The following is a 72,089-nucleotide window of genomic DNA, read 5'->3' as shown; positions in this document are numbered from 1 at the left end:
GACAAAGCAGGTTCTGTGAGTCCTGAGGTTAAAAATTGTTTTGGGAGGACATTCTACAATTCTACGTCCCATTGGGAAACATTAAAGTGGAGCTCCACCCAAAAGTGGAGCTTTCCGCTTTTCGGAACCCTCCCCCCTCCGTTGTCACATTTGGCACCTTTCAGGGGAGGGGGGTGCAGGTACCTGTCTAAGACAGGTATTTGCACCCACTTCTGGGAATACGGTTGCAGCCACGCCTCTACCCGCAGCCCCCGCTGTCTTCTGGGAAACACACTGTTCCCAGGAGAGAGCAGGACCAGTGACGGCACAAGTGATTTCTTGTCCTCGGCCGATGACATCGCGTGCCCATTTTCTAAAAGTCAGTAGCTGAAGTAATTGTAGCTGCTGACTTTTAAAAAAAAAGTTTTGGGCGGAACCTCCGCTTTAACGCAACTTGTAAACACAACTCCGAAGGGTCATACAAATACTTGACGGTCTTCAAGAACAAGTACAATAAAGCTTTATTTACACAGATCACCAATGTATGTGAAACCCTTATGGACATTGCAGAAAACGCATTGAATCCTTATTCTGTGTCCACAGCTGAAAGTCTTCTTTTGCAAATTATTTATTTTGTGTACACTGTTTGTGTGGAACAGAATCTTAAATGAGATGGATAGAGTAAACCAAGTTATCCAAACAAAAGAGATGTCCATACTAAAGGCATTCCAAATGATCAATGCCTTAAGGTCTGGTTCACACTAGTGTGATTTCTGATGCGACTTGAGTTGCACCGAATTGCATGACAGTGGAAATAACATTGGGTTCAATGGTGACCATCAATGCAGTGCAACGCTGATACAATTTTGGGGAAGGGTCCTGTCTACTTGAGTGGGATGTAGTGTACTTTTAGGTCCATAGACCAAATCATGGTCGGGCGCAGTAGTGTGAACCGGCACTGAGACTCTCTTGTTCTGTGAAAATGCAGAACAAAGTGGAGTTTTTTTCAAGTTTGTGACTGATTGGAGGAGATTTAATAAAGCTGGTGCACACAGAATATAGTGCAGCTGTGCACAGTATTCATTCAGATTCTAACTTCAGCTTGCTTAATTACGGTTTTCCGATAAAACCGAAAAGCTGATAAGGTACTATGCACAGCTGCACCAGTTTTAGCAAATCTCCCCCACAGTGTCTGCTGGATCACATTTCATTAAACGTTCCTTGATAACACATTTTATGGATATTATTTTCATAAAAGCTTGCTTTTAAACTCAAGGCAAATAGAAAATGGAAGCTAAAGGAATTCCAATTAAAGATGAATTGAAAATAGCACTGTCTTTAAGTAACTCACATTATCCAGTTAAACCATTGCTCATACAGTTATATGTACATTATATGTTTCTAGACTAATAATATGTCCCGACCAGCATTCCCCATTCCACACATCTGGTGTCCTGCTTTTCAAACCGATTCTCCCAAATGTTCAATGAATACATAACAGAGAAATGAAAAGGGGCTACACCTTGGTTGTGGCTTTGGAGTAGTCGAGGGAATCAAAAATCCCTGCAAGGAAAGTCAGTGTACAATTTAAGCTATCAGTGCCCCTAATAACCCGGCTGTGGCTAGAAATGACCACTAAAGTCTCATACACACGATCTGACTTCCATCGGCAGAACATTTTCAGTCAACTTTCACCAAATCACATGCTTTTTCAGTTCTTTACCGCCACCCTTTGGGCAACTTCTTTTATTGTTGGCTGATCTTTAGCATTGGTTCTGAGCATTCGTGTTTGTATTTTAGTCCGATGGACTTGTGTACACACGATCAGATTTTCCTCCATCAGACATTTGTTGCTGGAAAGTTTGAGAGCATGCACAGCGAACATTTGTCCGCTGAAAAACCGAAAACAATTGTCTGATGGCGCATACACACGGTCGGATTGTCCGATAAAACACATCCGTCAGACCGTTGTTGTCAAAAAGTCCTATTGTGTGTATGAAATAAAAAACAACAACAAGTATCCGCGCTTAGGAAACACTGGATGGAGATATGTAACAGTTTTAGAAATCTAACATAGAGTATATGTTCCAAATTAAGAGTATAAGACTGCAGCCCCCCCAAGAATGTGATCCCCTAAAGGATACAAGAAATATGGGCAGTGGTGTGGGGGTGGTGGCGCTGTCTGAATGGAGGCTGATAATACCCAGAGGTGGTATGTACAAACTATATAGATCTCAAAAACAATGAATGATGATTGTGTCTCGAATATAGTGCCTCTTAAAATATGTGATGTGCCAGTGGTAAAATGAATAACATGGGTGTTGCTAAGACCGCATGCTGCACATAGCATCAAAATACAAATTAGTATGTACAACGTTGGAAAAAAATAGTAATAATACTAAAAAGTGATAACATACAGCACAAGTGCTGAAAAATGTGTCCAAAAAGTGTCCAAAAGGTGAATCCAAAAAATCCAGAAAATGTATATATGTTCAAAAAAATATATATATGAGAAAACAACAATCCGGGTATATAAACCAATATTAAATAGGTTGACAGCAGTCCAAAGTGATATCGGTGACTGTGTGACTTTCCAAGCAGATAGGTGATCACAGTATGCAGTAGTGCAGTGATGCGAAGTGGGTCCGGTGCTCCCCCTCCTGGGTCCCTACTCACCAGAAGCCTTCACCCCTGCAGGGGTAAAGTGCATAGAAGATATCCAACCGACTCGAGTCCTCGCTCTCCTAGTAGGTCCTATAGCCCAGCTGGTACCAGAAAGATCCTAGGTGGCCAGATTCCTCCGAAGGGGAAAAAAAGGTCTCATAGGGTAGTAGGTTCAGATTCCAGTGGGTAAGTTTATTAGTACAGCCAAAAGGCTTATACTGAAACAATGTATACAATGTATATAGGCAAAAAATAAGTTGATATATAATAAAAATTATAAAATCTAAAAGTAAAAATAAAAATAGAAAACAGGGGCCAGATAAAATGCTTGTATATGCAAGCAGGCAGTTATCTGTGTATTAGCAAGCTTCCCTGCACAGCACAAGCTCCACAAATGGAGATCAGAGCCAGCATGGGAACGGCGTGCGTTCCACCAGATGAGCAGCTGGTTAATCCAGGAAGTGCGTGCGGGCGTGCGTGTATCCGCTTTACGCACGTTTCGTTCTCTTACGTCTTCTGAAGCGGGTACACGCATACCGCTACTGATGGTTAATATAGCCGGCGTCACCATGGAAAAACCCTCCCACTTAGCGGCGATCACCAATCATAATTTAGATGGGGGAATCCCTTCCGATCGGATCATTTTGGCAGGAGTCCCTGGGTACATGTAATTTCCATGGTGAGCGTAAGCTCATACGGGCATGACATAACACTCCATAGGGTGACAGTTTCCATGGTGAGCATAAGCTTATACGGACATAACATAACACTCCATACGGTGACATCCTAATTTGACTATATGGCTTATAGCAACACTAGGTTCATAGACTGCTCTCATATGCGATACTAATGTGTGATAAGGATATGATACATATATAGGAATAAATCAGATCTATATAAATAAACTAAAAATCATGAATAAAAACATTAAATTAATCAGATCAGATACAATAATGCATATACGCTCTGTGAACTATAGGTGTACCCATTGCGGGGGAGGCCTAGTGTGCAGGTCATAATACTTATGGAAAAATGCAAACAAAAGGGAAACATATGTTTCAGAGTAAATGTTTCAAATTAAAGTGCATAATATAATGATGTTGCTCCTAACAGAGTGAGCACCCCAGGAGTAGGATGAGGGTTAGACCTGGAAGTATAAATATAGGTACAAGCAATGGTATACCTATGGACAAAAATGGGGGAACAGGGTGGGTAGCATAACCCGTAGTTTTGAATGGAAAACAGGTGGTAAAGTACAGGGTTCATGGGTGCTGGGGTGTGCAGCACTTGCATCGTAGAAAAAATTATATGGATAAAGATGTGTGACCATTAAACATCAAACAAAGATAATGCCTCACCCTAAAGGGGAACTTAGGGCCCAGGCAGGCCTAACAGGGGCGTTGTGTGACAAACCCTCCCATGTAGCAGACCCCAGAAAATGGCATGTTGGAGATGGGTTCCTAGAATCGAATACTGTCAATGGTCTCCATAACTGAATAATAAACAAGGGCACTCCATAACCTTGTGTACCCTGGATAGATAATCCTGGGAACCCTACAACTAGGGGTTGGCAAGGAAACAATTGAGATCAATGTCCTTGTTCAACCCATAAGGTGCAAGCGAGCCCAGGCGGTAGATCCAACTAGTCTCATTTTGGGATATTGCAGTGGTCTTGTTTCCTCCCCTCCAGTTATCCTTTATGGTATCAATACCATAAAAGATCAGGCCAGTGGGGTCTTGGTGGTGGAACTCTTTAAAATGGCGTGAGAGATGGTGTTTGGGAAAACCTGCTTTAATCCTATTGATGTGTTCCCGGATTCTTATCTTCAAGGGTCGTGTGGTTCTACCCACATATTGCAAGTGGCACGGGCACTCAATGACATAAGTCACGTGTGTTGTGTCACAGGTGATGAGTTCCTTGATTTTGTATTCTTTGAAGTCATTTCTGGATTTAAAACTCATTTTTCTTCTCGGTTGTTTTTTGCTGACCCTGCAGCCTAGACATCTCTGGCATTTGAAGAATCCCTTCAGATCAGGGCAGATGTTGACCTGTTGGGGTGGGTCTACCACATTATGCACCAAATGGTGACGAAGAGAGGGGGCACGTCTATAGATGAAACTAGGTTTTTTGCCCAGGACTTTAGTGAGGGCATAGTCTTCCTGTAAGATTGGCCAATACTTTTTTACTATGTGCTCAAAGTCTTTATATTGGGAGTTGAAGCCGGTAATAAATGCTACATCGATTTTGTTATTTTTATTCTTTTTGTTAACTGACAACATGTTATTCCTGTCCATATTTGACACTTCATCTTTTAATTTCACTAAATGTGCCTCTTTGTACCCTTTTTCTTTGAACCGGTCAATGATTATGTCAGCTTGTGCTTGAAATTCAGTGACAGAACTGCAATTCCTCCGAAGTCGCATCAGTTGCCCTTTTGGTATATTGGCTTTCCACCTAGGGTGGTGACAGCTGGTGGATGGGATGTATCCGTTGCGATCGGTGGTTTTAAAGTGGGTTCTTGTATGTAATTCTGAGCCTTCCTTGTAAATCTGTAGGTCAAGATAATCTATGCATTCTGTACTGCATTTGCCAGTAAAGGTGAGGCCAAATCTGTTGGTATTCAAATTAGATAGAAATGCCTGGAAAGTGTCGTTGGTGCCATCCCAGAGGATGATAAGGTCGTCAATATAGCGCCTGTACAGTTTAATCTGAGGGATATTGCGACTATAAACATATTCTTCCTCCCAGCTGTCCATCAGTAGGTTGGCAACGCTGGGGGCATAACGGGCCCCCATCGCTACCCCCCCTAGTTTGGACATAGTAGTGGTTCCGGTACCAAAAATAGTTACACTCCATGGCCATCTTGAGTCCTTCAACAATAAAGTTAATCTGTGCTTGTTTTAAATTGGTGTTTTGGTGTAAGGCCTTTTCTACTCCCATAACACCATCCTCCTGGGATATACTGGTGTAGAGGGAGTTAACATCAATAGTAGCCAAGAGTAGATGTTCCGCACCATCAACCTGTTGCAGTTCGTTAATAAGTTGTAGGCTATCACGAAGGTGGGATCTTCCCAACTTAACAATAGGTTGCAGATAGGTGTCGAGGTACTCTCCCAAACGAGAGAAAATGGAGTTGATACCACTTATTATGGGTCTGCCTGGAGGTTTTTCAAGTCTCTTATGTATCTTGGGAGTGTAGTATAGCACCGGTGTTTTCGTAGAATTCGACACTAAGTACTCGGCTTCATTTTTGTTCAATATCCCTAAGGACTTCCCCTTTTTTACAAATTTCTCGAGTAGTTGAACCGTATTTTGGGGTTCCCCTTCAGTTTCTTATACGTATTTTCAACTTTGAGCAAGTTTTCCATCTCCTCTTCGTAGTCTTTTTTATTAAGGATGACGAGGCCACCCCCCTTGTCAGCCGGTCTAATAATGACTTATTTTTTCTTGCCAATTTCCTTAATTGTTTTCCACACATCTTTATTTTTGTTTTTGAATTTCCGCTGCAATTTCCTGAGGTCACTTTCCACCATTTTCTTGAACGCCCCTATGCACTGGTTCCCTGGTGTATTTGGGTTGAATGTGGAATTATTCCTTAAGTTGGTTTGGGTATATTCAGATGTTTCCATTGGCTTGTCATCTTGGTTGGTCAAAAAGAATTTTCTTAGGTTCAACTTTCTAAGGAATTTCTGGAGGTCTATATAGACCTCAAATTGGTCCAGTGCCTTCTCAGGGGCATATTTGAGGCCCAGGTCTAGAATATGTAACTCTTCCTTGGTTAGTTGAATGTCACTAAGATTGAATATGCCTTTCCCTAATAGTGCCTTGGGCGTTTTCTTCTGCCCTCCCCTGCACCCTCTGGTGCGTTTTCTCTTTGGCTGTGTTCCATTTCTCTGTCCTGGTTGCGCGATCTGTTGTCCCATGGATTGGGGTGGGTTCCCTGTCCTTGATGTCCTTGGTTCCTTGGGTTTTCTCCTCTCCCTTGAGATCTTCCATGGGTAGCCCCTCGGTTGCCATTCATCCCTCTCCATCCTGGATTTCCGTAGCCCATTCTTGGTCTCCATCTTCCTGGTGGACGGGAGTTGGGGCCTCCTCTGTGAAAATCCTCATAATCCCCTCCATTTCTACCATGATTATAGTATGGGTTGGGAGGGTAATGGTCTCTTCCTGAGGAGTGCCTGTTACGGCTAAATGACCTCCTTCTAGGTGGATTGGGGCTCCTATAGTAATCATCTTGGTATCTAACCCTTCTATTCTCGGGTCTCCCTTGCTGCCATCTTGGCATATGTGGGGTGCTTTGTCCGTGTTGTTCAGGTCCATTAGTTGTTGTATAAATGATCGGGTGCCTAGGACTAGTTTCCCCATCATTGGCTATTATTGTGAGTTCATTCTCATCAGTTATAGTGTCATCAAGCCCTTCTGTCGGGTTTTCCATGGAAGCTTGCCATTTATATACCTGCATATTTTTATAGTCAAGTACAACCCTCTTAAACTTCTTTTGCTTCTTGCTCTGGATGTCACTATCATATTTTTTAATCAGATCCTGCAATTCTTTAGTTTTATCTTTGTAGTCTTGCTGGCTTGCAAATGGTGTTAGAAGGTTTTGTATTTCTGTGATACTTTTTTCTATTATTTTTAATTTGAACTTCCTTCTTTTAACAATTTTATGTAAGAGTTCATTTTCACATGTATTAAAAAAACAGTACCACTCGTTCATAAGCTCAGCATCCTCAACGTTGTCATTCGGGTGTATATCCCATCGTAACCTCCTGGGGGTCATTTTTTCTTTTATATATGTTTCAATGGTGGCTATGTCCCACCATACTCTCAGTTGCTTTTCCATTGTGTGCCTTAGTTGTTTGACCAACCCTTGCATGTCCTGTCTGTTTATAATTTCTTCCTGGCTAAAAATACCCCCAACGTCTATGTTCCTACTGTTCATATAGCCAAACAGTTCCATAGCTGCAGTAAAACACACCGAAGGGTGTGGAAAATGAAATAAAAAACAACAAGTATCCGCGCTTAGGAAACACTGGATGGAGATATGTAACAGTTTTAGAAATCTAACATAGAGTATATGTTCCAAATTAAGAGTATAAGACTGCAGCCCCCCCAAGAATGTGATCCCCTAAAGGATACAAGAAATATGGGCAGTGGTGTGGGGGTGGTGGCGCTGTCTGAATGGAGGCTGATAATACCCAGAGGTGGTATGTACAAACTATATAGATCTCAAAAACAATGAATGATGATTGTGTCTCGAATATAGTGCCTCTTAAAATATGTGATGTGCCAGTGGTAAAATGAATAACATGGGTGTTGCTAAGACCGCATGCTGCACATAGCATCAAAATACAAATTAGTATGTACAACGTTGGAAAAAAATAGTAATAATACTAAAAAGTGATAACATACAGCACAAGTGCTGAAAAATGTGGCCTCGTCATCCTTAATAAAAAAGACTACGAAGAGGAGATGGAAAACTTGCTCAAAGTTGAAAATACGTATAAGAAACTGAAGGGGAACCCCAAAATACGGTTCAACAAACTACTCGAGAAATTTGTAAAAAAGGGGAAGTCCTTAGGGATATTGAACAAAAATGAAGCCGAGTACTTAGTGTCGAATTCTACGAAAACACCGGTGCTATACTACACTCCCAAGATACATAAGAGACTTGAAAAACCTCCAGGCAGACCCATAATAAGTGGTATCAACTCCATTTTCTCTCGTTTGGGAGAGTACCTCGACACCTATCTGCAACCTATTGTTAAGTTGGGAAGATCCCACCTTCGTGATAGCCTACAACTTATTAACGAACTGCAACAGGTTGATGGTGCGGAACATCTACTCTTGGCTACTATTGATGTTAACTCCCTCTACACCAGTATATCCCAGGAGGATGGTGTTATGGGAGTAGAAAAGGCCTTACACCAAAACACCAATTTAAAACAAGCACAGATTAACTTTATTGTTGAAGGACTCAAGATGGCCATGGAGTGTAACTATTTTTGGTACCGGAACCACTACTATGTCCAAACTAGGGGGGTAGCGATGGGGGCCCATTATGCCCCCAGCGTTGCCAACCTACTGATGGACAGCTGGGAGGAAGAATATGTTTATAGTCGCAATATCCCTCAGATTAAACTGTACAGGCGCTATATTGACGACCTTATCATCCTCTGGGATGGCACCAACGACACTTTCCAGGCATTTCTATCTAATTTGAATACCAACAGATTTGGCCTCACCTTTACTGGCAAATGCAGTACAGAATGCATAGATTATCTTGACCTACAGATTTACAAGGAAGGCTCAGAATTACATACAAGAACCCACTTTAAAACCACCGATCGCAACGGATACATCCCATCCACCAGCTGTCACCACCCTAGGTGGAAAGCCAATATACCAAAAGGGCAACTGATGCGACTTCGGAGGAATTGCAGTTCTGTCACTGAATTTCAAGCACAAGCTGACATAATCATTGACCGGTTCAAAGAAAAAGGGTACAAAGAGGCACATTTAGTGAAATTAAAAGATGAAGTGTCAAATATGGACAGGAATAACATGTTGTCAGTTAACAAAAAGAATAAAAATAACAAAACCGATGTAGCATTTATTACCGGCTTCAACTCCCAATATAAAGACTTTGAGCACATAGTAAAAAAGTATTGGCCAATCTTACAGGAAGACTATGCCCTCACTAAAGTCCTGGGCAAAAAACCTAGTTTCATCTATAGACGTGCCCCCTCTCTTCGTCACCATTTGGTGCATAATGTGGTAGACCCACCCCAACAGGTCAACATCTGCCCTGATCTGAAGGGATTCTTCAAATGCCAGAGATGTCTAGGCTGCAGGGTCAGCAAAAAACAACCGAGAAGAAAAATGAGTTTTAAATCCAGAAATGACTTCAAAGAATACAAAATCAAGGAACTCATCACCTGTGACACAACACACGTGACTTATGTCATTGAGTGCCCGTGCCACTTGCAATATGTGGGTAGAACCACACGACCCTTGAAGATAAGAATCCGGGAACACATCAATAGGATTAAAGCAGGTTTTCCCAAACACCATCTCTCACGCCATTTTAAAGAGTTCCACCACCAAGACCCCACTGGCCTGATCTTTTATGGTATTGATACCATAAAGGATAACTGGAGGGGAGGAAACAAGACCACTGCAATATCCCAAAATGAGACTAGTTGGATCTACCGCCTGGGCTCGCTTGCACCTTATGGGTTGAACAAGGACATTGATCTCAATTGTTTCCTTGCCAACCCCTAGTTGTAGGGTTCCCAGGATTATCTATCCAGGGTACACAAGGTTATGGAGTGCCCTTGTTTATTATTCAGTTATGGAGACCATTGACAGTATTCGATTCTAGGAACCCATCTCCAACATGCCATTTTCTGGGGTCTGCTACATGGGAGGGTTTGTCACACAACGCCCCTGTTAGGCCTGCCTGGGCCCTAAGTTCCCCTTTAGGGTGAGGCATTATCTTTGTTTGATGTTTAATGGTCACACATCTTTATCCATATAATTTTTTCTACGATGCAAGTGCTGCACACCCCAGCACCCATGAACCCTGTACTTTACCACCTGTTTTCCATTCAAAACTACGGGTTATGCTACCCACCCTGTTCCCCCATTTTTGTCCATAGGTATACCATTGCTTGTACCTATATTTATACTTCCAGGTCTAACCCTCATCCTACTCCTGGGGTGCTCACTCTGTTAGGAGCAACATCATTATATTATGCACTTTAATTTGAAACATTTACTCTGAAACATATGTTTCCCTTTTGTTTGCATTTTTCCATAAGTATTATGACCTGCACACTAGGCCTCCCCCGCAATGGGTACACCTATAGTTCACAGAGCGTATATGCATTATTGTATCTGATCTGATTAATTTAATGTTTTTATTCATGATTTTTAGTTTATTTATATAGATCTGATTTATTCCTATATATGTATCATATCCTTATCACACATTAGTATCGCATATGAGAGCAGTCTATGAACCTAGTGTTGCTATAAGCCATATAGTCAAATTAGGATGTCACCGTATGGAGTGTTATGTTATGTCCGTATAAGCTTATGCTCACCATGGAAACTGTCACCCTATGGAGTGTTATGTCATGCCCGTATGAGCTTACGCTCACCATGGAAATTACATGTACCCAGGGACTCCTGCCAAAATGATCCGATCGGAAGGGATTCCCCCATCTAAATTATGATTGGTGATCGCCGCTAAGTGGGAGGGTTTTTCCATGGTGACGTCGGCTATATTAACCATCAGTAGCGGTATGCGTGTACCCGCTTCAGAAGACGTAAGAGAACGAAACGTGCGTAAAGCGGATACACGCACGCCCGCACGCACTTCCTGGATTAACCAGCTGCTCATCTGGTGGAACGCACGCCGTTCCCATGCTGGCTCTGATCTCCATTTGTGGAGCTTGTGCTGTGCAGGGAAGCTTGCTAATACACAGATAACTGCCTGCTTGCATATACAAGCATTTTATCTGGCCCCTGTTTTCTATTTTTATTTTTACTTTTAGATTTTATAATTTTTATTATATATCAACTTATTTTTTGCCTATATACATTGTATACATTGTTTCAGTATAAGCCTTTTGGCTGTACTAATAAACTTACCCACTGGAATCTGAACCTACTACCCTATGAGACCTTTTTTTCCCCTTCGGAGGAATCTGGCCACCTAGGATCTTTCTGGTACCAGCTGGGCTATAGGACCTACTAGGAGAGCGAGGACTCGAGTCGGTTGGATATCTTCTATGCACTTTACCCCTGCAGGGGTGAAGGCTTCTGGTGAGTAGGGACCCAGGAGGGGGAGCACCGGACCCACTTCGCATCACTGCACTACTGCATACTGTGATCACCTATCTGCTTGGAAAGTCACACAGTCACCGATATCACTTTGGACTGCTGTCAACCTATTTAATATTGGTTTATATACCCGGATTGTTGTTTTCTCATATATATATTTTTTTGAACATATATACATTTTCTGGATTTTTTGGATTCACCTTTTGGACACTTTTTGGACACATTTTTCAGCACTTGTGCTGTATGTTATCACTTTTTAGTATTATTACTATTTTTTTCCAACGTTGTACATACTAATTTGTATTTTGATGCTATGTGCAGCATGCGGTCTTAGCAACACCCATGTTATTCATTTTACCACTGGCACATCACATATTTTAAGAGGCACTATATTCGAGACACAATCATCATTCATTGTTTTTGAGATCTATATAGTTTGTACATACCACCTCTGGGTATTATCAGCCTCCATTCAGACAGCGCCACCACCCCCACACCACTGCCCCTATTGTGTGTATGGGCCTTAAAATGCACTCTGGACCAGGCTTTAACTGACGAGATGCAAATCATGAACACAAGTGTGCTTCCTACTCCTCAAGTTGGCATAATTCACATAGGGTCCTTTCACATGGGCTTGTCAGCTTGGCGGACTCTGCTTGGTCAGCGGGTGATTGATCCGCTGATCACTACTGAGCAGGCAGATGACAGGTCCTCTCCACTCACTGTGCTGAGATGGACCTGTCAGAGCCCTGCTGTTCTCTATAGGGAGATGGGATGAAAATGGACCACCTGTCCATTTTCATACGATCCCATCTGATCCAGATGGATGGAAAATAGGGTCACCATCCATCTGGGTTTCCCAGACAGAATCAGATTGGATAGCATCGTTTGTCGGCAGACATGTCACCGCTGACATCTGCTGCTCAATAGGAGTTTATGGAGGCTGCGATCAGGTCTACCTGCAAAACTGACAGGCGGACCTGATCGGAAAGCCCATGCGAAAGGGGCCTTACAGTTTAATTTAAACCTGAACAATATTTTTCACTTAATTGCTTTAATTTTTGTCTGCAAGATATATCATTGGAAACTCTAGGACAAAAAGTGTTTTACCAGATGAAAAAAAAAAAAAAGGAAAAAAGCCTGAAAAATAGCTATGCTGCAAATTTAAAAATATTGTTTATAGGTTTATATACAATTTCATTTACTATACCCTAGTGATTAAACATAACTTTTGCAATGAAACAATGTTTTAGATACCACATGCCATAAAACACCTGCAACTATTCACATAGCAAGTTAAACATTTTTGTTATTTATTTTTTTGATGCTAGGCATTAGCTGCGTACACACAAATGTGTTTAGAAGGAAGAATAGGCATGTTTTGTACATATGCCAAGACACAACAAATTTACTGGAAAATTGTGCATTAAAAAAGCACAAAAAGCATTGTAATAAAGAAAACTTGTGTCTCAAGTCAGACAACCCCCCCCCCCCCCAAAAAAAAAAAAAAAACTATATATTTACTTTACATTTTGCTTATTTTGGGTGGTGCTATGGTCGTCACAAGTGATGAAACCTGGTTGTTATAAATTACCACACCCTCATAGCCTTTTTTTCTGTTTATTGAGCCAGATTAGCTATAAAAACACCCATTAATGGCAAGAAAATTTTCCAAAGTAACAAAATACTTGATAGGGTAAATATGTCTCAAGAAAATCACCTGAGTGGAATACAAAAAGACATAAATACATTTTCCATTAACAAAAATGTATGTTTTTTTTAAGTAGCTTATATTTAGTTAATTAGTTATATTTATATTAGTTGTATTTATTTAGAATTAATCTTGCTTTTTGACAATGATACAGATACTGATTTATTGTTCTGAAGTGTTTTTTAATGGCAGCTCCCCTTTCTGATTTTTGTAGAATGGAGTATTAGTAACTACAGTTAATACTGAACATTTCAAAGAGATCCCAATGTAATCAGGTTTCCTAGAAGGAAATGCTGCCTAATTCATTTGATGCACTGGGCTGTTCCCCCTATAAGTTCCCAGTTAGAAGAAATGAGAGTGTGTCCCAGTGGAGAATTGTGTAGCAGAGGCACAGGCTTATTATCCTAATTCACAAATAAGTGCAAACTGTGTTATGTTTCATGTGGGACTCATATAAACCCATGCCAGGCAAATCAAGAGTGGCATCAGCAAATCAATGTACTGCATTGCCACAATATCATAAACATCAATAGATTGGAGTAGTTTTGCATGTGCTTTGCTTTTGGAATTATTGTGATCACTAATGCCGCATACACACGACCATTTTTCATGACGAGAAAAATTAATTTTTTAAAATTGGTCGTCAAAAACGATTGTGTGTAGGCTCCAGAGCATTTTTCTCAACGCAAAAAATGTCCATTAAAAATTTAGAACTTGCTCTATTTTTTCCCGTCCTTTTTCACGTCGTCGTTTTTCTCGTTGTGAAAAACGGTCATGTGTAGGCTTTAACGACGGGGGAAAAAACGTTATGAAAAGGAAAATTTGCATAATCAGCCCAAAGGGTGCCACCATTCAAATGGAACTTCCCCTTTATAGTGCCGTTGTACGTGTTGTATGTCACCGTGTTTTGCTCAAGCATTTTTTATCACGATCGTGTGTATGCAAGGCAGGCTTGAGAGGAATCACATTGAGAAAAACTTTGTTTTTTTCCATGACATGAAAAACGGTCGTGTGTACGCGGCATAAGGCTTAATTCACAAAGCTAAAGGAACAGAGAAACAAAAACTATTTAAAAAAAAAAGTGAGTTATTTTTAGCTGAATCCAATAAGATTTGAAAATGATGGCCATATGGCTAAAAATAAAGTTCCGTGGACATTGTTTTAGATGGAATTTAAGCAAGGCCTAGTTCACATGGGTGTATGCATCCATGCTTCGTGCAGGACCGTGTATACCCACACAGGGATGCACAGGTGTTCCATGTATCCCTGTACAGGCAGCCACATAGCTGTCAATTGGGACACAGCAGTTGCACTGACTTGGCCTCTACTCCCAATGTGACAATGGTGCGAATGTACAGCCGCGAATACACCCTGGGTGCATTCGGGGCTGTGCACCCGCATGTCATGTCATTGTAACGCTACCCTGCAGGAGCCGCTGGTGAAAAGGGATCCCCCATCCTGCACAGCCAGGAACACTGAATTTTCACAGCACTCTTGAGTCAAGAAACAGTCCTAGCAGCTTTTTTTTGTTTTCTTGAAGGGTTAATAAACTTGCATGGGGATAGTGGTAATATGGTATGTCCACTTGACTTTAGCAAACTGTTCAGGGACAATTTTCCTATGTGCAGTCTAATCACAAATCACAGATCCAGCTGTTAGATGATCTGGCATAAAAGGCATCAGTCAGATAAAGCAAAGGCCCATTACAGGCAGGGATTGTGGGTCCCTTTGATATGTAGCAAAGTCCTGGTGTTCAGCTGTCCTCCTGTGACTACTAATCCAAGCCCACCTGGCTGCCCCGTTCACTAGCCCTCCTGGCTAATCTTCCACAGTCCTCCCAGACTGGCTTTACAACCATCTCAGACTGCCACTCCTCCGTCCCCTCAGGCTGCCTCTCAGTCCTTTCCGACTGTCTCATTCACCAGCCACCCGGTTGTCTTCTACCTGGAGATCTCCTGGCCATGCTGACTCTCTTCCGATGTCCTCACACCTGTTGCTGTGCATCCTGGACAGGATTTCTCATGTGTTATAGAGGATCCCTCCAGCACCCAAGCCCCAGGCCCGAAATCACCCCCCCCCCCCCCAGACTAAGAAGCTCCCTCAAGGGCCTCTGGCAGCCTCCTCAGCACTCCATCTCTAGCTTCCACCGAAACTCCACTTCCCCCCGCTGGCCTGACCCTGAATATTTAAGAGGTTCCTCCCCCTGCCAGCCCATTTGGACGGGGATTGGTTGGGGCCCTCAATACTGCAGTCAGCTCCTCCTTGCCCCCCTCTTATTCTTCTGGAAGTTTCTCAAAAGTTCCAGCAAGTAGGGGGAGGTAATAGAGCTACTGCCTGATTAGTCATTCCAGCCTCTCTGAGACACTCAAACCCTGACCAAGAATAAATCCAGGCTTAGCTGTACAACTCCCATTCTAGCACACTAGAGGGTGCTACATTATATTGGGAGCATGCAGACACTGAGAGCCAATAGACAGCAATGGGACCGCATAGAAATGCGCACAACACCTGTGAATCCCTATTCCTGTACAAGGCACAAATTAAAATTCCCGAGGCCTTAGAAACAAAGCACTTAAAGTCCACTCCAGCTAAATCAGTTTTAATCTGGTGCAGAAAAAAAGGTGAAACCATTAGTATAAAAGATGATGATTGTAAGCACCACTGTCAGTGTTATAGTTTGGCCCAATCCTGTAAACTGTTTTTGTGAGAAAAAAAAATATTTATATACTGAATGTCCGTGTAGCAGAGCTCACATTTACTCACAATGCTTTGATGAAGATGTAAGCTCCTTTACTATATTTTACACAAATACATGGGTTCCCACAATTCCCAGGGATCCTGGACACTCACAGGTAGTATAAACCCCTAAGCTGCCCTCTCAGGGGCTCAGAAAGGCCACACCCCGTGGCCCTTCAGGCAGCTGGGCAAGTGCTCTGCAGACAGATGGGAGGCCCTCCACTCTCAAAACCAGCATGTGTGCATCTGGACTAGAGTCTAAAAGCATGGAGATTTTCTAAAAGCTGTTAGGACAAGGTTAAAGTTCCTATAAACTTTTCTTATAGAATTTAGTAACCACGGTATGATAGCGTTTTGCTTAAAGGGACCTTGCTATCAGAGTATTCAAGTTCCAATAGGGTGGCTCTTTGTCCATGGGCCCTAGATCCTTACAGCTATTCACTTGTGTTACTAGAGCTACCCTGGATTTCACAGTGACGTACACTGGTTATAAGTTTAATTACAAGTTTCAGTTATTTTACTGTCTGATAATCTGGCTAATTACCTAATCTGTTTACCTTGGCTTCTACAAACAGGATCAGGCATGTCAGACAATGATGATAGGAGTGGTGTGACAGCAGTGGCCAGTAGGGAGGAGGGAAGTAGGCAACCTTGCACCCCTATAACAATGGCCGATACTAACCGCTTGCTGACCATCACACGAGGATATACGTCGTCAGAATGGCACAGGCAGACAGAAGGACGTATATATACGTCCCCTTTAAGAAGCGGCATTGTGGACTTGTGTGCCGTGAGCTTCGTGAGCCCGACCGAGGGTCCCGCGGACTCTGTGTTTGCAGGGATACCCGCAATCGTCTCACGGTGAGGAAGAACGGGGAAAAGCTGATGTAAACAAGCATTTCCCCAGTCTTCCTAGTGACAAGGACACTGATCACAGCTTCTTGTAATCAGAAGTGGTGATCAGTGTCATGTCACACACAGCCCATCCCCCCTACAGTTATAAGCACTCCCTAGGACACACTTAACCCCGTCAGCGCCATCTAGTGGTTAACCCCTTCACTGCCAGTGTCATTTTCACAGTAAACTGATTGCTGTAAAAATGACAATGGTCCAAAAATGTGTCAAGTGTCCAATGAGTCAACCATAAAGTCGCAGTCATGATAAATAATCGCAGATCGCCGCCATTACTATTATAAAAACTGTGAAAAAAAAAAGTTTTTTTATAGATTTTTTGGGGGTATTTATTATAGCAAAAAGTAAAAAATATTGCATTTCTTTCAAATTTGTTGCTCTATTTTTTTTTATAGCGCAAAAAAGTGCTCTGGTCTTTGGCCAGCAAAATGGTCCAGGGCTGAAGTGGTTAATAACCAATTGCACAGAGACCAGGTCAGGACTTGGGTAACTGGGTCATGCCATTGCTGAGCTTGATCAAGTAATATGGGATTCTGCCTGCTCAGCAAGAATGGCTGACCATTAACACCTTAGATGGGGAAGAAAAAAGGGTATTCCTGCACCTCCCAGGAGAAGCCCAAGATTTGTTTGAAAAAATTGTTAACGCTTAAGTGGTGTGTGACCAAGCGGTAACATTAGGAGACCTAAGGACCCACTTCATTGGCAAAAAGCAGAGAGAGGAAGAATCCATTCTGCAATATACACTGGAACTGCAAGCGGTGGAAATACACCACAGGGAAAGGGGCTGAGAAGGATGGCCTGGCTGGGTGATGTAGACAGACGGCTGAAGGAACAAATTGAAGATGGACAGGGTGGCATCAGGAGAAGATGTGCATGTGTGCCAACACACAAAATAAGCATCTTGCCAGAAGGTTATGTGAGTATGGTCAGTTGTTTGAGAATTTGCAGACATGGCACAAGGCAGCCTATTTAAAGAATAGTGCTGAAGTAGGAGTTGGCTGGATGACCTGTATTCACTGTATCCTAAATTTGCATTTATTCCTGTTTTCCCATTGCTCACAAGTCTTCTCAGCAGTCTATAAAAATACCTCGCTGTCAAGTTACCTACCAGAAATGGTCATCTGTGGACTGAATTCTTGGCACCCATGGTACTTTGTGCTCTTTTATTCCCTGTCACCATTTGATGTTTTAACTAAAGTTGTAAGGGAATCTCGCTCATCACTTTGGCCTCTAACCAGGTACATGATGAAGATGAAGCAGCCCCAAATAATTTTTTTACAAACTGGTAAAAGTGGCCATAGCATGACAGTAGCAGAGATGTACAGGATTGGATGGGAGGTAGTCATCTGGGAATTGACAGAAGGGATAGCTCAGCTCCAGAAAGAGTCAGGCCCCGTACACACGACCAAGTTTCTCGGCAGAATTCAGCCAGAAACTCGGTTCAGAGCTGAATTCTGCCGAGAAACCCGGCCGTGTGTACACTTTCGGCCGAGGAAGCCGACGAGGACCTCGGCGAGGAAATAGAGAACATGTTCTCTATTTCCTCGTTGTTCAATGGCAAAAGTCGGCCCGCCGAGTTCCTCGGCGGCTTCCACACTGAACTCGACGAGTTCCTCGGTCGTGTGTACGGGGCCTGACTTTCATTGAATCACAGACAGGAATGCTCCTCCAACGCAAGAAGGAGCTGTTCCTTTGTGGAGAAGGCAAACACCACCTTGGAGACAGCCAAGGCAGCAAGGTTATCCTTTCCATGCTGTGGCTGAAAGGAGTTGAGAAATCACCAGACTGCCCAACCATACACAGAGGATGCAAAGAAGCGTTAAACTTAAATGCTCTACTGTAGTTAAACTAAAATTAGTCCAGAAGTGCAACACATAGTTGAATGACTCCCTTAACAAAAAACAAAGATATGGTGGTCAAATGTCCTGTTGTGCATTGAAGCTTTGACTGCTTCTTAGATACTGGCTCGCAAGTCACTACCCTGCCAGAGCCAATGTTACATCTATTCAAGAAGATGAGCCCAAACACACCATGGATCTCCATGACATTCACCAATGAGCTCCCAAAATAAGTAGTCAGGATTACCAGGATGAAAACAAGGCCTTGGCCAAAAAGGTGTAGTTAATATATGTATCCTAAGTATACCCATGTATTCACTACGTATTTTTGGTAAATAAAAATCGCAATAAGCGTATATTGATTGATTTTCACAAAAGTTATAGCGTCTACAATATAGGGGATAGATTTATGGCATTTTAATTATTATTATTTTTTTTCACTAGTAATGGCGGTGATCAGAGATTTTTAGCGGGACTGCAGCGGAAAGATTGGACACGTTTGACACTTTTTGGGACCAGTGACATTTATACAGCAATCAGCGGTATAAAAATGCACTGATTACTGTATAAATGACACTGGCGGAGAAGGAGTTAACACTAGGGGGCGATCAAGGGGTTAAGTGTGTCCTAGGGAAGTGTTTCTAACTGTGGGGGGAGTGAACTGCCTGGGAGTACAGAGAGATAGCTGTTCCTAATCCCTAGAGCCCCACTATAATAAGGCTGGCGGGAGGGAGAGGAAGAGAAGTAGCTGACTGGAGGCTTCTCCTCCTCTCCCTCCCGTCAGCTTTCAGCTGCTGCAGAAGGAGCCATAAAGAATATTGGTTGCTGTAATTGCACCTACCACTGCTCGGATCACCTTCCCTGCTCACATCCGATGAAACACAAGTTGAATAAGTGCCATCTATTTAAATATGACATTGGGTTCCTAGGACACGTCATTGCCAAACAAGGTGTACTTCCTAATCTCAACAATTTAAATGGAGCCAAAATGACTGTGACTAAAGTCAGAACTTTTCTGGGTCTGGCTTTATAGTATCAAAGTTTTAACAAGCACCACACCCACCACTCTGCTCTGATTCAAAAGCTCCTAAAAGGTGGAAGACAGAAAGTGAGCCACATGAAAGTGTAAAAGAGGATCAGAACAACAGGAGGTGTATGACTTCATAAAGCAGCAGTTGATGTCGGCTTCTGTGCTGGCATTTACTGACTTCACCCTTTAAGTTTAGCTGACATCTAATGCCAGTATGGCCTGGGGGCCATGATCTCACAAATACAAGATGGCCTGGAGAGGGTCAAGCTGGAGGGTTGGCTTTTGTGTTGGCAGTCACTGAATGCTTTGCTGAGTACCAGACAAGAGCCACATTCGGGCTGTGGAGGATAACAATACATTGATGCATCAAACAGCTAACTTGTGTAGCACCCCTCAGATCCCCAGGAGGCATGGTGGTACTCCCAGAGACAGGGTAGGATGACATTTCACCTCAGGGCTTAGATCTCTTAGGCAATAGTGGAAAATGTGAACAGCTAGACGCCAGTCACTGTTAGGTAAAAAAACAGGAGTTTTTTTTCAGTGAAAAAGAAGAGTTTAATAACCCACACTTAAACTCTAAGGAGAGAAGGCTAGGGAGTTTAAAACACCCAACATGCAGACTCAATAATTTTTCAATACAGGAAAAGGGCCATTATGCTAAATCCAGCACCTCTTCCTTTTTAGTAGCAACTGTCTTTATTAGCGAGGATATCTTTTGTCAGCAGCAGTAGTAGCCTTGATTACTCCATCTCGATGCTTTCCTAGCGTCTCCAGGACTTCCTTCTTTATGGTATCTCAAGCAGAAGAGTCATCTGGTACTCTATCACTGAAGTCATCCTATTCTCTCCTGTCCTCTGTGAGGTTCCCTGAGCCTAGGGTCTCAAGCATTCAGACACTGGACAGGCAGTATCCTTCTGATCTAAGCACATGTACAGGCTTATAAGGCTTGGGCCTAACACACAGCTGCTCCTCACACACCCTTGCCAGGTTACAGCCTTTGGGGAAAAGAGAGACAACCTGGCCCTCACCAAAGTGTGGACCATTGAATTTCTTACACTTGAAAAGTCAGGAGATGGATACCTTCACATTTTAAGGAATGGTGGGACTTAATAGGCATTGTACATTGAACAGTACACGGTAAATCCCACAAAACAATAAGGCATTTAAGATGTTCAGTCACATCCTGATAGTTGCAACTTCTGACGCTTATCTCATGAAAACAAATGAAAATAGACTCATAATTTAGTCAAAGTAGTCTGGAAATAGATCCATATCCAAGATTCAAGCTAGTCATCCTAAAATGATATGTTTGGCTGCATTCTCAAGGCGCTCACAGCCCTTTGGGTCACAGTGAGAGGCCCTCCACTCTTAAACCTGGTGAGCTGGGACATAACCTAAAAGCATTCAGCTTCCACAGAGGACCGAGCTACTGTGGACAGCCACTCAACAATTGCTACCAGAGTATTCCAGTTCTACTGTAGGTCCTTTGCTGGACCTTTGTCTTTGAGGCTTGGATCCCTTCAAGTGTTTACCTGTGTTACCAGAATTACCCTGCACTTCACTGTGAGGGATGATGTTTATGAGGATAATAAGTAGTTGTGTTCAGAGCTTTTTTCTTAGAAAATAGGTGCAGGAACTCAACCACAACCCCATTCAGATTTCAAAAACAGTAGACAGGTCTTAAAGGGGCATTAAATACCAGGATTGCATTACATACAGAGTGCAGAGTTCAGAGGGTTACACACAGAGTGCAGAGCTGTCACTTGTAAACACAGAAACCAGACTTCTGTGTTTACAAGTGATTGTGGTGAGAAGGCACCAAAGGGTCTGAGCCAGAGGTGGTGGAACTGAGTTCCCCCTGAAAAAAAGCCCTGGTTGTGTTTGAAACTGTTCTACTGAAGTAGTAATTCTCAGCTACACTCTGTGCTGTTAAAGAGTCTTAGGCCTCGTACACACGAGCGGTCGTGTGTACATTTTCGTCGAGGAAACTGTCGAGAAACTCGACGAGCCAAAAAGAAAGCATGTTCTCTATTTCCTTGACGGGAATGGAGAAAATTGGCTTGTCGAGTTTCTCGACGGCTTCACAAGGAACTCGACGCGCAAAACGATGTGTTTCGCCGTCGAGTTTCTCGGTCACGTGTACGAGGCCATAGAGAGACTATGTTATACACGCTTACCCTGACTGAGTCACCAAGCCATTGTTGTGAAGAGTCTAAGGATTTTGCCATCCTGAACCCATTTTTTTTTATTATTCTGCAGTGTATACATGTTCTTTGTCTTTTTCTTTGCATGAATCTGTTTTACATTTCGGCTTCTAACTCTGCATGTATTTAGTAAATTAAAGTTACAGTTACTCCCTAATAAATAATACGTTCATAGGCATTCAAAGTAATGTTCCTTAACTGTTATGATGATAGATGGAAGCCATCACCAACACCCAATCACACTGACTCCTACCCTAAGGTAAAGACATATAAGCAGTAGATAACATCTCATGGCAGTCTCAGCAGTCATCAGCTCCAAGAATATCACTTCCTCCTGAGCAAGATTAGACTTGAACCAATATACAGGTAATAGATGTTGATTTAAATAAGTAATCCACCAACAGCCCACACGAATACTAATACGAACTTCCACCACAATGATACTAGCTTTCAGAATTTGAAAAGACCCCTCAAACCAGACATTTTCTGAAAGCACATGACCTCAGTGTATGTCATGTAGCGCTTACCCCTGGATATGACTCATACCAATTTGTGGGGCCCCCTCTATGTCAGAGAACTGGCTTAACAAACTGGATGCTAGGGGTCCCCCTTACTGACCAATTGTGTATTCTGTTAAACTATCATTACAGATTTTAATCACATATAGTTAACCGAATACAATATTTTTCCCCAAAGTGGCAGGTTATAGACAATACATAACTTGGTAGTAATGTCTTTTTTCAACATGTACCTACAGGTAAGCCTTACCTGTTGGTACAGTAAATATCTCCTTAACTTGCACTGTTTAGGAGATATTCACGTTGCATGCAACTGGTGATGTCATTAGCAAATAGACATGTGCACATTGAAATATTTTGTTTCAGGAATTTCATTTTCGTCCTGAAAATACATTTATTTAGTTACTCCTGAAATTCGTTTTTATTTATTTTGTTTCGTTAAAAAATGCATTAGTCGAAAATGAATGAATTAAGGTCAAATCTGTAATTGAAGGCTGATGGTGTTCTAAGAAGATTCGACAAAGCAGCTAAACTGTACGACGCCGCAATTGTACATTTCTGGTCGAATGTTTCGCCTACAAGCCATAGAAGAATTCTAATGTTCACTAGTAATAATTATATTTATAAATTATTATTACCAGTCAACCAACATTTAAATTCTTCTATAGCCTATGGGCCGAGCATTTGACTGGAAATGTACGATTGCGGCGTCGTACAGTTTAGCTGCTTGTCGAATCTTCTTAGAACTTTCGACAGACACCATAAGCCTTCAATGACAGATTCAACGTTTGTATGTTTTACTCTACTTCGTCGAATCGTTGTCGTTCATGTCGAATGGTTTACCCCAACACTGTCTATATAATGTCAAATCTTTTCTCTATGTAGAATAATTTTGGACTAATAGAGTTAAGGTTAGGCACATTCGACCGCAGGTTCGATAGACACAGATCACTATTGTCAGCGTCATGTCGAATCTCCTATCTATATCGAACTGTTGCAGCAATGAAAACGAAAATGAAGCATTTTTTTATGTCGGATCTTTCGGATTTCGGATTCTGCGCTTTCGTTTTCATTTGTTAAAATAATAACGAAAATACCCGAAATTCGGACGAAATTGCATTCAGACGAAAATGCACATGTCTACTAGCAAATGCGCTCTCAGCATAACCATGCTGTCCCTTCAGAGCTCTGTACCGTGACTCCCGCATACATGAGCAGGAGTGACATAAACATGGCTCGGCCAATCAGACGGCCGGAGTACATGAACCCGGAAGGAAGACCGGATCAAGATGGAAGCCCTTTTAGCAGTGGCAGCACACCACTGGAGGGCTTCATTCTAAGGTAAGCATTTCATAATGTGCTAGTATGCGATGCATACTAGTACAATATGCCATTGTCCTGCAGATTTTTTTTTTAAAGGCTGCGGGTTACTACCGCTTTAAATCTTCCTCAAGGAAAAGTAAGGCAGGGATATTGAGCAAAACTGTGTCCCAGCAGAAGTCCTGGCAAATTTTTACGTGCAATGCAAGCTGCATATTTATCCAAACCCAAATGTTAAGAAAAGGGCTCTACAAAAGCTCATGCAAGTTTTACCTATTTAAAAGTTAAATTTTCACTCGCGCAAAGTGTAAATAACTGTAAAGTGTAAATCAAATCACTAAATAAGAAACCACAACAAAAACTGGGTTGCTGCAACTAAATAGCGTGTGTTAACCATAGACATGGGGGGTTATTTATGAAAGGCAAATTCACTTTGCACTACAAGTGCACTGGAAATTGCACTGAAAGTGCACTTGGAAGTGCAGTTGCTGTAAATCTGAGGGGTAGATCTGAAGTGAGAGGGAGCTCTACTGATTTTATTATACAATCATGTGCAAGCTAAAATGCTGTTTTTTATTATCCTTGCATGTCCCCCTCGGATCTACAGCGACTCCATTACCAAGTGCACTTTCAGTGCAATTTCAAATGCACTTTTCACTTGTAGTTTGCACTTGTAGTGCAAAGTGGATTTGCCTTTAGTAAATAACCCCCAAAATGACTTATAATGAGAGCTGCACTTCCCTATTATATTTACCGTAGATCAATATATGCAAAATAAAGTGCTAAACGTTTTACGTAAACTCCCAATGTAATCACATCTGAATAGCAAGGAACAATAAAATGTAGGCCAGCAATTGGTAACAAAACCAAAGTTAAAACTAAAAAGGTGCACCTGCACCATAGCCTAAGCATAGAACAATAGCAATTGTTGAACAGGATAACCCTAATTGTTTGATCTTTTATATGGATGTTTAAACACATTTTTGCCATTATAAAACAACACGCTCTAGTCCTAAATATGGTTTAAAGTTGTCTTAGATAAACATCTAATGAGACTGCTTTGTCATTTACTTTTAATACGTATGTTTTACTCAAACCAACAGTGAATTTATTTTTATTTTACATTTCTGCTTCACCTTAAATTCAGAAAAAAGGACTACCAAAATCTATTCCATTCCGCCTGCCAATTTCTTTCCTGGGGTTTTCATTTCATACACCCTTAAATTGTATCTGCCTTCTGATGAAAAAAGGTTATGTTTTATTTCTCTAGTGACAAATACACATTTTTCAAGAAAATTAGATCTCTGCAGGAGCCAGGATACATTGAAATCAGTGAGTTTCTACAGGGTCTCTGAGCTGTACCAATTCATGATTTGTAACTGAGAAGTTGGAAAGTGGTGAGCTTGTATTACTGAGCACATAGGAGCTGATGATAAATGTGCTTGTGCTGTAGTGTTGAAATAGCTTTTATTCATCACAGCCTTTTCTGCGCCAAGGTGAATTATATTGTGGAAATTAGACAAGTACGAGCCCTTGGGCTTGAAAGTTTCATGCACAGGTATCGTGATCAAAGTACATTTATATCATTTTCATGGATTTATGTAGCTAAACAGACAAGTCGTTTGAGTTATGTATTCCATAATTTTTACAGTTTCTGTGTTTCTTTAAAATAGAGACTTATGTATCATGTTCTTACTTGGATTTGACTGTCTTTGGTGAAGCTGTCAGTTTCAGGTGAGTGGGGGGTTGGAATGGCTTGCGTTTTGAATATGTGGATAGGAATGAATAAATGATCTACATGGAAAGATAGAAAGAGCAGCCATGTTTGATCTCTTATAAAATGTGGAAAATGGTGGAAAATGGTGAAAAAATAATAAGTTACCCCATTCACACATTGGTTAGTGGGAACGCGAGTTCCTTCTAGCAATTTAACCACTTAAGGATCGCTGCACGACTATATACGTCCTTAGTTTAAAGAGGGATATCTTGGTGATGGCAACCGAGGTATCCATCTCTTCTGGCGGCAGTCCTGTAAACGATAATGGTGGTTTCTGCTGCGCAAGATCGCGTTATCGGCGGCGGGAGAGGCCCCCCTCCCGCCGCTCTCCAGCGCCCTCTGCCGCTTACCGGAGCCATCGGCATCGACGGAGGCGATCGGGTACTTTCTCGTGCTGGATGCGATGGCCCCCACCCGTATTCATACCATAGCAGGGTGGAAGCGACGTCAAAACGTCACTTCTGCCCATACGTCTTAAAGGGCCAATTGATTTTTGTCCATTTTTTCAAATGACAATTTTTTTTATTCTTGCATTTTAGTCTTAATATGAGATCTGAGGTCTTTTTGACCCCAGATCTCATATTTAAGAGGACCTGTCATTCTTTTTTTTTTATTACAAGGGATGTTTACATTCCTTGTAATAGGAATAAAATTGACCCAATAAAAAAAAAAAAAAAAAAAAAAACAGTGTAAAAATAAATAAAATCTAGTAAAATAAATAATAATGACATATTTTTTTTAAAGCTCCCGTTCCTGACGAGCTCACGCGCAGAAGCGAATGCATACGTGAGTAGCACCTGCATATGAAAACAGTGTTCAAACCACACATGTGAGGTATCCCCACAATCATTAGAGCGAGTGCAATAATTCTAGCCCTAGACCTCCTCTGTAACTCAAAGCATGCAACCTGTAGAATTTTTTAAACGTCACCTATGGAGATTTTTAAGAGTAAAAGTTTGACGCCATTCCACGAGCGGGCGCAATTTTGAAGAGTGACATGTTGGGTATCAATTTACTCGGCATAACATTATCTTTTACAATATATAAAAAATTGTGCTAACTTTACTGTTGTATTATTTTTTTATTCAAAAAAGTTATTTTTGTATTGCAATGACCGCCATTTTATTCTCTAGGGTGTTAAAAGTATATATATAATGTTTGGGGGTTCTAAGTAATTTTGTAGCAAAAACATTTTTTTAACATGTAAACACAGAGTCTGAAAAAGCGGAGTTCCAACCACAATTAGCATTTTTTAAATGTACAGTGCCTGCCGCCGAGAATGTGTTTTTAGCACGACAGCATCGCGCTGATTCTCGGCGACATGGTGCCGACATCTCGCACTCGCTGGAATAGTAAAAGCACATTCCAGCGAGTACCTACCCACGTGTTACCTACCCACATGGGTAGGTACCGGAGCATGATGGGACTGTGAGGCCTATATAAGTCGGATGCAAGCCGCGCACCCGTCATTGCAGCGAGAAGAGCCGGCGGGTCAACATCGGGAGAAGGCTGAAGAAGAGAAGTGAAGAAGATGACGTCACAGAAGAGCGGGCTGGCCGCCTGCTAGTATAGCGGCGGCCAGCCCTGAAGGAGAAGGCACCGGACAGCGGGAGGAAGAACCGGGGTGCGCCGAGTCAACAGCGGAGAGCGGCGAAAATAGAAGAAGACTCCTGGAGAGCGGAGAAGACCCCCGTAGAGCAGAAGGAGAGCGGAGGAGACCCCCGGACAGCGGAAGAAAAAGAAGCCCCCCCGGAGAGCGGAAGAGAACCAGACGGTGGTGAAGAAGAAGAAGCCCCCCTGCAAAAAGAGCTAAAGAAGACAGGGGGAGCCTCCGGAGCAGACTAATAAAATATTTTAATACCCTGTGTTGTTTTTTATTTGTGTTAACACTTTTCTTGCAGGTGAATGGGTAGAGCACCCAACCCCCCATGTTGAGGGCATGCAGCCTGGTATGGCTCAGGAGGGGGGGGGCGCTCGCTCGTCCCCACTCCTTTCCTGGCCGGCCGGGTAGCGTGCTTTGGATACGGGTCTGGTATGGATTGTAGGGGGACCCCGTAGGGGGGTCTCCTTACATCCCATACCACCCTAAGGGCCTGGTATGCTCCTGAGGGGGGAACCCATGCCGGCTTTTTATTTAAAATCCGGCGGGGAGTTCTCCCTCTCGGGAATGCATACCAAATGCCGATGCTAGAATTGGCGGGAATCCAAGTCGGATCTCCCGTCGCTTCTATGACGGCTTTGTCTCCATCGCGGCAAGCCAGCTCGGCACTGGCTCCCGCGATGGGGCTCGTAGGTGCTCAATCTCGCCAAGAAAGGGAGCGAGATTGACACAATATCGCGGTCACCCACTGTATGTCGTTTCATGTCCTTTCATCCTGCGTTTTTATAATATAAATCCAGTCACTTACTATTTTACAATCCCCCGCCGATCCGCATAGATATTCAAAAAGATAGTTTCTAAAACTTTCTAAAAATGTCTACACCGTTGTCATTTTGCTTGTGGGCATTGTGAAGCCTACAAGCACTTACTTCCTGGAAGTCTTGGATGAGGAGTGATAATTGGACAGCGCACTGCATCCTGGGAAATGATGACACACATTTCCCAGGAGCATTAGAGGGCGATGATGTCAGAATTCTAGGTGATTTCAAAGGAAGATTTTGTGGGACCGCATAGCAACAGGCATTTCCAGATTACTTTTTTAGGTCTAATGAGCACAATAATGAAAACATTTTGGGATGGAAACTCCACTTTAAGTGGTTAAACAGCATTATTTAACCAATTTAAAAAGCGAGATTCAGGATGAATTGCGCGTTTTGCCATGATTTGGAATTGCGCACAGAATCCCCATGATACCAAATCGCCTATATGTAAAAGGGTCTAAAATTGAAACATGTGAACTGAAGATAAATAAAGGGGTTGTAAAGTCAGAAGGTTTTTCATCTTAATGCATTCTATGCATTAAGTTAAAAAAAAACTTCTGTGTGTAGCAGCCCCCCAATACTTACCTGTGCCCCATTTCTGTCCAGCGATGTCCACGAGTGTCTCAGCCATCTAAGGCTCTCCCTCCTGATTGACTGAGATATAGCAGCAGTGCCATTGGCTCTCGCTGCTGTAAATCAAATTCAGTTAGTCAATCAGGAGATAGAGAGAGGGCGAGGCTGGGCCACGGCTCCCTGTCTAAATAGGCACAGGGAGCTGTAACTCAGCTGGGGTGCCCCCATAGCAAGCTGTTTGCTGTAGGATCAATCGACAGGAGGGAGGGGCCAGGAGCACAGAAAAGGGAACCGAGAAGAGGAGGATCCAGGCTGCACTGTGCAAATCCACTGCACAGAGGAGGTAAGTATAACATGCAGTGGCGGCCCGCCCATAGGGCATGAATGTATGTTATTGTGTTATTGTGGCCAGCTGCCGCTGGTCTATTCAGATGACCATACATAGGGCGCCAGCTAACTGAATAACGGCAGCTGGTTGGCTGTGCGGAAGTGCCTATCAGAGCCAGCGGCTCTGATAGGCTGTCCGAGTACAGCCCTTCGGCTCCCGGATGTCTTATCCTCGGAACGTACGGGGGCTGCGTCCCTTGGATAAGACTGACGGCCGTCTCAGCCAATCAGGTTCACCGATTCTGGTTATCGGTAACATGATTGGCTGAAGCATCATCGAGGGGCGGCAGAAGACATCGAGGGACCGTGGAAGGAGGATGGCTAACCCCAGAAAGGTAAGTACCGGGCGGGGGAGGGCAATCTGACTGGCAGCATTTTACAGGTCACAGTGGCGACAATTGATCTGGGCACAGTGGGGACAATTGATGTGGACACAGTGGGGAAAATTGATGTGGGCACAGTGGCTACAATTGATGTGGGCACAATTGATGTGGGTACAGTGGCGACAATTGATGTGGGCACAGTGGCGACAATTGATGTGGGCACAGTGGTAACAATTGATGGCATGGCACAGTGGCTTTCGTTTGATGGCACAGTGGCTGCGTTTGATGGCACAGTGGCTGCGTTTGGCATGGCACAGTGGTGACAATTGATGGGCACAGTGGTGACAATTGATGGGCACAGTGGTGACAATTGATGGCACAGTGGCGACAGTTGATGGCACAGTGGCTGCGCTTGATGGCATGGCACAGTGGCTGCATTTGATGGCACAGTGGCTGCGTTTGGCATGGCACAGTGGCAACAATTGATGGCACAGTGGCGACAATTGATGGTATGGCACAGTGGCTGCATTTGATGGGCACAGTGGCTGCATTTGATGGGCACAGTGGCTGCCTTTGATGGGCACAGTGGCTGCCTTTGATGGGCACAGTGAGGCTGCAATTGTCTTTTTTTTTTTTTCATTTGTTTGCGCCCCCCCAAAAATTTTGAGCACCAGCCGCCACTGATAACATGTTTGTTATTTTTATAGGGAAAAAAAACGAGACTTTACTATCACTCTAATGTTATGTTAAAAGACATAATAATAGCTACAGTACATACTGTACTTGCATATCTCTAGAAGCCAAGACTCCTAACACAATTTGATGGCAAAAATACAGATTATCCTAGGCCTTAGGCATTTTGTTTTAAGGGAGCAGCGGTTTCTAGTGACAGGTGTATATTGGATTTCCATGGCTGAATGACAGAACAGAAATAGATGGAAATTTTGATTTTACAGCACACAGTGGTGTGGTGATAAGGGATCAAACCTGAAGCTGGAATGCAGTTTCAGGACCAATGCAGACAAGTAGTATAGATATTCTATGTCACTAGTGGGTTGTGGAAAATGACACAGACTCTGCACATGTCTGCTTTTCACTTGAGTTGCCAGCGGTGTTGGTTTAGTTTGGCTAAAGGTAAACTCTTAGGCCAGTCATACACGGAGCAAATTTCTCGTTCATGCTGAACCGGCCAAAATGTGAACGGTGTATTGCCGGCCTAAGGTTGCAATCCTTTGAATGACCTTTCTTACAATGGCTGACAGTACAGATAAGATTGGCCACAGTCCACAGTCCCAGTAAAGAAGCTACAATGTAGACAGATTCTGGCTAGAGGTCAGTTCTGGGCAGATCAGCAAGAGATATGGCCAGATTAGTGATACAGATGCATTCTTCTTTCTGACAGAGCTCTAAAAGATCTGCATTTCACTATATTGTCAAAAGTATTGAGACACCTGCCTCTACATGAACTTTAATGGCATCCCAGTCTTAGCCGTAGAATTCAATATTGAGTTGGCCCACCCTTTGCAGCTATAATAGCTTCAACTCTTCTGGGAATGTTTGACCATTCTTCCAGAAGCGCATTTGTGAGGTCAGGCACTGATATGGACGAGAAGGTCTGGCTCGCAGACTCCGCTCCAATTCATCCCAAAGGTGTTCTCAATAATGAACCCTACAGACTAAGATTGGGATGCTATTAAAGTTTGTGTGCGTGTAAAGTAAATACATATATATATATATTTTCCCATGCAGAATTAATGCTTAGTACATTTTGTAAAGTCAGTCACTGATATAAGCAAAAACGTTTCTGTTAATAGTTAATTATGATACAAGTTGTACAGTGCCAGCAACTAGTGTCATTTGTACAATAGTGTATTTGTACAATATCATTTTTTAATTGTAATGGCATGAACTGATGTTATATGAACTCTCTGATGTTGGTGTCTCAACCACTGTAATTATATTATCCTTAAAACAGAGTTCCACTTTTGGGGAAAATGTACCCTATCCCCACTTCCGGCAGACCGAGCCGTGGCGAATTACAACAGCAGCTTGGCACCCTCCTCCTCCTTCCCCCGTTGCCCGGCCAGTAGGAGAGCGCAGCAGGGCCTTGCAGTTTGGACTCGGCGTGAAGCCGTAATGCTTCACTTACCGGGTTCCGTTACCAGCTATGGCGGCGGCAGCACCCGACAGCTGATGGAAACGTCAGCTGTGGTCGCGACATCGCTGGACTCCAGGACAGGTAAGTGTCCCGTTATTAAAAGTCAGCAGCTGCAGTATGTGTAGCCGATGGCTGTTAATTTTTGCAGGGGTGGGCGGACCTCCGCTTTAAGAAATTCTCAAAGATAATCTGTGAGTTCCACACTGCCTAAATGGAAGCCTAATAATATTTCAGGCCTGTCAAAATAGGAAGAATTTACCAATTAGCAATCTTTTTCAGTTGTTAGTTGGACATATTATCAGGACATCTTATAAAGCAGCCAAAGCACCCATACTGTATATCTTCTTCTCATGAGTGACCTGCCACCTCATCTGCAAAATAATTGTTTATTCACAATGCTGACCAAGTCCTACAGATATGGAAAAATGGAAACTATGGTTCAATAGGTCACATATTCCATCATGCAAAAATGATATGTGAGGCCTCGTACACACGACCGAGAAACTCGACGGGCGAAACACATCGTTTTCTTCGTCGAGTTCCTTGTTAGGCTGTCGAGGAACTCGACAAGCCAATTTTCTCCATTCCCGTCAAGGAAATAGAGAACATGCTCTCTTTTTGGCTCGTCGAGTTTCTCGACAGTTTCCTCGACGAAAATGTACACACGACCGGTTTCCTCTGCAAAAAAATATCTCCCAGCAAGTTTCTTGCTGGTTTTTGCCGAGAAACTCGGTTGTGTGTACGAGGCCTGAGCTGATAACTATAAAGAGCAAAATGTAAAGCCAGTCTGAAGCTAGCAAACCTTTCTAGTGCAAAATGTGATCATTTTTGTGAAATGATACTAAAATTTCTGTACGCATTTTTAATATAATGTGTATTGAGTACATTTATTTTTTTATTGAAAAGATTGGAAAACACTCATTATTTAAATTTACACACGTGTTATGCTTTGGCGATCGGACTCCAATATCCCTATTATTTATCTATGAATAATTTCATTATGCATGGCTTATATACATGTCAAATGACAGGTGTCTCATGCTTCATGAAAACTTTTTTTTACAGCTAATATGATCCTGAAAAAAATATTAAAAAATCCAAAGTGGTCAGCACAAATGTAATGCTCAGATGAAGCATAAATAAAAATTGTAAAGTATTCCTTAATGAAAAATGGAGCATGTCTGAATTTCTTACTGGGGTCATCCAAAGGTTTGTACTTGCTCAGGAATCAAAATGTTAACCAGTACATACATGAGCCAGGTCACAAGAGCTAACAAACTGAATTAGTGTATACCACAAAGAAAGCTTTCTGGGTGAATCTGATGGATAGCACATCTTGTCATTTAGTTTAGAAAACAGAAGGAAGTTCTGAGCAGTAGTTCACAGCTGGCCTTCCCTTGTGCTGCATGTCCATGTAGTTAGATATTAACTACCTGTCCAGGGAGCCTGCGATGTCGGCAGCCAAAGCCGAGAAATTGCTCGGGTCTCGGCGGCCCCGCCGCCATCCCCGGTGAGGGAATCAGGAAGTGAAGCGTTGTGCTATGTGAATGGGCGGATGTCTCCTAGGACACATACAAGGTCCCAGAAGACACCGCTCCCCATTTCCTAGGAGGCAGCGTGAGGAGGAGAAGAAAGAAGACCACCGCGGACAAGGAAGTGGCAGATTAGGACGATCTGCCTAGTAACAGCCATTTCTAGTAAGTATAAAACGTTTTTTGTTTTTTTTTAGGGTGGACCTCCGCTTTACTGTGCCAGTAATGACAGTCATATCACACCTAGAGGTTATTTGCTTACCTATGAAATAAATAATTTTTGGGCTTTAGGAACGGAAGACCCAATACTCTTTTTTCACCATGTTGATTGTCTCAAACTGTAGTGGAAAGTTCACCTATTATCTCATGCCTCTTTCCATACCCCATCCTCCTAAGACTTATACAGGGCACCAACAGAAGAACTCTGACTTGAGAAACTAGTGGGGGAATGATCTGAAAAATCATTATGCTTCAAAAGACATTGTTAAAAATGTTTCCAGATTATGTATGATGTCTTTCTAAACACCATTATGCAAATAAAATAACTTGATAACTAAAGTGTTTGCAAATGATCACATTGTAAAACGACACATTAGTTTAAAACTGAAATGAAAGACAAAGCATATGTGTAGACTGTGGATATAAAAATGCATTATAAATATATATTTTTTCCCTTTTTTATAAGTGATCAAGTCCCTTCCGTTACTTCTGTTCTCTGCTGCTGGGGAGAGGAAAAGTAACAGCACACTTGGGCCCCATGCACACGAGACGCTGCTAAACTCGAGTTCAGAGGCATTTGGGCATTTTTTTTCAACTGCCCCTGAACACATTTAATGTTATCCTATGTGTCCATGCACACAATCACGTTTTTTGGCATTTTAAAGCAGTTGGGTTTATGTCCGTTTTTTCAGATGCAAAATTTTGGGTTCAGAAGCTTTTTTTTTTTTTTCAGCCGCGGTAAAACACGGTAAAACGCAGCGAAATTCGCGGCAAAAACAGGCGTTTTAAACGCCGGTTTTTGCCTTTGAAAACGTGAGTTTAGAGGTGTTTGTAATTGCTTCTCGTGTGCATGGGGCCTTAGCTTCCCAGTGAGAGGCTATGCAGAGGGGGCGTGTCAGGAGAAGTCTGGTCATTGGAGGTTAACAGGCTGAATTCCCAGCAGAGCTAGAGAACTGACCCCGGTGTGTTCTCCTGCTTAATGTGGTCAGTTTTTAACAGGACAGCTGGCAAGAACACCAGGTGTGAAGGAAGCAATATAAAGAGAACAAGATACATAGATTTCATACAAGTACATGGTACAGCAGGCAAATATCAAGAATATGAAATGCTAGGGTAACAAACACTTTAAGACCTCTGAGTGGGACCTGAGTTTTGGATTTGTATCAACATATTGTACACATAGTATAAGCTCTTTTAGCTTAGCCCACGTTTAAAGATTACACCACAGCCTTCTTTCCTATAACATAAACAGTGAATAATAAGATAGCTGTATAAGTCAAGTAGACTGTCTTCTTCCACATATTTTAGCACAACATTAGAACATCTGTTTTTTACAACCTGCAACATTCTTTAAAACATAGGCTACTAGATGCAAGTAATCATGTGAATCTACTGTTCAAACTTCCAGAAATTTGTGCTGAGGATCATTACTCTGGAAACATCAACAAGTTCACACATCCGCCGAGGGAAAATAAGAACTTTGTCATGAGAAAGATTACAGGAAAAATGTTTGAATGCATCCACATGTGCTTGAAACCATTCCAGTCAGTTCAGCCTTGCATAGCCATTCCACAAAGTGGCGTAAACAATGGCAACACTTTATCTTCATTTGGATTTACAAATTTACAGCTGATAGCATTGAAAACTGTAATATGACTATCTTGCTTGAAATAATAAGCCAAAAAGAAAAAAACTTTAGTGTAAAAGTAAATATATATGAAACAGTATAAAACAAAATATATAATATATGAATTGTGTGAGATTTTTGGGAGAGTTTTGGATAGAATGGAGAAGTCAGATCTTGGTCATGGTTTTATTGTTATTTTATTTCCTCAGTGAGGAAATTCACCATTACTTCTCAAAACTAGAGGGAAAAAAAGCCCGGAGCAAATTAAATAAAATGTAATAGGCGGAGGGCTGGCATGACTGGGGAAACAGGGTACTAAAATGGTAGGGAGTTTGAGATTGGTTGGTTAGTGTTGGAGGGGTCAGAGAGTGAAGAAAAAGGAGCTGACTCCACCCCCGGGAAACACAGCATGAGGGAAAGTTCCCAGGATTATGTTTTATGTGTGTATGTTTGTCTGTGACTTTTTTCCTGGACAGGGTTGCGGCGCTCCAGTTGTTGTGGCAGCGGCGGGTGTTGGTCTTTGCGGGTGAAGGATGATACCTCGGAAAGAAGAGTTCAGGACCTGTCGGTGGTATGGGTCCTGATGGTGGTATTCCAGATAACGGAGGTTAGCTGGAAGTATTGGTAACGGGTGCACTGCAGTCAGGGGTTGTCTCTGAGCCAGCTTGTCGGTTTGAGGCCTATCAGCATATTGGTGAGGTACCCAGGGGTCAAGTCCTGGGGAAAAAAGTGTGGAAACTCCCACCCAAGATCCACTCCCCCAAAATGGTACGCTCATATGCATAATTACTAAACCGCATGTTTTTTTTCCGATCCACTGTGCCTTAGTAAACCTTTACGTTACTGGCCGCTTCCTGTATATGGATTCATCGGGAAGTGTGTGGGTATTCCGTCACTTCCTTTAAGCAAGTTCTTTCTAAATCCCGCGATAACTCGCGGCAGACCTCTGCAATGTCTCCTGGGAACAATGACGAACGCTCCCAGGAGACATTGCGGCATCGAGGAAGTGACGGAATACCCGCACACTACCTGATGAATCCATGTACAGGATGCGGCCAGTAACATAAAGGATTACTAAGGTTCGCCTGCCCCTGACAGTGACTCGAGCTGGGCATCGCCGCTTAGTAAAGGATTGGTTCGGGCGGCTCGGCTTCTCCCGGCTGCTCTAGTCCTTCTCTCAGCTGCTCTAGAACTGAGTTTCTGCTGTGAAAAAAGTGCAGGAACTCCGTTCCCACGAGTTCCCGCAGGACTTGAGCCCTGGAGGTACCGTAGTGCAGTATTTTACATTGATGGTGATTCAGATTTCCTGCGAAGACCAACACTAGTATGGACTAATGGGTTATAACAGGTGTTTATTATGTTAATGTTAATTTAAGAGTTTGTGTTAATAAATAAGGCTGCTACAGTCTATCTTTTTTCCAACTTTCAGTGTGGTCTTGTTTAATAATCTATTTTTGTTTTCGGGGCCTATTCTCTAACACCATGTTTTATCTCCTCTAACAATTGTTTACTTCACTGTATCTCAAGGCTTTGTATGTGACTTCTGGTCAGCAAGACCAAGAAATAAAACCAAAACTAAGGGCAGCACACAGAAACAACAAAAGCATGCACGTAGGAGGCAGAAGCTACACTATTGGGCTCCAGTTTATTAGTAATCAGCTGGAATGTCTCAGCTTTACACTGTGATCCAGTGCTACCTGAAACATAACCAGTATTATAACACGACAATTGTAAATAACTTCTAATAATGCTCAAGTGAAAACATATTCTTGATATATAGCAGATTTTAATTTTCTTTCCATTTTGAGTATGCTTCTGCAAACCTCTCGGCTGTTGAACTGGTGAAGATGGTTCTGGAGAGTCTTTGAACTGTTCTACAGTAATTGCACTGGATTCAGAATAGAGGCATTGGTAAATCTACTGATATACATTCCTCATAATATGCATTTCTCATAAAATTTACTTCTTCTAAGGTGACAAATGACAATATGGTATTAGCATTTGTGATTACTGCTAGTTGTCCTCCATTCTGTCTTGCATCCGCATACTTCTCTTTGATGGAAAATTAGGAGAAGTTGGGTCAAAGCTCTTTTGGCCCTAATTCTTCTGTGGGTCACACAAGTGCACTTAGCTCTGCACTCCTGTGACCCTCATTCAGCTGATAGCAGGATAATGTCTAATGTTGGCTGTCATCACTCAGAGATCCCAACTTTAATGCGGGATCCATTCAGATGCCTGGACCCACAGTTGTCTGAGTCTCTCAGCATGCTGCTAAGAGCCTGAACCATCTGCTCCCACCCCCTCCACAGCCCAACACTCCACTGAACACTGGAGGGGCAGAGAGTCAGTGACTGACAGCCACCGACTTTCTACTCACTAAACAATGAGAGTGATCAGCCATTTTTGATCACTTGGTTCTCGGGCTTGAAGGCGGCAGGGGACAGATGCAGCATCAAATCAGTAAATGCACGTTTGTTTTTGTTTTTTTTTATATATGAACTTCTCTTTTAAGTCCTTATCAACACAATTGTAGTTTTTCTTTGTTTCTGCTGGTTCATCTGTGTGTTTTAAGTTCCCGTTCTCTTGCCCACTTCCAAGCCCCCTGGACCTTTTTATATGTCAAGAGAGACGGGACCCAAAAAAGCTGGTAAACTAACACAGTAGGCCACCTGCCTACATGGTCATCAAAGGACATTTTGTGAAATTACCCACAATATCTGCAAGAAACAAGAAATATACAGTTGGGCCCCGATTCACAAAGCACTTGCGCCGACGTATCTCCAGATACGCCGCATAAGTGCAAATATGCGCCGTACCCACAAACTAAGATACGCCTAAAAATAGGCTTCATCCCGCCGACGTAACTTGCCTACGCCGGCGTAGGGTGGGCGCACATTTACGCTGGCCGCATGGTGGCGCTGCCATTGATTAGCCATTCAAATATGCAAATGAGGAAAATACGGCGATTCACGAACCTGCGCCCGCCCACCGCAGGCTACGGGAGGTGCGCGTAAGTTGTACGTCCGGGGTCACGCCTCATTTGTATGGCTTTGCATGGGGCAAGCCCACTTCCATCTACGTCGGCCTGCGCCTTCGAAATATACGCCACACCGACGCAGCTTTGGGAGCAATAGCTTGCTGAATGCAGTGCTTGCCTCTCTGCGCTGCGTCGGCGTAGCGTACAGGAGATACGCTACGGCGGCATAAATGTGCGCCGTTGTCTGTGAATCCGGGCCTATGTCTTTGTAAATCAAAGATAACATGGCTAATTTGTCTTATTGTAGTTCAGGTATGTCATGGTAGGTCTGCATTTGGTTGGTCTATCTCATTATTTGCACCTTTATCCCCTTTGTATGTTGTTGTTAAACTTAGCAGGCCATTAAAGTATAACTAAAGGCAAAACTTTTTTTTTTAGTTTTAGATAGAGTAGAGATAGATTAGAACCTCTGTCTGTTTTTATTTCTTTCTATGTCCACGTTAAAGAGATTAATCATCTCTATTTGTCCTGTTTATCAATGAAAGTGAACGTAAAATAAAATCACAAATTTTGGGTTGTCCCCAGAAAAGTAATAGAGGTCAAATCTTCCAATAGGGACACTAGTTCTGGAGACCTGAGGGTCCCCAAGGAATTCCCTTAATTTGCAGGGATTTCCTCTCACTTCCTGATTGGCTATGGGACAGGAAGCAAAGAGAAATCTCCAAGTTGGGATACAGGTGGCAAAAAAAAAAACTGACAGGGGTTAAAACCCTTTCTTGGTCAAAATGAAAAAAAAAAGTGTTACTTTAAGCCCACAATTGCTTTATAATGGTTCTTAAGCCCCATACACACTATCAGTTTTCCTGCAGGTTTTTCTCTTCAGGTTTACCAAAACCATGTAGTGCAAGGGCCTGCCTGATTGCATACTAATTAAAAACTCTTAAGGTTTGACCTCATATTAGATGGTTTTGGTAAACCTGAAGCGAAAAACTTGCAGGAAAACTGATAGTGTGTATGGGGCTTTACTCTTGCTTTCTTTTGGAGCACTGATTTTCATAGATATACGTTGTTTTAGCTTTTCACATCTGCAAATTTTGGGATCACAATTCTATCTGTTTACATTAACAGGTATTTAGCAAAAATGAATAATAGCCAAATCCCTGTAGACTGAGTGGTGCTTTTTTTCTGAGTAAGCTAACTTTTCCCATTCATGTACTTAAAGTTTATGCAAACTCTACCAATAAATGTATTTTATTTGCTCCGTTTGGGTCTGTTAAAAATTCCATTAAAAGTGTTTCATTATATTAGTTGACAAGTACAAAAAATTGCTGTTCATTCAGAAAGAAATCTTGCCTGGTAAGTTGATAACTTTGCGTGCTCTCTGCTCTGCCTCTGGATTGTTATCAGTTAGCAATGTTCCCTGCTATCTCTGTGGACTACAACCCCCCCCCCCTTTATGGAGAAAGGAGGGTATGTAGCCCTAACACTGTGCTATGTAGTCCTTGATTCTCCTTGTCCTAGCGTGACAACACTTCTCAGTACAGTCATCACACACATTGCCTAACACAGTTTTTATTTTACCTGAAACTGCACTTTTATACATTTCAGCTCCCAACTCTATTCATCATCCATTACTTATACTGTGAGGAAGTGTTATTCATAAGTCATTATACTTGAGAAGATCACGATCAGTTAGACATCAAACACGCCTATGCTACAATGTCCAGCAGGTGAACAGAAAACATTAAATCTCCTATGCATCTGATTTAGCTTGTATTTGGTGTCTATCAAACCATAATTACATTATTTTCAATGATATGTTGGTTGTCAGATTGTAGCGCCTTTTCATTCAGAACAGGTATAGTTAAAAAAGTTGGCATTAAGGTTGTACCTATTGAGAATCATAAAATATGCACCAGCCCTTTCAGCATAACATTCACACCCTTTCATGTGTTATTGTAATTGCTCTCATGTCCATCAAAACAATGAAGAATGCTAAGATTCCTGTATGAGAGACAGTGCAGGTTATTTACAAAAGGCTAATCCACTTTGCACTACAAGTGCAAACTACAATTGCAAAGTGCACTTGAAATTGCACTGAAAGTGCACATGGAAGTTCAGTCACTGTAAATCTGAGGGGTAGATCTGAAGTGAGGGGAAGCTCTGCTGATTTTATCATCAAATCATGTGCAAGCTAAAATGCTGCTTTTTATTTTCCTTGCATGTCCACCTCGGGTCTACAGTGACTGCACTTCCAAGTGCACTTTCAGTGCAATTTCAAGTGCACTTTACACTTGTAGGGGTAGATCCACAAAAGGATAACGCCGGCGTATCTATTGATACGCCGGCGTAATTTTTTATTTCCCGCGTCGTATCTTTATTTTGTATCCACAAAACAAGATACGACGGCATCTGGGTTAGATCCGACAGGTGTACGCCTTAGTACGCCGTCGGATCTTAAATGCAATTTTCCGGCGTCCGCTAGGTGGCGTTTCCGCGTCGAGTATGCAAATTAGCTATTTCCGACGATCCACGAACATTTTTTTACATTGTTCCCGTTCGGCTTTTTCCGGCGTATAGTTAAAGCTGCTATATGGTGGCGTACTCAATGTTAAGTATGGCCGTCGTTCCCGCGTCTAATTTTTTATTTTTTGCGTAGTTTGCGACGTATTTTGTCGCAATGCACCATGGGATATTTTAAGGACGGCGCATGCCGTGACTCTAAGGCCCCGTACACACGAGGAGACATGTCCGATGAAAACGGTCCGTGGACCGTTTTCATCGGACATGTCTCCTGGGAGCTTTTGGTCTGATGTGTGTACACACCATCAGACCAAAATCCCCGCGGGCAGAGAACGCGGTGACGTAGAAGACACCGACGTTCTCAAACACGGAAGTGCAATGCTTCCACGCATGCGTCGAATCAATTAGACGCATGCGTGGGATTTCGGGACGCTGGTTACACGTCATAACCAACAGACATGTCCGATTAGGCGTACTAACCATCGGACATGTCCAACGGACATGTTTCCAGCGGACAAGTTTCTTAGCTTGCTAAGGAACTTTTGTCCGCTGGAAACCTGTCCGCTAGGCCGTACACACGGTCGGACAAGTCCGCGGAAACTGGTCCACGGACCAGTTTCAGCGGACATGTTCGACCGTGTGTACGCAGCCTAATACATCAGACTGGACTAACCCGCAAACAATTTACTTTGCTAAGTGTTATTTTTTTTGTTTGTTTTTTCACTTTTAATGTTTTTTGCTCTACTGTGGCTAATTGTCTGCTTTGCAATTTTTTCTGTAAATATTTTTATTTAAATTTTTTTAATTATATTTTAAATCATGAAAATATGAATGTTTTAAATAAGAAGTTAAATAATCTTTGCCTCTGTAAAGGCTATCAAATTCAAAAGTTCCAAATAACGTGTGGTAATGGCTAACGTGTCTTATTGGTTGTGAGGTGCATTGATTATGATGCGTGTTGATAGAAAACATAAATTTCAATGACATTTCCGCTTTAAGATTTACATTTACTGTTACATTTCCCTGAAGTATTAGTAGGCTTCATTTAGCATCTCATGTATGTTTTCCTTTACTGAGTGTAACTTGATCACACACTAATTAGTATATGATGTTAAGTGATAATTACACTGCTGCTACTACTAGACAGTTTACTAGCTATTTTTGAATCTTGGTCTTTTGTGTTGAAGCAGGTGATTCTGTATTTTAAACACATTGTTAACAGGGTAGAGTGTGAACCTTTTTAACAGATGCAGATTACAATTTCTGGTTTATTTCACAGCATTGTATTCTTCAGGGAATCACTTAACCCTTTATAGTCAGAACAGAAAATCAATGCTGAATCTGAGACCTTCCTAATTAATTTTAGATGTTTGGATAACACTTTGCTATTTACCTGATTGTCAAGTCATTTTTTTGTTATTATATAACTCACCTAAAAATAATCAGTCAATATCTTAGGCACATGTAGGGATCTGTTGCCCCCTAATATGTGCATTTGTAGGTGACTGCTAATTAATGTCCAGAAATATTTAAGTAAATCACTTCCTGTCCCTGGTGGCTGGTTTTAAAACACCAGGGGGCATTTGAGAGAGAGAGGTTTTTGGAGACCACATGACAGGAGCTGCTGTTATATTTTATCTGAACCAGAAGCAGAGAATAATGGGCAATTCTTTTTCCTGCATTCTGGCTGTTTCATTGTAGCTGCCCATACCTTCTTGATCAGAATCCTTTCCCCAGATATATCTCTGTCCTTTTGTTATTATTTCACATGCACAGTGCCAGATTGGTAAATCTGTATTACTGTATGTGTGTAGGAGTCACCTTCCAGTATATTACTAGGTGAACATGCTTATTGCAATAGAGTTTTATATGCAGCTCCTGGTATTTTAGTTAACCCTGTCCCTTCTGGTCTGGGATTCTATAGCCAGTTTTAGCTCAGGGCTCGATAACCAGCATAGGCTAGAGTCAGGTTAGGTATCTGACTGCCACTTCTAGTAGTTAGAGGTCCTGTTGCATGTCAGATTAGAATCCCATAACCACCCCCCCCCCCCCAAAAGAAAGGCTACACACATGATTACATTTACAGTTAAAGGAGAATTGTGGAAAATGAAAAAATAAAAAAACATACATATATGGCTGCACTGGATCAGGCCCTCAGAAGCATGCCAGACAGCTATCTGGATGGATCCCAACATTATGGTCCAAATCCTTCCAGAGCCTGGACCTGCTCTGTGACATCAGATGATAGCGGGCTTTAACCCACTGTCAGTTGATTCTGGGTCATAGGAGTGCAAAAGTATATGCACAACTGTGATCCAAAAGAGAAGTATGGCCAAAAAATATTTGCCCATACTTCTCTTTTAACTGCTTGCCACCCGCCCACAGTACGGGGGGCACAGCCAGGCTAGACCTTCCAGTTTCTTCTGGGTTCAGTGTGTGCATGAGTTTGCCCCCTGCTGACCTGTGCTGTCACTGGCTACAGCTTGATTTTGTCAGCAGTTCCCAGGCAATGATTTTGGTCATGGACCTGCTGATTGGCATTAGTACAATAGGCTGGAGGAGATCAGTAGTACGGAGATAAAAAAAAGTAAAAAACAAAATGTTACAACAGTATCTTACAAAAAAAGGAAAATGGCAACAGTGACTTAGCAAATTGAGCCCTGGTTCACACTGGGCTGCGGGAGTGAAGCCGTGCGAGTTCAGCCGATTTCGGCCGCGATTTAAGAGACATCTGTGCAGGTTTCTGCACAGATGTCTATGTAAATCGCGGCCCGAAATCGCAAAAAGTAGAACAGGAACTTCTTTTTTAAACCGGTGCAGCGCTGCAGATGCGGCGTCGCACCGATTAGGACAGTGTCATTGCCGGCAAATGCCGCCGATTTGAGATGCGATTTCACATGTGAAATCGCATCTCAAATCGAAGGAAATCGTACCCAGTGTGAACCTGGGCTAAATGTCATCCCAGTTAGGTCATAAATCTATTTATAGACAGATTTCATCAATTCGTTTTTGACTCTGAAATTACGGTATTATTACAAAAATAGTTTGATCAGCTCTCTTGAAAACATTTTGTGGTCACGATCTATGTAACTAAAGAGCTTGTTAAATAACCAGAATGGAACAATGTGCACAATGGTGAAAAGTTAGTCATATTTACATTCCTATCTTAAATTGAGCAGGGAAAGGCTTCGGTCATGCCAAATCTTTCTACTGCCAAGCAAATATAAGTGGCCAAAAATAACTCCCTAATCCATTGTAGAAGTGTCCAGTGCAAAAAAGAAAGGTTATAGAAGAGCCAGGCCAGGTTGAACATTTGGGTCCAAGGCAAAGATCTCATGTCTTGGCTCCTTATAATGATGTCTTAATACTCTCTGAATTTGAAGGATGAGGCCAAATGTTACAGCAATGTAAAAGTTATAGTGGAAAGTGAGGTGAAAAATTACTTTTTTTTCCCAAAGTTCCCTACATATAGCTGATGTTTGTATGGCCAACAGGTTCACACGATCTTATTTTCCACTACAGTAAATCTAGCTCAGGGTCACTTCACTTCACTGCACTTTGTCACACTTCACCACACATCACACTTAAAGCGAAACCTCACTTAAAAAAAAAAAAAATGCCACAGTGATTCCCTCTTTACTATTAACAATTGACTTTCCATGATTTTTTTATTTACCTTTTCTGTTGTAGGGATCATTCACACCAGAACATGGTGCGTTAAACACGCGTTCCATACGAGTTTCCCACACTGTGTTCAAAGAGCACTGGGTGTTTGATTTGCTGAAGGTGTCAATGTAATCCTTACAACACCCCAAACACAGATCACAAACAGTTCCTTTTTTAAAAGTGGTTCATTCACTAGTTTTGGTGTGGTCCATTGCGATTTTTGTCCATTCAAATAAATGGACTGAAAATCGCATCATAGGGAATCGTACAGGAATGCAGAGCATGTTCCTGTGTTATTTGAGTGTGAACCAGCACTAATATTGGGCTCATCCTTACATAAATCCATGCATAAATGTGGGAGAATGCATGTAAACACATGTGCAAAATGCAGGTTTTATTGATTTTTTTAAGCAGGTTTTCTCCTGCCAGGAGGAAAGGCGTTTAGAGGAGCTGAGCAAATACTTAGTGTGCATGAGGCCTATATGTAACAACAGTTGTATAGTACAGTCTGAAGTAGCAGAATGCACCATTAACCACTTCAATATCGGGCATTTCCCCCCTTCCTGCCCAAGCCAATTTTCAGCTTTCAGCGCGGTGGCTCTTTAAATGACAATTGCGCTGTCATGCTACACTTTACCCAAACATATTTTTAAGAATTTTGGGCCAAATTCTCAAAAAGTCTGCCTAACTTAAATTTCAGCAGTTAAGTTACACTGACTTAAAATTTCTACCTAAGTGCCCGATCGTCAAAGCACTTACGTAGAAATTTCAGGCCGTGTAACTTAAGTGCCGCCGTCGTAAGGCGGTCCTCCTCTCCTGGGGGCGTTTAAAATTTAAATGAGGCGCGCTTCCGCGCCGGCCGTACTGCGCATGCGTGTGACGTCATTTTCCCGACGTGCAGCGCGCGAACGTAATTAACGCCGGGCGGCTTTGAGAATTTCGACGGGACACTAAAGTTGCGACGGGTGAAAAAAAAAAGACGCGCCGGGAAAACAAATAATTATAAAAAAAAATGACAGCGTCGCTCAGCATGCATTCCTGAGAGGGAGAACTCCATGCCAATTTTCAAAGAAAAAACCGCCATGGGTTCCCCCCCCAGGAGCATACCAGACCCTTAGGTCTGGTATGGGTTGTAAGGAGACCCCCCCACGCCGAAAAATTGACGCAGTGCGCCCCCCCTGCCCCAGAGCACCCAACCCCCCCATGTTGAGGGCATGCGGCCTGGCACGGCTCAGGAGGGGGGGGGCGCTCGCTCGTCCCCACTCCCTTCCTGACCGGCCGGGTAGCGTGCTTTGGATACGGGTCTGGTATGGATTGTAGGGGGACCCCCTACGTCAATTTTTCGGCGTGGGGGGGTCTCCTTACAACCCATACCAGACCTAAGGGCCTGGTATGCTCCTGGGGGGGGAACCCATGCCGGTTTTGAATTTTAAAATTGCCGTGGAGTTCTCCCTCGGGAATGCATACCAAATGCCGTCGCTGGAATGGGCCTTTACAATGTGTGACTAACTTTCCACATTATAAAACCAGCCCTAGTTTTGCGCAGGCAAATTCAGAACTTAGGCAGAAATCACAGTGATGAAATGCTTTGAAAATCTGCTTAAGTCCTCATTTGCATACGCAAAGCTGCATTTCAATGAGAAATGCCCCCAGTGGCGGATGCGGTACTGCATCCTAAAATCTGACCGTGTAAGTGTCTTACACATGTCAGATTTTCTGCCTAACTTTGGAAAAAGCCTTTTGAGAATCCTTTCCAAAGTTAGGCACAGGGATACGCAGGCTGAACAGCAGTTAAGTCTGCGTATCTCTTTTGAGAATCAGGCCCTTTGTTCCCACAAATAGAGCTTTCTTTTGGTGATATTGATCACCTCTGGGGTTTTTATTTTTTGCCAAACAAATAAAAAAATACAGTAAATTTTGAAAAAAAATATGTTTTTATTTGTTTCTGTTATAGAATTATGTAAATAAATACGTTTTCTCCTTCACTGATGGGCACTGATGAGGCTGCACTGACGGGCAATGATAAGTTGGCACTGATGAGGTGGCACCAATGAGGTGGCACTGATGGGCACTGATGATGGGCACTAATATGCAGCACTAATGGGCACTGATAGGCAGCACTGATGGGCACTGATAGGTGGCACTGATATGCAACACTGATGGGCATTGATAGGTGGCACTGATGGGCATAGATGGGCACTGATAGGTAGCACTGATGGACACTGATGGGTGGCACTGATATATGGCACTGATGGACAGCACTGATAAGGAGGCACTGGCAGGCATTACTGATGGGTACTGAATGGCATCATTTGTTGGCACAGATTGGCATTATTTGGGGGCACAGATTGGCATCCCTATTAGCCATGGGTGGCATACCTGGTGCTCAACAGTGGTAGGCATCCCTGGCGGTCCTGGTGGCATCCTTGGTGGTCCTATATGTGCATCCTCAGGAAGGCTGCGCTGATAATCAATCAGCACAGACCCCCCCCCCCTGTCAGGGGTGCAGCCAATCGGCTCTCCTCTAGTCGCGTCTGTCAGACGCGATAGAGGGAAAGCAGATACATGGCTCTTCCTGTTTACACCGTGATCAGCTGTGAATGGGCACAGCTGATCACGTGGTAAAGAGTCTCCATCAGAGGCTCTTTATCGAGATCAGTGTTGCGGTGTGTTAGACTGACACACCACACCAACGATGGGTATGCCTTTCAGGATAACGAGCCACGCATACCCATCGTTGGTGTGGTGTGTCAGTCTAAGAAATCTTTATTAACCACATAGGTGAACCGAATCCCAAATGGATAATTATTGCAATAATCTATAAAGTTATTAATGGATTGGGTGTTCCCCTGCCAGATGATAAATATATCTAGATTTTGAAAGTCTATGGGTATTTGACAGTAAACAAATTAAAGTGTTTCTACCATGTCTGTCAGGGTCTAGATTATTGTTAGAATTGATGTTCTTCAAGTCATGAGACTCAGGCCTCGTACACACGGCCGAGGAACTCGACATGCCAAACACATCGAGTTCCTCGGCCAGTTCAGCACTGAAGCCGCCGAGGAGCTCGGCGGGACGAGAGCTCCCATAGAACAACGAGGAAATAGAGAACATGTTCTCTATTTCCTCGTCGAGCTCCTCGTCGGCTTCCTCGGCCGAAAGTGTACACACGACCAGTTTCCTCGGCAGAATTCAGCCAGAAACTCGGTCGGAAGCTGAATTCTGCCGAGGAAACTGGTCGTGTGTACGGGGCCTAAGCTTCCTCAGTCAGTGACCTATAGAGATAGAACTTCTCACTTCACCTCATGGTCTCCTAGCTGTTTCCTGCTGTTATAGATACTAAGCAATCAGCGTAGTAAGCAGGTCTTGTGTTGAGTTCATCATGGGTGGGGGTGGGTGAATCACCAGAAGTTTTGTGTAAATGAATGTTGTTTTCCTGTGTTTGACATGTGTTTGATATGCAGAACAGAAGAATTTCTCACCAGCACCACCACAACATCTCTGTATCAACAAATAAGCCATTCTTTTAGGGCCACGCAGGAGCATTGCAGGAAAAAAACATGCACTGATAGAAGGAGTGTCCGACCAAAAGATAAAACAGTCTTAGTGCATTTATTAGTTTATACAAAAAAATTGTTAGCTTATAGTAAAAAATAATATGGATTGTTTTATCCTCTTGTCTCTTTCCATTAGTGCATGTCTTTTTTCTGGTAACCTGCTAGAGTTCCCACTGTAGGGTAGACTTGTCTGCTGGTAACAGTCTAACCTGCGCTAGCGAGCTCTCTGAATGTTTTGTCCTCTAACTATTTTGAACTCACCGCAATGTACATATAGTAAACAAGAACCACAAGGCTTAAAGTGAAGGTCTACCCTAAAAAAAATTACACCAAAATGCTACAAAAAAAAAGAAAAAAATCGCGAGTGGAACCCCGTTTTAAACACGTTTACATCTGTCTTTTATGGAGAACCAAACTGGCCCAAAAATCCAAAAAAGTTAAAAAAAAAAAAAAAAATTCTTGCTATTACCATAATTTACCATCAAAGAACAACCCAAAATACATTCTACTTCTGACGCTCGCAGTGATACCACATACAGTGTGTGTAGGTTGATTCTTGTTTGTACCTGTAGTAAGGTCCAGAAACAATGGTGTGCAATTAGCTTTTTTTTTATCCTACCTAAAACACACTGGCCCAGATTCAAGAAGCACTTGCGCCCGCGCAACCATAGGTTGCGCGGCGCAAGTGCTTACTTGCTCCGGTGTAACGAGTGCTCCTGATTCAGGAACCTCGTTACACCGACTGCAGCCTAAGATATGACAGGCATAAGCCTCCTTATGCCTTCATATCTTTGGCTGCATTCTTGCGTTGGCCGCTAGGGGGCGCGGCCATTGTGATCTGTGTATAGTATGCAAATTGCATACTAACACCGATTCACAAAAGTTGCGCGGGCCCTGCGCACGCAAGGTACGGAGTTTCCGTACGGCGACTCTAGCATAAGGCTGCGCCTACTCATAGTAGGCGCAGCCAATGCTAAAGTATAGCCACCCTTCCCGCTCGTGAAATTTGAATTTCACGTCGTTTACGTAAGTGATTCGTGAATGGCGCTGGACGCCATTCACGTTCACTTAGAAGCAAATGACGTCCTTGCGACGTCATTTGCCGCAATGCACGTCGGGAAAGTTTCCCGACGGAGCATGCGCTGTTCGCTCGGCGCTGGAGCGCGCCTAATTTAAATGATTCCCGCCCCCGGCGGGATCATTTACATTAGGCGCCCTTACGCAGGGCAAATTAGCATAGCGCCCGCGCAATTTACGGAGCTACTGCTCCGTGAATCGCGGGCAAATCGAAATATTTGCGTGGGCGCAGAGCAAAAATCATAGCCCTTTGCCCACGCAAATATTGCGCGGTTCTACCTGAATCTGGGCCACTGACACTAACACTTTTTAAAAAAAAAAAAGTTTTTTTAAACCTACACAAAATATATCAACCTTAATTTTTGACCCTGACCTTTGACCATTACCTTGACCCTAACATTAACCCTGTCACTGACCTAGAGCAAACCTTGATCTAGCTATTTTTTTCACTGTGGGTTCACTGTGTGTCCACAAATGAGAACTTCTGATTTTATCATGTGTTTTAACACTCAACGATCTTGTAAGTGCTTTTAACTCTTTGTGCACTTTATTAAATGTTGCATACTACACGAATGCCCTGTACACACGATCGGTCCATCCGATGAAAACGGTCTGATGGACCGTTTTCATCGGTTAACCGATGATGCCTACACACCATCGGTTAAAAAATGGATCGTGTCAGAACGCGGTGACGTAAAACACACGACGTGCTGAATAAAATGAAGTTCAATGCTTCCAAGCATGCGTCGACTTGATTCTGAGCATGCGTGGATTTTTAACCGATGGTTGTGCCTACTAACGATCGTTTTTTTTCTATCGGTTAGGAATCAATCGGTTAAATTTAAAACAAGTTGGCTTTTTTTTAACCCGATGGATAAATAACCGATGGTGCCCACACACGATCGGTTTGGTTGCTTCTCCTCTAACCAAAGTGCTGCCAGAAGTGCCACCTTATCCCAAAAATCATCCCTCTGACCAGCTATCCACCTTTACCACAACACCCTTATTTCCTCTCTGTTTTAAACCATATTAGGTGACAATATATTAGGTTTGCCTTTATCACCTGGTTTGATGCCTGTTTTCTTTGATGTAACGCATTAAACTGGGCACCAAATTTTACCTTCAGTGATATCCTGTGAAATTGTATGTTTGTACACTCAATCTGGTGTGAAAGAGAGAAAAGGTTGAGCAAAGAACAGAGGACCGATCCTAAACAGCGGCTCCTATGGGGATGGTGCTACATAATCCTAACATATCTCTCACAACCACCAGACTGCAATAGTAACTTTGCACATCTAAATCCACTTTCTTCACTGGTTATGTGAGTTTTTACTCCACAGCAGTTCACTGTCACTCGTTTTTTATACACAGCAGACGTCTCATGACTGCTAGCACTCCGCCTGTTCCACTAGAGCTGTGACTTAAAGAAGCATTTGGCATGTTTGGAGAACATGCTGACAGCAGTTGCTTTTCATAAGCATTGGAAATTCCTGATCATTCTTCTATTGCTTTTTCCATTCACAGTCTCAGCAAGGGGTCTCTGGCAGACCATGAAATAAAGCTGCACGTGCTCTGATGGTTTCCAGAGTAAATCCCCATCTGCACTTTGCCTAGCGTTCTGACTATGCTTGCTTTCCCCTCTGTGACTCCCTGGACATTGTTCTTTCTTCACACATGACGGGGAGGTTTAAGAAATAAAAGATATGCCTTTGTGACCCTGTCAAGTGCTTTAACTTTCTGTTCTCTATTGAGCCTGTAAACCATTAAATTCTAACGTACTGCAAACTCCTCCAGGAACACTGGAGTTAAACTGTTAGACGGTAAATGCAAAATATATTCAAAGACAGTGTAAGCAAACACATTTTTCTAGAACCTGGTCTATAGGCTGATCTCCCCACCCACTTCCTCCATAATAAGCTTCTGTCTCTGTGTTAAAACAAAAGCCCAGGTGTGCTGCGAGATTCAGATTAGCGTCCCCTGACCTTTCTCCCCTCATTTTTCATAAGTGGCTAATAGGCCTTCTTGTCAACGTGTTTAGTTTGCATTCAAGCTGAGTGGATTTTCAATTAATAAGGCATCAAGGCGTCTATTGGGGAGGTCACAAGGCTGCATATTTGTCTAGGTGGGAGACATAATAATTGGCCTCTGTCGCATTCTTGACACAGACAAGTGAAGAATCATTCTGCAAAAAGGTTCTTATTTACGCCAAAGTGAGAAATAGGAGGAAACGCTCCATTTTACACCAACTCAGTTTTTTATTCACTTTGACAATTTTATATGCCATCAGGCAGGATAGATTTGTATAACTGATTGAAAAAGATTTAAATGACGTACTCAAGAAACACCATTTGCAGACTTGTTTCAAAATGCTGCACTTATTGTTTCCAATATATCCCATTTAGCCTAAATCGTACGAAATAATAAATAGCGGTGCAGCTTTTCAAAGTAGCACTTACAAAATAATTTCATTTAATGCTTAATATATTTTTACTGGATTTGCAGAAGGGTTCGAACCTATTTTTTTTATTTTTTTTATTATTATTATCAGTGTCTCTGTTCTTGTTAGAGAGAGAGAGAGAGACTTGTAAAGCGCAACACATGCGAACTGAATCGCCTCTGGGCGCTGTATCCATTTCATGGGTAAGGAACCCCTTGACCTCAGAAGAGATGGGTTTTAATCTTTCTCCTGAAGGCCAAGTGGTCCGACTCCAGTCGGATGGTGGTTGGTAGTGCATTCCACAGCTGAGGTCCCTGGACTGCAAATCTTCGATCTCCTTTGGACTTGTATCTGGCCTTGGGTATCTGGAGGAGGTTTTAATTGGTGGATCGCAGAATGCGATTGGGGTTATGGGCTTTTATTTTTTCGCATAGATATTGGGGGGCGTTGCCTTGAATACACTTATGTATTAGGCAGAGTGCCTTGAAAGTGATTCTGTCTTTTACTGGCAACCAATGAAGGGATCTCAGTGAAGGTGAGATTGATTCCCATGGTTTTTTCCCAGTCACTAGTCGAGCGGCCGTATTTTGAACGACTTGCAGACGAGTAATTTGGTATTTGGGGAGTCCTAGATAGAGGGCATTTGCGTAGTCAAGTCTGGAATTGATGATTGTTCCCAACACGACTGCAATGTCCTCTTTCGGGATAAAGGGCGTGAGTCTGCGTAGTAGGCGCAGCAGATGGTGTGATCCGCTGACTACTGACCCTATTTGTGCATCCATTGTCATGTAGGTGTCGAAAATGATTCAGAGACTTTTGACTTTGGTGCTAGGGGTGATAGTTTTACCCAGAATGGGTGGGGGAGTCCATGTTGACGCGGGGTGATTTTTCCGGTTAGCGTGAAACAGGAGAAGTTCTGTTTTCGAACCATTGAGTTTAAGATAACTGTTTGTCATCCAGTTATTTATTAGAGTGAGGCCTTTCTCTAGTCCAAGAGAATGATCCTTTTTGTTGCAGATGCGGAAATACAGTTGTGTGTCGTCTGCATAGGAGTGGTAAAGTAACTTCTGGTTACTGATGATTTCAAAGAGAGGGCGAAGATAGATATTAAACAATACGGGCGATAAGGGAGATCCCTGAGGGACTCCGCATGACACCGTACATTTTTCAGAAGTGAAAGACCCCAGTCTCACTATTTGTGATCGGTTTTCCAAGAAGGAGGAGAACCAGGGTAAAACATATTCAGCGACTCCGGCTACTTCAGCTAGCCTAGCCAGTAGTAGTCCGTGGTCTACAGTGCCAAAAGCCGCGCTTAGGTCCAGCAGTATCAGGAGACAAGATTCTAGATTCAAGTTAGGGAGAATTCAACCATTTTCCTTTCCTGGAGTCACAACAACAAGTGGCAGTTTTTACCAGAACCAGTATTCCCATGAAAAGATTTCTCCTCTAGCCCTGTTCTGGTGACAACTGTAAAGTTTTTTAGATTTTTCATCAAGTTTGCCACAAGGACAACAGTCCCCAGGGCATAAATTCACATAGTGAATAAAAACCTGACAGAAGTTCTAACTCTTTTTTTTTACGCTGGAGTTCCAATTTTAGTCCACAAAATAATATTAGCTCTCTAAATTTTTGGGATCAGTGTTCATGATCCACACAAATTATCCATGAAAATTATTAAATCAATTTTCTTCCTTTCATACAACATTTAGCAAATTAGGTGTTATGGTCAATAGAGAACACTTCAATATTGGTAGTGTATATGCCAATAAAACCATAGGCGTGCACAGGGGGTGTGCCAGGTGTGCCTGGGCACACCCTAATCACTATGTTATGTGTCAAGTCCCCATACTGCTTGCCCCCCCCTTGTTGCCCACGCCCCACAGTGCTTCCGGCTTCCCTCCTCTCCTCTCTGCTGTAATTTATCAGCCCCTGCCTTTTCTAAATTCACACAGTGAACACACTCGCTCACTGTGTCCATTCATAACTGAAGTAAACTGTGTAAGCTATGACTAAGCATTGATGTTCAATGTGAAATGCGTCAGCTGTTTATTTCCCACTGTATGCTGTTTTTTGTAGTGCATTTTATTTTTACCCAATAAAGGGCACATCTTTTTTTAGACATTGGAGTGCGGCTGTCCATATACATTCCTTTCCTTGCACTGAAGTAAACTGTGTTGACTATACTTCAGTTTGTGAATAAACAAGAAGCCACTTAACGCAGAGCACTTCCTATTCAGGCATGTGTGTTTGAGCTTTGGGGTGCACAACCTAATGCTATAGGCTACGCACACCTATCATTAAAACCTATAACTGTTTCCACTTGTTAAAGTGATAAAGTTTATCTTTTTTTCTTTTCAGTGTTAAAATGTGTGGTATGTTTTTCTGTGATTTTATGAATTAAGGCCAACACAACAACACTTAAAAATGTAAGAGAAATTATAACCTGTAATTCTTCCTCATCAAGTGTAGTTAGAAATTAGAAAACAAAATTGATCTTGTTAATTGGTGACAGAGAGTGAGAGAAAATATTTCCATATACCTTCAATGCTGTGATCTGATACACAATTCAATATGTAAGTATTTACAGTAGGTAACAAATGTAGGCAGAAATAAAATCCTTAACAATAAATGCTTTCAGAATGTTATTAAGTCATAAAAGTGTTGAGGAAAGGGAACAGTTTTCACACTTTATATGTATTTATACACTGAAGGGAAAAAAGAAAAAAAGAAACCTAAGTGGAAACTAAGGTAGTCAATGACTCTGAAAGTAATTATCAGATCTTTAATCTTTGATAACCAACAGCCATGTCTCTAAGGAGGTGGGTGGTGTTGCTCCTTACAGTGTGGCAACCTGAGGCCACGTGTTGGAGCTTCTACTGCTTTGAGGAAACTTAGACTTAAATGTGTATAGGCCATGGTACAATGGTTATTTCAAGTCAACTGAATTGGTCAGTATGCAAAATGAAGTGTGTGTGCTGTGCAAAGCCATGACAGAAAACCAATTGTAGATGGACAGAAATGCAGATTTTCAGTAATATTCTGTGAACACATAGAATTCTGACTTCCTCCAAGACTGTAAAGCTGGTCATATGTATATTGAAATCCATCTGGTTTCGCAGGAACCAGCTGAATTTAAATCCATCTATGGCCACTGTGGTTGAACAGAAATTAATCTATGGATCAATCTCTGTTCGACCACCATGTTGAAAAATTTTCACCCAATTTGTGTATTCCGACAGCAAGGAAGCCTCCCTGCTGTCACAATACAAAAACACAGTGGGGAGCATTCCGTTATCCATCTCAAATGTGTGGATGGGTTAATCAGGTCAGTTTCTTTTTTTCAAACCTGACTCATCTATGGCCAGCTAAAGACTGTCACTTATAATAGTTATATGTGTGGAAAAATTTATTTGACTGTCACCTACAAGTTTATGCAGTTTGTGGAACCATCATATTTTCTAAGCAATGTACCTTGTAGCTAATGCCCTGTACACACGATCGGTTCATCCGATGAAAACGGACTGATGGATTTTTTCATCAGATATCCGATGAAGCTGACTTTCATCAGTTGTGCCTACACACCATCAGTTAAAAAAGCGATTGTGTCAGAACGCGGTGACGTAAAACATAACAACGTGCTGAGAAAAATTAAGTTCAATGCTTCCAAGCATGCGTCGACTTGATTCTGAACATGCATGGATTTTTAACCAATGGACGTGCCCACAGACGATTGTTTTTTTCTATTGGTTAGTTAACCATCAGATAATTTTAAAACAAGTTCCTAGTTTTTTAACCAATGGATAAAAAAACGATGGGGCGCACACACGATCGGTTAGTGTGATGAAAACGGTCCATCAGACCGTTTTCATCAGATAAACCGATCGTGTGTACGCGGCATAAGACTATTGTCTGGAAGACAGAGACAGAAGCACAATATGCAGTCACTAGGCAAGGGGCTTGTAATGCTAGGCAACTGTTGGCAGGTAATCAGGTTCTTTTCTCTAATACGCTAAAAAAAGTCCAAGACTGGCTCAATTCTCACCAGTGATGAGTAATGATTTCTTAATTTCTGTTATTTACTTTTTGTACATAGTTATCTTCCCCAGAGAAATATTGCTGTTGACTAATGTCTATCAGGCCACAGGATCATACTAATAGGTTATTACATTACATATTATTATTATTACTTGTGCCTGATATTATTAAGTTTCTTCTAAAACCTTGGCACGTCTCCAAGATTCTAAAAATGAGCTTATTCAGTACAATAACTGGGTCCTATATTTTCATCTGGCTGTGCCAAAAAAACTTGCCTGCTATTCCATCCTGACTGCTCAACATTATTGCACAGCTGAGGAGATGCAATTGATCTCCTGTTATGGGATCTAGTTCTCAGAAAACAAAGTACAGCCAATTTTTATTTTTTCTAAAAAAAATTTTTTTTTTTGCATTGAGTAGGGAAGAATTAAAACCCCTGTCATGTTATTGTTTTGATGTTGATGGAGAAATTGAACAGTTTTAGGAACACAATATGAAAATGAGGTGGGAATCTCTCCAATGAAAACAATACATGTGACTATATATGTTAGCAATTTTGTTGCAAATGTAGGAATTTATTTACCATTTGGGAGTGAATGGATTACTGTGTTTTAACAAAACTTGAAGACTATGAAGGCGCATGCCTTAAATTTTTTAAAGCGGGGGTTCACCCTATAAACAAAAAAAAAAAAAATGTTTTCTTCTAGCATAAAATTAGGCATAGTAGCGCGAGCTACAGTATGCCTGTCTTGATTTTTTTAGCGCGGTACTCACAGTGCAATCGTACATTGAAGATACCAACTCCCCACGGGGAATGGGTGTTCCTATCCAGACGGAGGATGATTGACGGCCGGCTCTGGCGCCGTATAGCGCCGTGAAGAGCCGAGACCTACTCCGGCTGTCTTTGGGGAGCGTGACGTGCCAGAGCCGGCCGTCAATCATCCTCCGTCTGGATACGAACGCCCATTCCCCGCGGGGAGTCGGAATCTTCAATTTACGATTGCACTGTGAGTACCGCGCTAAAAAAATCAAGACAGGCATACTGTAGCTCGCGCTACTATGCCTTAATTTATGCTAAAATTTTGCTATGGAGGGTGAACCACCGCTTTAAGTTGCTCTTCATAAGCCTAAAACCACCGTAAGCTACTTTGCCTTCCCCAGTAATTCCAATGAATTTTGCTTATAAGTTACATTCTGCCAGAAAGTTTTATAAAGCTGAACTGTAGTCGGCCGTGCTCCCCTCTCCTCCCCAAACATTTTACTAGGAGGTAATGAATAAACATCAATACTTACCTCATTCCTTGTACTCACAGATTTCCTCCGGGTTGTGGCCTCTCCAATGTCATAATGTACATTGAAGGTCCTCCCACATACTGGGAAAACCAAAGAGTGGAGAAGAGCTGCCAGGGGAGCAATAAATAAGATAATTATTTCTGAATATTCCTTTCCCCCAACAAGCAATTATCCCTTCTTAGTGGTTGAGGGGCACTGTTATGTGAATCCTTACAGCTGGCTAGAGTCCAGTTTTAATTTTATTATGTTCAGATGATATCTAATCTTAATTTTGACTATGTTTAATTTGGATCCCCAGTGCATTATCATAATTATTGGTATTGGATAAGTGCTAAGCAGACCTTGACCTGCCTCAATAGGAAAATCAGAAGGTTACACCTTTAATGTGCTTTTGTATCTTAAACTGGAGCAAACAAGAAAATATATCTTTCTCATAGCACTAACAATATTATTTTACACAATGATCCATTGTAGACCTGTAGGTTGGAATGTAGGAGTAATGAAGATTATAGCTGAATTGCTAATGCAAAGGTTTACCTTACTAGATTATGTTTGTCCTATTAGAAAACCAGCACACAATACAGAATAAAAAAAATTAAAGAAATTGATTTACCAGTTGATGTTGGCGCAATTAAAGTGGAAAAAAGCCTAGCTATATCTGTTCTTAAAAATGTTCCCTCCACCCTCTTCCTTCCTATCCTGCCTAGATCTGTATACTTAGGCCCTGTACACACGATCAGTCCATCCGATGAAAACGGACTGAAGGCTTAAGTCTGATGGTCTGATGTGCCTACACACCATCAGTTCAAAATCCGATCGAGTCCAACGTGGTGACGTAAAACATAACGACGTGCTGAAAAAAACGAAGTTCAATGCTTCCAAGCATGCGTCGACTTGATTCTGAGCATGCGTGGGTTTTGAACCAATGCTTTTGCGTACTAACCATCGGTTTGACTGATCGGTCATCAGTTCGATTTTAAAGCAAGTTCTAAAACTTTGGACTGAAGGACAAAAGTCTGATGGGCCATACACACGGTAGGTTTGGACTGATGAAACTGAACCTCAGTCCGTTTTCATCAGTTTGGATTGATCGTGTGTACAAGGCCTGAGAGTTTTAATCTGCTCCAGTCCGGTCATATGATTCCACATGGATCCAGCTCCCCAGTGTCAGTGAGCTGCAGAGGAGAGGAGGGCGGAGTACCAACAATGGCTGGACTATGGGAGCCTATGTATGACAGCTCCTGCAATTCTGTGTCCATTCAGGTTTCATTATTTTAAACGGAGTCTCTGTAAATGGACAATATCCATCGTTTGCATTCATTTTTCCATCCTCTTTTGTTGGGAGCTCGAATCCGCCAGTGTCCTAGTAACCAGTAACTCAGTCAGCAGAAAGGAATAAGTCATTAGTAGTTAGGGAGTCTGAACCTGCCAGCGTCCTAACAACCATGACTTATTCCTGCTGATAGCATAATGTAAACAAAAGATCCAACATGAAAAAAATGGCGTGCAGGTCAGAGGGTTGGGGAAGGAGCCTCATGTCCCGAATACAATAAAAAAATGGCACAAGGCCCCCCTTCAAACCAGAACCTTAATTGAGCATGCAGCCAGGCTAGGAAAGGGGGAGAATAGTGTGTGCCTCCCCCCAACCATACCAGCCCACATGCCCTGAACATGGGAGGGGTACCCCCTGAAAAAGCACGTTGTCTCCATGTTAATGAGGACTAGGTCTCTTCCCCCCAACCTTGGCCTTGTGGATGTTGGCATGTGGTGATGCTAGGATAAGGGTCTGTTAAGGATTTAGTTATTTTTTTGGTGTGGTTCACCAACCCAGATTCTTTGTTGGTCTTTGCTGGCATGTTTACTGTGAGAATCTGGCTGTGACTCCTTGTGGCTTCCCAGCTGGCTTCCCACTGTGCATGCGCAAACTGCGCTGTGCTTTGTGAATGGTACCGCAGGATTCTGGGACCTGTGACATGTCCTAAGCGGGCTGTGGGTAAAGAGAGGGGGTCTGAACCTAGGCGATCCGAATGGAAGTGGGAGTGTGCACCTATCGAAACTAGGCACCCGCTCCTCACAAAAAAATTGAATGTGCTAAATGTGGTAGTGGAGGAGGGGAAGGGGACATAAAGCAGACCTCCCCTTTTAGAGTGAAGTTCAACTTTATGTTAGAATATTATGCTCTTTTACAAGAGCAGGACAAAAGGTTCCCCATAAACGTTTACTGTACAAAGTAAGGTCCGTTGGCATGGACCATAGGGTGAGTACATGGATTGAAAACTGGCTCAGAGGGTGGTAATAAATGGGAAATACTCAGAATGGTAAGGGGTGGGAAGTGGGGTCATCCAGGGTTCTGTGCTGGGACCAATCCTGTTTAATTTGTTCACGACCTGGAGGATGGGGGTAAACAGCTCAATCTCTGTATTTGCAGACGACACTAAGCTAAACAGGGAAATAACTTCTCAGCAGGATGTGGAAACCTTGCAAGAAGATCTGAACAAATTAATGGGACAGGCAACTACATGGCAAATGAGGTTTAATGTAGGAAAATGTAAAGTAATGAATTTGGGTGGCAAAAATATTAATACAATCTACTCACTCACTGTAGGGGGTGAACCTCTGGGGGAATCTAGGATGGAAAAGCACCTGGAGGTCCTAGTAGATGATAGGCTCAGCAACAGCATGCAATGCCAAGCTGCTGCTAACAAAGCAAACAGAATATTGGCATGCATTAAAAAGGGGATTAACTCTAGGGATAAAGCGCACCAGTCCTCAGGAAGGATGTACCGGAAATGGAGCGAGTACAAAGAAGGGCAACAAAGTTAATAAAGGGTCTGAAAGGTCATGCGGTATGATGAAAGGTTGCGAGCACTGAACTTATATCTGGAGATATGATTTCAATTTACAAATACCATACTGGTGACCCCACAATAGGCATAAAACGTTTTCACGGAAGGGAGTTTAATAAGACACGTGGCCTCTGGTCACTCACTAAAATTAGAATAAAAGAGGTTTAACATTAAACTGCGTAGAGGGTTCTTTACTGTAATGCCCTGTACACACGATCAGAAATTTCAACAAAAGCTATACCTCCCAAGAGCCTTTTCTTTACACAGACTCCAGGTAGTCAAAGCAGCCTAGATTTGCTTGGAAAGAAATAAAAGAAAGAAATCAGTGTTTGCATGCAGAGTGGACCAAAGTGGGGGTAGGTAAAGTTATGTAGTCCTGCAGGCAGCGCTGACAATTCTGGTTTGGATTTCAGTACAGGAAAGGCACTGGGTTATCAGCCTAAATGAGATTTGTGTAATTGAGTGAGAGTTCAAATGTTAGTTATTGTGCAGACAGAAAACTGTGCCATATATACTGTAGCTCAACTGAAAAAGTTATATTTGTGAGCACCTGCTACTCTTTATACACCTGACAGAACAGAAAATTGGTTGAGAGCCTGCCCAGACTATTATTGTCTTTACAGCATTATTAGGTCATGAAGTTTAGTGATGTAATGGGAAAGGAGAGGGCTAAAGCACCAGAATGTCTAAGGATTACGCTAAGGCTGGGTTACATATGTGTGGCCATGGGTTAATGCCTGGGGTCTAGTGTCTGTTCACAGGTTCAGGTGCGATTCAAGTCTGATTTTTGTTGCCTTAATTCGCACCTAATCTGTACCCAAACACGCACAGGACCCCTTTGCAATCCCTGGACCTGTGTGAACTGGCTCCATTGAGAGCATGTCATGAGAATTGAATGCGGAGAAACTCACATCCAATTCGTACATATGTGAACTCAGCCTAAAGGGCTTGCTTGGGTTACTTGTGCTTATTTAGATAGCTGGGACAAAGTGCAGGTTAATAAGAAGTAAGGGGAGTGATTTTAGGTGCTAATTATGATATTTGATTCAGTACTATTTTACTTATAGTGCAAATAATTTTTTACATTTTGCTTTTCATTTAGCAAATGACTGCCATTTCTGCTTGATTTTTTTGGTATTTGTATTTCTTCTAGCCTGTTGTTGTTGATATTCACTAAAGTGTCATTATGCTCAGCTTCCATTACTATAATAATGATGATGATGATAATAATAATAATAATAATAATAATAATAATAATAATAATAATAATGTGTGCCTTTACATAAATATCTACAAAAATTGAATTCATTGTTCTTCTTGAAACTGAACGTTCACTCTATTTTCTTTTTCTTCAACCTACCCACAGATGTGAGCACATTACTTAGTTTATAGTGCACGCTGTTTAAATTTTAACACATAATTCTATGTTTCACTTCTTGCATTGAATTATGCTCTTTCCTTTAATTCAAGCCTATCATTTGTTTGAATGTGCTCAGAGTAGCATGCTTAATTGGAAGTAAATGATCAGCTATCCTTGGCATATAGAAACAGTATAAATATTTATTACAAGAGTGCACTTGCAACAATGTTTGTGTTTGAATTATTCTGTGGCGTTTTATCTAAAGCTTTTGCTCTTAATCTTTTGATGAATCTGTCATCCAAATTCATAAAATGCTGTAGGACTTATTATAACTAGATTTACAATATATTTCTACTTTCAGGTTTTGAAAAACCATTAGCTTTTTTAACATTCAAAGACAGATAAACTTAAAGTTTTATTTCGTAGAAAACAATGCCATTCAGTTTATGTGGTTATAACATGAAAGTGATTGAAAGATAATGAAAATCATTAAGGTGGAAGATGTACTTAAAAAATGTGCATTTGCAGACTCTAAAAAAGGTTATTTAAAAAAAATAAAAGTTAACCCCCTTAGCGGTATTCCCGAGCGTGACTCGGGGTTGTTTTTCTATGCTAGGATCGCTCGGGGTAGATGTGCAGAGCCTGCAGCAGGGTTCTATACCCTCTCCTTACGATCCAGCAATGATCTCCCATTGCTCTGATCGCCGGCGAGATCCCCGCAGCTCCGTCTGTCGGTCTGCTGACTTCCTGGTTCCGTTCCCTGCAGCAGCAATGGTGCATGGGAGCGGAACTGGGAGGGAAATTTAAATGTTGCACAAACACAAACACAAACACATAAAAAGGAGGTGATACAATGTAATCTGAGAGGATTACACTGTATCACCTTAGTATCAGACACAGTGCCCTTTCAGTGCCCTTTGCCATTGTCATTTGTGACAAATAAAAATCCTTTGAAAATGGCATCAAAAAAGCGATGTCCTACAAATGCGCTTTTGGATCAGCTGAGCGACAGCGGCAGCGACATGGAGTTGCTCGCAGAACGTGGGGAGATTTGTCATCTGACTCTGACACCGACACTGATCCAGAAAGTGACAACGCCGATGATCCCGCACCTGACCTAAGCGATGTGTGCACTTGGTGCCCTATAGACAGCGATGCGGACCAGGCAGCGCCCCCGAGATTCCGATTCACTGCATCTCCTGGGATGAAGGTAGATGTGGAGAGTGACAACCCTCTGGCGTACCTGAAATTATTTCTTACTGAGGAGGTAATTTTAAAAATCGTCACAGAAACCAACCGCTATCATGATCAGCAATCCGCTACGCTGCGTGCCAGGTTTTCCAGATACAGAAAATGGGAACCGGTCACTAAAGAGGAAATCTGGCAGTTTCTGGGACTCATCATCCTTCAGGGGGTGGTGGGGAAACCGCTCCAGAAATGGTATTGGACCACCAATAAGCTACTGGCCACTCCATTTTTTGGCACCGTGATGTCTGAATACCGTTTTTCGCTCATCATGAAGAATTTACACTTCACCAACAACGAAGAGTTTGATCCTGCGCCCAAACTAAAAAAAGGAGGTATGCCAGATGATTGTCGCCAATTTCCAGCGGACCTACGTGCCAGAAAGGGACGTCAGTGTGGACGAAAGTCTGATGGCCTACAAGGGACGCCTGAGCTGGATACAGTTTATTGCATCCAAAAGAGCATGGTTTGGCATCAAATTTTATATGCTCTGCGAATCATCCACCGGATATATCTGGAATGCGGTCATTTACACCGGTAAAGGTACCAAGTTCAATGCCAGGTACAGCCGCTATGGGATGGCCACATCCTCTGTCCTTACACTGCTGGACCCATTGCTGAACCAGGGGTATTGTGTGACAACGAATAATTTTTACACATCTCCGGAACTTTATGAGGTTTTGCTCCTAAACAAAACTGATGGGTATGGTACCGTTAGGCCAAACCGGCGTGACATGCCATCAATGTTTGGCAAGAAAAAACTAAAAAAAGGAGAGATGGTTGCCTTTCAAAAGGGTAAAATGATGGCAATGCGATGGCGAGACAAGAAAGACATGTGTCTCATGAGCACCGTGCACAGCACCTCCACTGCCATGGTCCGCACAAAACACGGAAAAGATGTGCTGAAGCCCAAATCGTGATCGACAATAATCAAATGATGGGAGTTGTCGACCGAGCCGATCAGGCAATGACATTTTATCCGGCGATGCGGAAACAACAGAAGAAGTATTACAAAAAGATTTTCAGGCATCTCCTGGAACAATGCCTTTGGAACGCCTATATCCTTTATAAAGCAAACACTAACATACCTCTTGTTCATTCTGACTTTATCTGGAAGGTGGCTGAGCAGATTTTTGTAAACCACCAGACGCCATCAGTAGCTGCGAACAGACCCGGACGATGCGCTGTTGACGTTGTCAACCCAGAACGCCTGACAGGTTGTAATTTTGTAGACTACGTACCGCCAACCGCAAGAAAGTTAGCGCCTACCAGGATGTGCGTCGTTTGCTGTTCCAAGAGAGATGGCAATGGAAAAAAAGTCCGAAAAGAAACAAGGTACTATTGTCCTGATTGCGACGTCGGACTTTGTCTAGTTCCATGCTTCAAACTGTTTCACACTCAGGATGTGTATTGAATTTCTTTGTTTGACAAATGTCATTATTTTTCATTACATTATTGAATAAAATTGTATTATTGATTAGATTATAATTCATGCGTTTGTGTTTCAAATTTATTTATTTGGTCAGGTTTAAGTAAGTAATTACTAAGAATTGCAGGCCTATAATACACCAAATTTCCATGCAAAAAATTGTACCGCTTTTGGTACAAAATTCCAGACAGAATCATACTGCCAGGGAGGTTAAATAAATGTAATGTTTTAATTAATATATATATATATATATATATATATATATATATATATATATATATATATATATATATATTATTAGTTGCTATATTTGTTGTCTTTAACCAGTAAGTCCAGAGAGAAACACCAGTTATGAACACAGGGTCAGTGAGCTTGTTCAGGGTTTCAAAGATTGTGTAGCAATAATAGCAAATTACATGTTATCGTAAAACATTATTCTAAAGGTAACATACATGGGTTTTGTATTTATTTTCTTTGGTTATTATACATTGTGGTCATAATTTAAAACAATATATATAATTTTAATAATTTTTATATATATTGCATGTAATTATTCCATATTTTTATTTCCAGTCTGTAAGTGGCAGCCTAGGCACCTTTTCAATGTTTATAGGCTTTGATGAAAAAATTATTTGAGTTACTTTTTGTACAGTTATCCTTAAAACACCCCAAAAAAGTTAACACATACCTGTGCTCTCTCTTACAAGATCTTCCCTGTATGTTCCATTCGGTGCCGCACGCCCTTCATACTGTAAGTATTTTAGACCAGGCTCTTCAAAAGAATCCACCACTGAGACAAATAAAAGACATCGGCCCGGATTAACGTAGCACTTACGCCGACGTATCTCGATATACGCCGCGTAAGTCTATCTATGCGCCATCGTATCTATGCGCCTGACTCTGAAAGCAAGATACGCCTGAAACTAGGCTTCAACCGACTGACGTAAGTTTCCTACACCGTCATATCCTGAGTGCATATTTACTCTGGCCGCAAGGGGAACTCCCATTGATTTACGATTCGAATATGCAAATTAGTGAGATACGTTGATTCACGAACGTACTTGCGCCCGGCACATTAATATACGTGGTTTACATAAGGCTTACGTCCGGCATATAGTTATTCCCCATCTATTCCCCATGCAAAAGTATGGACCAGGGAACAGCTGTCGTATTTTACGTTGTTTACGTAGTAGTACGTGAATAGGGATGGGCGTAGGTTACGTTCACGTCGTAGTCAGTGATTCAACGTATCTTAGGCGTTCGTTCAGACGTGATTCTGAGCATGCGCACTGGGATACGTCCATGAGCCGGCGCATGCGCCGTTCGTTATTTGTATCTTGATGGCGCTCGGCCCATCATTTTCATGGGGTCACGCCTCATTAGCATGACTCACGCCCACTGCCACTTACGACGAGTTACGCCGAGGGAACCCAGCGTAGGTTTGGGAGCAAGTGCTTTGTGAATACTGTGCTCGCTCGTGAATACTCTGCGCGATGTCGGCGTAGCGTATATTCGATACGCTACGCCGGCATAACTATGCGCCGCTGTATGTGAATCCGGGCCATCCTTTCCATAGGAATAAATAGAGATTGTTTCATGCATATGCAAAACAAGCAGAACCCAGCTACGGGTCTTTTGTGACAGCGCACAAAGATCTCAGAGAAACAAGGACAAATAAGTATAAATTTAGGGGGTTTTATTAAATGGTAAATACATAGCAGTTTTCTTTCAGAATCTCACTTTCTCTGATTTAAGCATGTTTTCACTTTCGCAGTCAAATGTGAAAAAATGCACTAAATGTTTGTTGTGTGTTTCTAGTCACACGTCATATATTTCTTACCATTTCAATGCTTTAAAAATACAACTAACATATTTCACCATCCACAAAAATTAGGTGTGATGGAGGAACATTGTATTCTAAAGGCAACTTCCGCTGCTGTCAGAATACATTGATCAGCCGCTGCAGCCAATTGGCTACAGCCACTGGCCAATAAATGTTTTCCAACATCCTCTTTCAAAAGAAGTCCATCAGGCAAACGACTTTTGTTGAGCAGGGATAGCCAGCCATACAGCAATTGAAATTCAGCCAGACCTGGCTAAACCGGCTGAATTTCGATTCCTTCTATGGCCAGCTTAAGAGGCTTGCGCTGTCACCTTATATGGAATTGTCAGTGCAAGTCCCAGGCAAGATCTATACAGAAATCAGCACAGTCTCTCTATTATTCAACAAATATTCAGCTGTGAAAAGATATACCTAATCTTAATAAATAAGGGGCAGAAGATTAGCATTAATTAGTTAATTCCCACTTATACACACAAAACGACAATAAATATCAGTCCCCAGTGCAGTGCCGTACAACACACCGAACAACGTCGGTGAACATACAGTGATATAAACTGCCTCCTTGCAGTTACTTCAATCTTACACAATTGTAGCCTGTGTTCAAAAATTACAAATCTAAAACAGTCATTATATGCAATGAATGTGCAATTGATCTTCAGTAAAACAAAATTATATGTTACACCAATTCATAACCAACACAAAAGTCCATGTAATGTCACAATGTGTTTATTAGACATGTGCCTGCCGGAATCTTTTGTTTTGTTTCTTTTCGAATGCATTGGTTAATTGAAGAGTTTGTTTTGAATACATTAGTTAATGTATTTGTTTCATTCAGATTCATTGAGAAGGACTGGTTGTTAAGGAGCAGGTGGCTGCCACATCCTTAACAACCATGATTCATCTGTTGTCAGTGGGATTCCCTGCTGTCAGCAGTATGTAAACAAAACAAGTCCTAATTAAAAAAAATAGGTTACCTTGTCCCAATGTTGATGAGGACAAGGGCCTCTTCCCCAAAACCCTGGCCTTATGGTTGTGGGGGTGTAGGCGGCGACATCAGAATCTAGAAACCCTCTTTAACAAGGCGGTCCCCAGATCCCAGCCCCCCAAATGTTCCCTGAAGTAGACCCAACGTCAATCATGCTGAACACCGACTCACAACGCAACTGATCCCATGTCCCTTCACTTTCTGAATGATAGGTAAAGATGGGGGTGGGGCCACCCAGTGACATCACTGGGTGAACTCCCATGTTTACCTTCCATTCAGCGAGCCCTGGTGACATCAACGAGTGACCCCACCCCCATTTTTACCTGTCATTTAAGAGATTAGTGCGAGACACTGGAGCACTCATGTTTGGTGTGCACCGTTTTATTTTATTTTATTTAAAAAAAAATTAGGGTCAGCGTTCATTGTGATTGGCCTTGGATCTACCTTGAGGGACATATTATTGTGTTTGTTTTTAGATAAAGGACTTATAAAAAAACTTTCTGTGTGTTTTTTCTACTATTGACACTTTTTTGGTGAACTTTATTTACATTCTGCTGACAGTGGAAATCACACTGACAGCAAATGAGCCACAAGAACATTCGTAAAAAGGGGGGTGGATGGCTTGGGGGTTCCTGGACGCAGTCCTCTGGCTTGTCCTGGGGCTCCCGGGGGTCCCCTCGGTACCGGTCCCGTGTGCCCCGGTAGCTTGGGACTCATAAACCACGTCAGGGGCAACTAACGTGCATTCACATCGTTGTCTGGGCTAAGTTGAGACAACGATCGGGGACAACGCTGTTGTAGATGTTACGATTGGTCTTTCGGGTCCCAGAGGGACCACATGGGAATATTTGTGCTTTTATTTTGTCCTCAGCTAGTCCCTACCCTGTTGTTAATTTGTATGTACTTCTTTATTGCTTAGGATGTCCAAGACTACCAATGGTATTAGCTATACACTATGGGCCAGATTCACAGAATAGATACGACGGCGTATCTCCTGATACACCGTCGTATCTCTTGTCGTATCTATGCGGCTGATTCATAGAATCAGTTCCGCATAGATAGCCCTAAGATCCGACAGGTGTAATTGACTAACACCGTCGGATCTTAGGATGCAGTACCTCGGCCGCCGCTGGGGGATCCACGAAGGTTTTCGCGTTCGTTACGTAAGTCTTTTTTTCCCGTCGCAAAGTTAAGTGTGCTATTAACATGATGTAAAATTACTCCACCATGTTAAAGTATGGCCGTCGTTCCCGCGTCGATTTTGAATTTTTTTTTCGGCGTAAGTACGTTACGCACGTCGCGATTCACAAACACGTCGGGCCGCCGTAATTTCGCGCAAAGCACGTCGGGAAAATTACGAACGGAGCATGCGCAGAATGTCTGGCGCGGGAGCGCGCCTAATTTAAATGGTACACGCCCCATTTGAATTGGGCGGGCTTGCGCCGGACGGGTTTACGTTACACCGCCACAAGTTTACAGGTAAGTGCTTTGTGAAACAGGCACTTACACTGAAAACTTGCGGCGGTGTAACGTAAACGGGTTACGTTGCACTGCTGCAATTGTACCTGAATCTAGCCCTATGTTCTTTAGTAACTGGGAAGTTGTGCATTAAATGTCATGGTTATTGGGTGTGTTACACTTACGTTATGTATGCCTGCTGAGTTGTCGGGATCACAACTCGGCTGTTCTAACCCTGTTCTCTCTCCCTAAATAGGATTGGCACAGTTCGTGCCTAACACGTGATTTTTCACGAGGTGTCCCGTTCTCTCTTTTTTTTTTAGCCACTTTTCCAAGGTGCTCTCTGATCAATCTCTTCCTCACTTCTCTTCTCCTTGTCTCTTCCTTCCTTGCTGTCCTTTTCCTTTCCTTTTTTTTTTTCCCATCCCTATTCCTCCGCTCCAGTCTTCCTCTCTCTTCCCCCCCCCTTCTTTTTTGTCACTCCATCATGGCCCACACAATGGTTTCTCACCCCAGGCTACAATTCTGTTCCTACAATGCAAATTGGCCTCAATGTTGCCTCCAAGAGAGGTCAAATCCTTTATCAAATGAACAAATGCCAAGTCAATGTCCTTCTTCTCCAGTTGACACATTTTTACTCTGCCTCCACCCCTTCCTGTTCCAACAGATATTTCAATAGGTGGTTGCATAGCACTAACCCAACTCAGAAGGCTAAGGGAGTGTCTATTGCCTTTCATAAGACGCTCCCCATAGAAGTGCTTGACAAGCTTTCTGACCCTCATGGAAGGTATGTTTTTGTGAAATTCCTGCTCTGGGGTACCAAATTTACGGTAGCTAACATTTATCTTCCCAATGTTGATCAAGTATCGTCCGCGCTGAAATACTTGAAGATTCTGTCAGGATTCATGGAGGGTAAGTTCGTCTTGGGAGGTGATTTTAATACCCCTCTGGAGCCTCTTTTAGGCCCCGTACTCACGACCAAACATGTCTGCTGAAACTGGTCCGCGGACCAGTTTCAGCGGACATGTTCGTTCGTGTGTAGGCAGCAACGTACAGGATTCCAGCAAACAATCGTCGGCCAGACCGTTTTCCAACGAACAACTGTTTCCTGGTCTTGCTTTAAAACAGTCTGCTGGAATCGTGTCCGTCAGACATGTTCGGTCGTCTGTACACAAAAGCAGCGTACAAAAACCCCGCGCATGCTCAGTCCAAATGAGGAGACGGGAGCGCTCGTTCAGGTAAAACTCGCGTTTGTTTGGGATATGGCACATTCGTCATTACAAACCTTTTATTCTAGCAAGAGAACAATGTCTTAAAAAGGCGCACTAAACCACATTTTCTTGCCTCGTTTTATTAATTCTTCTCTTGCTAGAATAACCCCGTTCTCTTGCTGATGCAATTTCAATAGAGTTGTCCCATACTGAAATGTCACATTTCTTGCTTGTGATGTAATCCTTTAATAATGTTTTCTATGCCAGACGTGTGTTTTGGTTGGTGGTCCTCCATAATTTATAGTAGTCATTTTTGTAAAGGAATGTGCATATTTTCTTTTCTTTTTTGTTGTTTCTAGTTATGTCACCATTTAAAATAGTTTTTTTTACATGTTTTTTTTTTTTTTTTATTTATTTTTTTTTTTTTTTGTGTTTCATTAGAGAATATTAAACCATGTTGGCACACCAAATGTCCCCCCCCCCCCCCAAGGAGTGTGTCCTTTGTAAATTACCCATTGTATATTTATTAAAGGTTTGCTGCCTAATAATCCCCACAGTATAACAAACAATAGACATGTTTTCAAATGAAAGCAAAAAGCCTTTTATTCAGGCAAATGTCATCACAAAAAATAAAAAGAACGGCAGCACTAGAATAGATAGCAAACTATATGCAAACTTGCATTTCCAACATGGTGAAGGATAAACTTCCAAGCCTCAGGAGCCAAACACAAAAATATGAAGCAGCAGCACACAAACAAAGGAACCCAAACTGTGGTAGTACAAACAAGATGTCCTTTATGTGGAAGGAAATGGAAGGCAGAAAATCAACGTTTCCTCCTCTTTCCAGCCTTCCCTCCAGGCAGCCTTCCAGCGGATCTAACACGGGGTCTTGCAGGTGGGGTCGATGTGGCAGCAGGAGGATGGTGTTCCGCAAGCCGGGCCGGGTCACATAGCCCAGTCTCTGGGGTCAGCAGGCCCCTCTGCATCCACCAAAGGACCTGGTTCATCAGGGCCTTTGCCAGTCTTCTCTGGTCCTCCTCCCCTTCATTTAAATCATGGGCCAATGAGGCACTGAAGGCCTCTGTGGGGTTGAGGGGGGCCCTCATGATGGCGCTTGCCTCCTGTATCATGCGGAGGCTTGCCTCCTCCACAGGCCTCAACTGCCTCCTTCGGCCTGATGGCCTCACCTGGGGGGGAGAAGACTGGCTGGTGGTGGTTCTCCTGGCCGGGGGGACCTGCTGCAGGCCACTGGGCCCAGCCTCCTCCTGGCTGCCACTGACCCCGGCCTCCTCCTGGCTGCCACTGACCCCGGCCTCCTCCTGGCTGACAGACACCTGAGGATCTGCCACCTCCTGGCTGATCTCTTCTTCCTGTGTGGAAAAAAAAGGACATTTTTTACAATTTCGCTAAATAAAACCACACTCATTTTCATGTTTTTCGTTTAGTATTTTCTGTTCATTATTACTTGAATACACTCTACTTCTGACCCCTGCAGTTGTCATCTCTGACACCTATTTGTCTGAACACCTTTTTTTTTGCTTTTTCCCAGCTTGGCTTTTTTTTTACAATATCTAATCATTAATCCACCAAGAATTATTTACGCAAGAAATATAGAGGAAACTACTATACCTCCTCATCGAAGGGTGGCAGATCTGCATCTCTGTCAGCCAGGCCCTCTTCCTCCGACTCTGCAGGGCTGTGGTCATCTGGGGAAGGTCCGCTGGAAGGTAGCATGGAGGAAAGGTTGGAAGAAAGACTCAACATCGTTTTCCTGCCTTCCATTTCGTCCCGCAAAAAAGCCATCTGTTTATAATACCACAGTTTGGGTTCCTTTGCTTGTCTTGCTGCTGCTCCTGATTTTTTGCTTTTATTAGCTTTGTATGCTCTCCTGTATGTGCTTCTGAGGTTGGCAAGTTTATCCTTCACCATGTTGGCAGTGCATCCTGGCACCCAAGTTTGCATATAGTTTGCTAGCTCTTCTAGTGCTGCCGCTCGTACCTCTTTATTGCAATATAATGCGTGTTTGGAATTCCACAGGATGGGCGTCTCCTGATATTTTTGGAGTAAGGCCTCTATAGCTTCCTTGGTTTGTAGGAGGTCCATTGAATTTTTTGAAAAATTATATTTCTTTTTGAGTCTAGATTCCAAAAACATAAACCACAGAAAAATAAATATTCAAAAGGATCAGCGTTGACCTTGATCTAATATGTGTCTTCAAATTTATTACCTATATCTAATTACAAACACAGTCTCTCTTGTTTAAACAATGATTGGCAGCTCGGCCGCATTGCTTGTACCAAACATTGATTTGCTAGATGCAGAGCCATTGTTAACATTGCAGTAAATATTTTTAATATAGAAAACTAAACAATGCTTACAAATGACAGTATTCATCTAGGCACTCTTTCATGTGTAAATCTCATGCCCCTGACAATGGATGACATAAAAGACACTTCCTAATGACCTCTGTACAACCAACACTTGAACAATACTTTGCCTGATCTGAATACACCATTCAAAAACTTGTCAATGAGGTACAGCATTGTTCACATCTCTATTTTGTGAGGTGTCCAAAAGCATTTGGATACCAAAATAACATTGTGGTACCCCATAGACAGAATAGCTTAAAAAGGGTGCAACCAACAGCCCAAACCCCCATCCCATGTGTCTACATTTTCAAGGCCTCTGCTGATCACATTTTTAATTTCCTTACCTTCCTGTCTCTCGCTCCTCGTTTCTCACGCTCGCCTAATTACCGCGTAAGATGCGTAATCACGGCGTGCACCTTTTAAACACTCCGCGTATTTATTAAACCCCGCCCTCGTCACCTTTGCGAGGCCCCTAATCAATGAGTTTAGGAAATATGGCGTTAACTGTGTATGTTCTGTATGCGCTCGAAGATTCTCCGCGTAACCGACGTAAACACGTTGTTTGCATTCTCTACACTCCGCGTATGTATTAAACGCCGCCCTCTTCTCCGCCCATGGCGTAAGAATTCATCTTTTCCACGCCCATAATCTCTGTGGGAAAGGAAAGATGGCGATGTCACACGAGCGGGCACGATGCTCTCATGCCACAAGTGAAGGGACAGAGGCAGGGACGTCCCGATCAAGGCAAAGAAGATATAAAGCCACTAATATGCGGTTCCAGGAAATGGTGGAGTTAGTTTACATCATGCGAAAGAAGGACTATGATGGTGAATTAGGGCCATACAAGACCCCTAACCGCCGAAAGGCACATATTATGGACAAGGTGGCGAGGAGAATGCAGAGGCTGTTTGGGATCACCAGGTCCAAGGAACAGCTGAGGAAACGATGGTCAGACTTAAAATTGAGGGAGCCACATCAGATGAAGAAAATATTTAAAA

This window comes from Rana temporaria, chromosome 5 (genome assembly GCF_905171775.1).
Source record: "Rana temporaria chromosome 5, aRanTem1.1, whole genome shotgun sequence".
In the NCBI taxonomy this organism is placed as follows: Eukaryota; Metazoa; Chordata; class Amphibia; order Anura; family Ranidae; genus Rana; species Rana temporaria.
The sequence above is the reverse complement of the archived record's forward strand: the minus strand, read 5'-3'. Positions refer to the sequence as shown.